Raw genomic sequence first — 72,089 nt, 5'->3', positions numbered from 1 at the left:
ACAAAGAATTTTCCAATCTAAGTAATTAATTGTTACACGACAAAGCAGCATGAACCTACATCAGCAGCAGATGTGTAGGTACATTGTACATATTCTTAGAGTTTCTAATCAAGAAAGAAGAAAGAAAGAAAGAAAACTAGTTTATTCATCTTATGCCTAAGGTAGGTACAAACAAACTTAAAATTAATGGTTAGTAGGTAGTAGTTAGTAGATAATAAGAAGTATTTAATAATTAATTTAATCTAAAATTAGTTCTTGCACCCACTTGGCACAAGATGAAATGGCCCCAGCTCAGCATTAATGCTGCAGGTTTTAAGAATAAAACCTGAGCGCTGGTATTCTGCTGGGACCAACAAGAGTGACGTGCACGAGTTAACAGTCCTCACCAACATCTGTGATTGACAGGATGAGTTCGATTGAACGGAGCTAAAAAATAGTCATTGTGTGTATGGCGTGTATGAGTATTTGTAAGAGTATGGCGTGTAATTAAAAATCTTAAAACTTGCCGTTTTATATAAAGGTAATAGAAAGGCAAAGAAATAAATACAAATAAAAGCATAATTAACATGTATGATATATATGGTATTGACATGAGTTATCTGCCGAGATAGGTACGGGCGAAGTGTTACTTAAAATTATGTGTGTAGGTACCTAAATGTAGCAAATAGCAGCTTCAAGTGACCTAACTAAACAACCTTGAACTAATTAGAGTTTTTTGATCGTTTAGGAGTCTCTTCTTTAGATTATTCTTAAACGCAGGAACTGAACTTAAATTTCTCAGAGGAGGAGGAATATTATTCCAGCATTTTGTGGCCAGATATCGAAAACTTCCACGAAAAGCTGCTGATCTATGACGTGGCCAGGTGAGCCTTTTTAGTGGTCTTCGAGCATTGAAAGCTGGTAAATGCCAAGATAACTTATTATAGAGATAGTCCGGCGTTTTGTTCTTGATAACACCGAACAGTAGAGTGCTGAAATGCAGTTGAATACGCGACCTCATATTGAGCATATTAGCATTATTTAAATAAGGAGTCACATGGATACGAGGAGGTATATAGTAACAGAATCTAGCACATGCATTCTGGACTCTTTGAATAAGTCGCATCAATCAATCAACCAATCAACCAATTATGTTATTGCAAAGGGCTTATATACAGTGGTATTTCATAATCATAATCATTTAACATACCAGAATATTATGTTACTTGCATAGTTTGGTACTCTGCAGTCGGTTGGTTGCAATATATTGGTTGATGATTTAATACTGACACACTAGACTAGCAGATTATTTTAAATGATTTTTAATGTGGGAGGATCTATAATTATTTATTAAGTATGTACTAGTAGGTAGTAGTACTTAAAAACTATGTTACTTAGAGGCATCATTTCAGGGTTATTAACTGTTACTATTTTTTTCATGTGCCACTTCCATGTTATTGATGTCCATGAACCTGTGACCCTGACCCCATGGTGAGGTTGGCAAATATGAGAGAATAAATGGTTTCGGCCTGCATCTGTGGTAGAGAAGTACACATAACACATAACCTTCAAAAGTATAATGTTTGGGAAAAGTCATGGACCTACATTGATCGCAGTGGCGTGCACAGGGCCTGGGCCCCAGGTATGCAGTAAGATTGATCGGATAAGAACACCACAACACTTGATGTTGAGGTCTATTATAGTGATACAAGCGGATCGACCTGGCCTGCCTCATCATGATAGAGATGGAAAACTCAAGGTATTTTGAGATGATATAGTAAAAGTTATGTTAACTGATCTGAAACTACTATGGTAAGCGATATTCTTCATTTTTTAATTTTATTTGCATTCATGTCTTACATCATAAAATATAATATTATAATATTACAACATGAAGCCCCGTCAGGGCATAAAATAAGTTTATATGATTGCAAGTTTGTAAACGAATATTTATAATGGTAAAACCTACTTGTTTTTGAATTACATAGGAGCTTTGAGAGAAAGCTATGTTTCTAAAGGTTACTGAAATTACAATAGAAATATAAGTTAGGTCAGTGCAAGAAGAATAACTGATAGATTTGAGTTTGATATGGAGGTTTTTATTAGTTAGAAGTAGTTAGGATGTGGTCTTCTGCACTTGCCAGATGCATATTGGCAGACTGATTGAAATACAATAGATACAATAATACACCTGAAGTTCACAATAATCTTTTTTTTTATTACATTAATTGACGCAAATCTATTTTACCTAGTAAATAAAATAAAGTCTAACTTTGATTTGAAAAGTTTCAATATGAGTAGGTGTTCCTGTCTGATGAAATGATTACGGACTTACCTATACCTACACATAGTAATATTTCAGTACAATTTTAAGAAAGAATTACAGAAACTTCATAATATTATGATAAAATATGTGCTGGGCGCATGTGTTTGCATTACCTACCACTTAATGTAAGATTTTGGATTTGGATCTGTGGTAGAGACCGTGATAGGTATACTGAATTCGATTGCTAGATGGGCCGGGCCTATTTAATACCCACCTGTCGACTTAATAGTCTATATTATGTGCTGACTGACATGGTATCAACCCGCAGGCCTTGCATAATATAATATAATTTGAGTTCTATACTCAGCTACTACTGGAAACAAAGGAAAGATTTCGAGAGGTTCGACCTGGGGTGGATCAGTTAATAATTAATTAATTGGTCCACTAGATAAAGTAACATTGAACCTATTTTGAATCTGTAGGTACTTATACGACCAAATTAGAATTATTAGATTACTTTGAATACCTAGTAGGTATAGGGTAAGAAAAGACAGGTTTCAAATTTAACTATTTATATAGCAATAAAATTTATATTAAGTACGAGTATGTACTTTTGTTCCATTTGCTCATTTTTGTGTAAATTATAAATTACATCTGCTGCAACCCGCATTTGAGGTGCATTATGGAAAGAAAATGAATTTAATCATTATTATATTAAATTAAAGTGAATTTAACTGATCAGATCAGATGAAAATAAGTAAATGGAATTTACTTAGAATATTTATTTATCAGTATAAACATAACAGTGGTTCTTATACATGTTTTAGAGTTTTATAATTATAAAGGTAAAGTTATGTGAGCTCTCACATTAGGATAAAGTCACTAGTAGCTGACATCCTCGTGTACTAATAGAAATTAGGAAGCAATGTTAAGCTACACAGTTCAATTTTTATATACAAGTAAAGGAAACTTTGGTGAAACATGTGTCTGAATAATATCTCTGATAACAAAAGAGAGATACTAAGGTGTTTTTAAGTAAAGTATCTGTGGCAATGGTATGTATTACAGGGTCTGCATTGTGTTTCCTTATATAGCCTATTAACACACAAGGATGCTCTAGAATAGGGAAATAATGAACAAATAAACCGATATCTGACTTAGGTTTAGATCTGGATTAACAAATGAAATTGACAGTATATAGAGAAGTGTAAATGTTAAGCTTGCAAGCTCCATCGGATAAGCAGTAGAGAGACGTATTCCCAACCTTTACTGCCCAAATTTTGACTAACTACTTGGCTTTGGGAAAGGGAGCTTATAAGACGAAGCGGTCCCTTAAATTATGTTAGAATATCAAACAAGTTGCACAATAATTATTATTATCAGACATAGCACGGTGAACTAAAGATGTTTACTACTGTAGAATGTAGATATTCCACGAACGGTTGAGAATATTGATTTGAGGGCTGAGGTCAATAATCTCGATTACTAGTCTTTTAATTCATTAATCAAATGAGGTATTAAAGAAGCAAACACTTAGCGGGTTTGCCATAACCGTTGACACCATTATTCATTCCATTGATTGAACATAAATAGTCGCTTCCAGCGGCCATAACTTGTCATTGTTATTAATGTGATTATTATTTTTAGACTCTAAACAAACTGACAACCAGCATATGAGAGAAAATAAAGGATACCGACTTATTCCTGGTGTACTAAGCGGTGATTCCTGAGAATATTTTATGTGATATACTTTGTCCCAATCGTGTCAAAGGTAGTTTATTTTATATGTCCCAAGTGTGACAACCAGCATATGAGAGAAAATAAAGGATACCGACTTATTCCTGGTGTACTAAGCGGTGATTCCTGAGAATATTTTATGTGATATACTTTGTCCCAATCGTGTCAAAGGTAGTTTATTTTATATGTCCCAAGTGTGACAACCAGCATATGAGAGAAAATAAAGGATACCGACTTATTCCTGGTGTACTAAGCGGTGATTCCTGAGAATATTTTATGTGATATACTTTGTCCCAATCGTGTCAAAGGTAGTTTATTTTATATGTCCCAAGTGTGACAACCAGCAAATGAGACAAAAGAATACCGGCTTATTCCCATTGTGATAAGCTATGATTGCTGAGAATATTTTATGTAATATACTTTGTCCCAATTGTGACATACGGCAAGTGAAATTCTTGATTTTATCCCAAGCGTGCCAAAGAATAGCAGCATTGACTATAATATAAACCTAAGAATTAGAAATCAAGAATGACAAATGGAAGGTGGCAGGACTGATGTAAACAATAGATCGTGTTCCAATGGCAAAAGCTAGTCCTAATAAAAACCAGCAAACGAACTGGAAAACGGCTGACAAAGTGTCTGGAAAATAACGAACAATAATAGTCTGCTACAACCTTATTCGATAATCCCGATGCGAGCGGATGGTGATCTTCGGTATGAACTACAGCAATTGATCGGGCCACGATGGTGGCAAGACGCAGGAAAGTTAATTTGATGGAGAACAAGGAGACTAACCCGGGTTCGGCAAGTAGAACGGGTGTATCCTTTTAATTAATAATAATAGATTTATCCACAGGATAGGGGTACAGAAGTAGATGTCATGGTTGGAAATCACTTTATATATTCTAGCAGATATATACTCACTAATGGTCAAGGGTTACTTACATTCAAATTAAAGTTTTGTTATGACGTATTCAGTAATGATAATATAATTATTAATTATGTCGTGCCGAATTCGGTACGTAGTAGCTAGAAGTTGTATATACTCTTTAAAGTAGATCCAAAATGACATGCTGATTGTAGTATGTTGTATTGGTTCGTGGTAATGTACATGTTCATAGTTTGTCTCACTGTACTGCTAGCGTCGGTACAGGATTTACTTTTATTTATATAATAACATTGATTTATGAAAAACAGAATGAATTATTTTGATACAAGGCGAAATATTGGCTTGCAGATAAACTAAAACTTCTCCGTCTAGCGTGTTCTCTGTCTAAGACATAAATGACTACCACACATAGAGTGTGCATCACATCTTCGCAGTTACTAATTGTATTTCGTCGATGTTTGTTGCAAACATCATAGAAAAGAGCAAATTCTTAAATACTATTTCAAGTAACATCTATACCAATAGACTATATGGGCAGCTCGCGTACGAAAGCTTGACTTATTTCACTCGCTAGTTAATGTATAGATCGTTAATATGTTATCAAAGCGTATCAGTACATCAATGTATCACGAAATAATTTCCTACATCTTTCTTTCATTGGTCACACACTGATACGAGACACGTGAGGGCGACCGATGCGGCAATCCACCGCTCAGCACGGCGTCGGGTTGGTGCAGCGTTGGGCGCTGCCTACCCTCAATCACCGTGCTCAAGTTAACCTCGTCATGGGGGGACGAGGATCTTTGTCATCGTTCGTCCTGACGCTCTCAAGAATGTACAAGAGTGGAAGTTTCCAGAAATCAGGTTTTGTTACATGTTACATGTATTTTTGGGTCTATAGTGCCATCAAGGACTCGTTGCTCGTGAGGCAATAAAATGGGGTAACAGAACGCCGTTTGTTGCGCTCTCTATCGCACTTATGGGCCTAATGGTAGGCATAGTTACGCACGCATCCGTCCCTAGCGCATGGGTTAGCAATACCATATTAATACAATCTTGGCTAACATCATTCTGACTTATTTCTACATATTAATAATAGTATTTGACTAGTTGTAGTCTTAGTTATTTGAAAAGATAGGATTATCAGAACATTGGTGATTTCATAGTGATTTGTTGTGTGTGTAGTATTATTATCAATAAGTGTATTCATGTTTCTTAAAAAAAAAAATATGATTATCAGGGTATTTTTGGGATGCATTGCGGTCGGTTTCAATCCCAGTACTTATTAATAATAACAACTATATTTGACCACATTGTTTATCTTAATTCCGAAAGCATAGGTTCAATATTCAATAATTCAATTTAATAAGTGATTCATCTTTTATTTTTATTCAAGAAGAGTACATATGGTCACATAATATCCGTGCCAACATACTTTACCTCTCTGGCGTGCAAAACTATTTTACAATCATTATTCATATACTTACTGATGTTGCTTAATATAATACTACATACATGCAATTAATAATTTGCATAATATTATCTTTATTTTTACGTTATGTACTTATATTGTAATATCATTTTTTTTAAAATGTAATGCATCATTAACAGTGTCAATCGGTAGGTACTATCCACATGAGATTAATTAAATGTCAATCCACGATAGTCAAATTCTAAATTCATGAAACACTACCAATACATTATAACCAAGATCGACTCATATCAAATATTCATCAATTGTATAACAACATTGGCTTATAAGATATTCTTTTAATTTATTTTTAAGTTTAATGAGATTATTAATTCTACAAAACTAGTTAGGCTCATTAGTATATATATTACTTCATATTGTTGTAACCTAATGTCAGAAATGTTTTTGTTTTGTATAATATTTTTCATTCCTTTATTGGTTTTAATATTCTAGTCTGTAAGGGGAGAGCACTGATGCCTATAACACGAGTGTACAACTTATTTTAGGCATCGGTGGCTTAACCTAATTTTGGTTGTAATTTTGGTGAAACAATAAATTATTTATTTATTTATTTATATTTATTATTTATTTATAGTGGATCTTTGTGATTAATTTTGTATGAAGTGTTAATAATAGTCAATGGGACCAAACAACTGTTATCCCTATCTCTTAAAATGTTTATACTATTGAAAATACTGTAATTTGTGTTACAATAAAGTATTATATAGGATAAGAATTCATTTCACTATAGTAGTAAGAAGGAAAGAACTAATTAACTTACTTTAATTTAAAATTGATAGTGATAGGGTTTAGAGTACTTAGCACCCAGAATTTAAGTGATTTAGAAACTCATTGTCCATTTTTTTTTCTTCCTTTTTCGTTGTTGGTTTGTTTAAGGTTATTTTATTTAGTATTCAATTAATCAATCATCAATCATATTTTATTTGCTTTAAATGCAAGTTACCAAAGATGTTTTATAATTCACAGTTCTATGTTCTTTTATTATAGTACAGGTATTGTTTAATAGTGTGTCCGTTACTAACTTCGTACACGTCCATTACTAATAACTGCATTTGTACACACTTTTTTTTGGAGAGTGACTAGTTTTATTCATGGCTTGTATTACTTTATCAATTATTGTCATAATCTGTTTTGTGTGTCCAATAAATAAAAATAAAAATAAACATAATTTGTATCGAAACATTTGCATACAAATATTGACTCACTTATTACTAAATACAAACTTGAAGAATATTGAGTTCATAATAATATTTAAAAATTAAATTATTGATTTCAGTATAATTTCTTTGTATTGGGTATTAATATACATTGTGTTGATTTCAATGTTTGATTATATAATTGTGAACTGGTTGTGTAAATGTAGTATTAACAATAACTAGATCATAGAATTTTCTTAATATCAGTCTTATTATTATTATCAGACTTATTACTATTTAATACTATTTAATGATCTTAGTGTGATTTTTTATGTATCCATAAGAACTAGAGTTAACAATGCTGATCGCAATGTATAGTTAATATTAATACTAGTATTTTGTAGGTCTCATTGGCACTTGTTTTGTGCACTTGTTAAATCTAACCATGTCGGCTTTGATCTGTTAGGGGAATTATTATACTAATCATATTAGTTATAATATAGGACTGTTAAGGTATTCTTTGTTGCTCGTATTGAGTTATGGGTATGAGGTCATTACCCACGGTTGGAAGGCCGAGCGGCCAGAAATGAGGACATATCTGAAGCAGGATGGACGACTGTTGGCAACACAGCAATGGCTGTCGGCTGTCACGAGACAGTTGACGTGTGACAGCAGTTTTGGCGGCGTCGGACGGAACGGGAGAGGAGTGAAGGGTGAAAAATGGGAGATTGAGCGATATAACATGGATATAACTGTTTGATACGAGCCTAATAGAGTGTTATGTAAACTTGAACAGTGTTTGATTTATTATGTGTAGAATCTGTGCCTCCAAAATAACGATAACCATTTAGTACGTATCGCCTCGAGCGATTACACTTGAGTCAATAAATCCATGACTCGAAGGAAATGGCACCTCGAAGCTATCTTATAGATGTAGAGAAGGATGTTTGGCTTATACTTGCTTATAACGCTATAGAATAAGAAGCAGTGTAATAAGTACGTATATATAGAACAGTTGTATAGAGCTGACCAGAACATAAGTATATAGTATTTGAACCAAATATTTTATACATTATTCTTTTGCTCGAAATATGATCAAAATACGTCAATAAAATGGACATTTCAATAAGTATTATACAATAACAAAAACATTTTAATCTCTACAATAATTGTCGTTTGTCAATAATTGTACAAATTACTGACCGGAAACCCAATAACAATAACATAATTTAGAGTAGGTACCGTAATGGCATTTACAATTTAGGCCTTGTTCACACCAAACGTATTTTCAGTATCGAATATTACGACGAATGGATAGCGCGTGCTATCCATTCGTCGTCCTTCTCAAGTCTTCTCTGAGTAAAGAGATGTACTCAGTAGTGGGCCGGTGATGGGTTGATGATGATGACGAACGGATAACCACAACCAGAATTACTTATAGACAACAGCGGGCGGGTATATTGGTCTGCAGTTTGTTGCTGAAAATCGGAAATGCAATCTGTTGATGCTCGTTCACATATTCAGATGCTTGCTACACGTCTGGTGTAGACGATGCCGAGCATAAATGGCTTTCCCATTTAGTTTGAACATTACATCGAGCACCACTATGTGTTGTATTTACTGGCCGATAAAACCATTTTCACACATCACCGGCCACGTAAACAGTTGCTGAACAACATTTGCATCAGGGACGTAGTCAGGGAAGCGCTGAGATGGGGGTCAACGCAAACTATTTTTATTTAGAGCGTCATCGCCGTCAACTGATAGATGTCCATGAATGTAAGTCTCTAGTAGAGACTTCCACACGACTGACTGAACAACATTTGCATCAGGGGCGTAGTCAGAGAAGAACTGAGATTGCGGTCAACCAACACAAACCTCAGGTCTCTATACATAGAGACCTGACAATACCAACCTAAATTTCTTCTCAATATAAGTTTTTGAAATAATTGTGAATGAATTTCGTGGTTAACAAAGTAAACAAATCTTATAAAACGTTTCAATTTTAAACACAAAAAGAACAAACACCAAACCCTCCTAACGAAGGCGCTGAATCCGCTTCTGAATCGAATACATAACATTTTATTCGAACAATTATCGCCGAACAAATTCAGACTGGACTGAATAAAATAATCCAAAGCTCTTAGCCTATTTATTTTATGTATTCCAGACGAATGATTTTTCACTCCAAGTTAATTTAGTGCCCATTATATTAATTCTGAGTTCGGGATGGATGATTCTTTGATGTCTTTTGTTGTAGAATTGAATTTCTTTTGCAAGTTTTGGAGATGGAGGTGATATTTCATTATAGAATTGACTATTTTCGCTGTGAACGTAAAGGTAAAATTTTATTCATTATTTGTATTAAATTTCACCTCTCTGATGAAGTAAGTAAAAATAATTCTTATTTATTTTTATACTAGCTTTTTCCCACGACTTCGTCCGCGTGGGCTACATAAATTTCAGCCCGATCCATCCAGTAGTTTGAGCTGTGCGTTGATAGATCAGTCAGTCAGTCAGCTTTCCCTTTTATTATATTATACAGATTTGTGTAAGCCGGACGTCCGCTTCCTATTCGGGGAGTCGGGGGTTCGACTCCTGACACGTACCTCTAACTTTCCAGAGTTATGTGCCTTTAATCAATTAGGTAAATAATGACTTGCTTTAACTTGAAGGAAAACATCCTGAGGAAACCTGCATGCAAGTTCTCCATAATATTCTTAAAGGTGTGAAGTCTGCTACCGCACTGGGCCGATGTGATAGACTATGGCCTAAACCTTTCTTATTCCCGTGCTCAGAAGTGGGCCGGCGATGGGGTGATCATGATGATGATGATTATTATGTAAGAAGAAAATCTCACCGTCTCTTTGTCTACGATATTCTGAATTATCTTTGGTAGCGGCCAAATGGTCAAATTAATTTCACATTCTAAAAGCATTTGGAGTTTGGACGGTCCGATTCGCACTTTTTTGCTTCGGCTTGCGTCTTGCTTTTGTTGCGCCCATTCATTGTTCTGGACGCGAACATGCAACAATGCCGTTCTTGCATTTTGAGGAGCCTTTACATTTTAATGCCGATGCGTGCATCTATCTTATACTCTTAACATACTGTACTCTTTTTACGGAAATTAGTTAGTATAGCGCTCTCTCTGTTACGTAGTCCCATACAAATCACAAGGACAAAAATCTCAGTGGAGTTTAACCATTTTTGAGTCATTAACCAATCACAAACATAATTGTTTTCGAAATGAATTTGGAATGTTTTTGAAAACATTTTCGAAATGAATTTCGAATGTTTTTCGAAATCATGTTTGTGATTGGTTGGTGACTCAAAATAGCGGCTACTGAGATTTTTGTCTCTGTCATTTGTATGGGATTACGTAACAGAGAGAGCCTTATACCTATTAACTTCTTTCCGTGGATAGATATAGTGACCGCCCGCGCCTTGCTTGGCAGAAATCTAAATCCGCGGGAACAACTAGGTAAATCTTCATGATTATCAGGAAGGCGAACTGACAGTGGACCATGCTTGTAATAGGAGTGATGGCCGTATGAACCGAAAACTGCTAGAATATGATACGGCGTACGTACTCATAAGGGCACGATTGCGATGGACTGACGATATGCAGGATGGTGGGAAGTAGTTAGATGAGGAAAGCTGAGGACCGGGTGTGGTACCTAATACTCAATAAGGAAGACTTATAATAATAATAATCCGAACCAGTGGTAGATGCATCCGACTATTCGAAAGTACTTCTAAAAGTTTATTCGAATAAAAAAGATTTTTATTATTATTTTTTATTTTAATAAATAAATTCTTTATTAAGGTTACAGAGACCCATATTTTGTTAGTATAGACAATGCTTAAAAAACTATGTTAGTATATTTTGTTAGTATAGACAATGCTTAAAAACTATGTTAGTAGGTATAATCGTTTTATTTTTACAACTTGATACTATAATTAAATACGGTCACAATATCAGATTTGCTTTTTCATGTTTTTGGCAATAATGCAAAACGTACTTTTTGTAGAATAACCGCTTTTAGAAATAGGAAGACAGAATAACAAAGCATGACAGCAAAATAATTATCTCTAATACTCCACACAATAATGCAGTTTTTAACTTAGCCGTGTACAAAACAAAAACACATTATCAAACGAACCGGAGAGCTTCATACAAATTTTGCAAAATAGAAACAAAAGTAGGCCGCATTTAAAACCTTTGTCGAGAAAAAACTCGACAGTAGGTACTTTGTGTTTTCCCTTTTATTTTGTTGTACATAATGAGTATTGCGGCCTAAATATTTTTTGTACTAACTATGTCAAGCCTACTAGATACTCGTACTTACAATAAAATAAAAAATATTTTTCAGTAAATAAAATGGAGGTTACACGTATGAAAATTATCATGATCGCCTCAAAATTTATTTTTTACCTTGTAATGGAATTAGGCATTCTTTTGAACTTAGTTTAATCAATACTTTTAGAAAAGTGGTTGATTAGAAACCTATAATACGATTACATAATAGGTATTTCACTAATGAGCATTGCGTATTAGGTAGGTAGATAATATTGAATATAGTATTTATATAGGAGGTAGAAAAATTACCTAAAATTGAAGTTATTTTTTTAAAAGTTCATTTCGAACAAAAAAAAACTTAAAAAAAAAGGTTTAGTGTTCGTAATAAAATATGCGCCGGTTTGAGAATTCTCTTTCATGAAGGTGGAAAATAAGCCAACCGAAAAAGAAAAACTGTTTTATGTAAACGTACCATTGTACTAGGCTGATATGAACCGTAGGAGTTAACAAAAAACACCGAGCTTTTGACACTCGAAACTGCTAAAAAGCTCTCAACATACTCACGCAGTTCTGTTATCCTATTACACGTAGCCCACAATAAACATCTAATTCTTTTCTGCGCACCTCTGCACCCGTTTATGTCCCTTTCTTTGCTATACACCCATCTCTTTTCAGTAAAGTTCGGGTTCGGAACATCTACAGCAAAGCTCCCAGTTTTGCTAGTGAGCTCGTGCAGATCGGACGTGGAGCTTTTATGTTATGTTGTCGTTTGACACGTTTCGGGCGTGTTTTAACCGGGCACCTTAATGAAAAATTGATGGAAAAGCGGTTCTAACGACCCCTCCTATGCTCGGTGTGTATAGACTGTGCTCTAATTGAATATTGTGCAAAGGATATTGATAACATGCCGGCTGTATGAAAGGTGAGTGTAACGTTTCAGTACCAATTACAGGTAGATAAAGTAGTGTATGAAAATTGTTTATTCGCGGAAAACCTTGCACGTTATTGATAAGTTTCAGGGAAATGCCTGAATATGGTAATGTTTTTATTACACAGTTCTGTTATTTATCTGGTATTTTTTACTAAGTATGTAATATAAAAGAATCTATCAAATTCATAATATTATTTATTTTGCAAATACCTACATTTTATTAAAATTGATTTATTAATAAACATTATTAAATTATTTAGCAGCCGATGCTCGCGACTTCGTCCGCGTAATTTTTTTTCATACCCATGAAACCCTTTGTTTCTCAAAGATAAAAATTAGCATAGATAATATAAAAAAAATTAAGTACTCTACCTGACTGGGAAACTGGGAAGGTCCCGAAAAAAGTTCAGCGGTTTCATAGATTAGCGCAGACTTACGGACGTATAGTTAGAAGGACACATAAAGAGTTTTATCAATTTCGCAGGAACAATTTGATTTTCCGGGATAAAAAGTAGCTTATATGTGTTGTTATACAGAAAATTCAGTGGTCTGTGATTTAACACTGAGCACAACACTACAAGCATCTTCATTTCCAATTCCAGCCAAATCGGTTCAGTTATTTTAAGAGTAACAAACATCCAAAACTTTAAATAAAGAAATATTTCCAAGACAAATAGATAAACACAATAGCCGGCTCTCCACAAGTAAAATTAAAACATTTTCGCGAACAGTAGACGTAGGTATTCGCCTAAACTCATTAAGCGTAATCATCACAAAATATGAAATGTTTTCATCACTTCGTTGAGGTGTCAATGACACATAGGTATTTTGTATCATGTGTAAAAACGTAAAATATCTTTGAAATGAGCCAGACACTTATTATTAACCTACTGTTTTTTGTAAACATTTTTGCCGTGTTTTTCAGTAGGTGCAATTTTTTGTAAGAAAACTCATTTCTAGAAATATTTTTCACGTGACTAATACCTATTTTGCTTTTCTCCATTGTCTTTACACGTTTGCCTGAAAAGGATAGGTAGATACCTACAACAATATTGAATCAAAAATAACTTCACTTTTACTTAGTTTTAGCAAGTAAAACTTACATACATTGTCGACCTCCCTGGCGCAGCGGTGAGCGCTGTGGTCTTTATTGGGAGGAACCGCGTTCGATTCCCGGCAGGGGAAATTTGTGATTTTATAATTTCTAAATTTTCTCTTGTCTGGTCTGGTGGGAGGCTTGGGCCCTGGCTAGTTACTGGTACTCTGGAAAAGCCATGCCGCCAAGCGATTTAGCGTTCCGGTACGATGCCGTGTAGGAACCAAAGGGGTATGGGTTTAGTAAAAGCTGCCATACCCCTTCCAGGTTAGCCCGCTTCGGGTGCGCGTGTGCGTGGCGTTCCCTCCCCGATTGCCATCTCGACATATCTTACCCCCAATTTTAAACTCTATCACAATTATCACAACTTAGTTCCGCAATAACCCTTAAAATTACAAACAAGTAAGTTAAGTTCGAACGCGATGGTTATAATTTTACGAGTGTGTTACGTAACGCAATAACTCCACACACCCTAACTCTCTGCAACGCGTTCAAAGTAGTAAAATTTTAAGTAAATAAGCGATAAAACTATTGAGTTTAATAATGAAATAACCGAGTTAACCCGGGCCGGCGGCGAGGCATAAATTTCATCACCCCCCACCTGTCGTAGCGGCCACCGTTTCCGTAGAATTTGTTCATTCTACGTCGCTACGTCATAGCTACGCTTCGTAGAAGATAAGCTCGCTTTCATATTGTTGCTAATTATTAGAACCTTGTCTGTAACTTTCTATTACATATGTAAATTTTTAGGAGACATTTTACCGCGGTTCATTTGGCCTCTTCTAGTGACCGAAGAGCTGGCTCATTTTTTTGCGCAAAGGATCAGCCTTGCTGTCCAGCGCGTAAATACAGCCAGTATTTTTGGCACCATTTCACGCGGGCATGATTTGTACAACAAGTAACATTAAAAATATATGTATAATATAATGTTGTTTAAAATATTTATTACTTAGTTGACGTAACATAAAAAAAAAAATTAAAAAAAATAAGTATTTTTCAAAAGGTAAGTTTTACAAGTTAAATATCACTTTAGTTAACTGGGAACTGCATCTCACGATGACACCTGCATGCTTGAAAGTTCAAAATTTGAAAAAAGCAAAATCAAAATTTATTTATTTCATGTAGGACAACCTAATGTCTCTTGTGCTACGTCTGTGACTCTGCCATTGGTTTGGAATGCAGATTCTACTGAGAAAGTTGAAAGAGTTGGCAAGAAGCTCAGCAGTTCTGCATAATGTTCTCAAAGATGTGTGAAGTCTGCCAATCCGTACTTGGACAGTGATGTCGCCGAAACTTGTCATTCTGAGAGGAGACCTGTTCTTAGTAGTGGTATGACGTTTGGTTGAGACGATGATCATGATTAGAACTTCAGTTCTAATAATGAGATCGAAAACTATTCGATTTTCAATAAATGTGAAATATTATTGTCATTATGAACGCACCTCAAAGTGCGGCTATTGAATTTCTTTGTATGCTTTACCCACATAATATTATTATGTACATTGTATAGGCATGTGAGTCACCTAGACTGACTGACATATCAATGTAGAGCTCCAACTGCTGAGTCTACGAGATTTTTAGAGTTCCGTACCTGAAAAAGAAAACGGAACCGTTATAAAATTACTTGGTTGTCTGTCTGTCTGTCAAGAAACCTATAGGGTACTTCCCGTTGACCTAGAATCAAGAAATTTAGCAGGAAGGTAGACGACTGGCATGGCAAAAGTACCTACGGTATACCTTGAAGATAACGACTAAAATCGTACTTTTGACATGACAATTGACGCATAAAGTTAAAATGGCGCGTGAGAACTCATTTTGTACGCATTATACATAGTTAGTTGTAACAGTGTTTTTTGCAAACGACGAGCACACGCGCTAATGGTATTGTTTGCGGCAGGCTTTCCTTATCTCTCGTCGGGCGGAGTTACAACATTCCCTGTAATTACATACATTCTGACGCTATCTTGTTACAAGAATTTCTTTATTGGATAATAAACAACTTCAATAAAGGACTATGTACCTAACTTCTAAAATTACAGCCAAGTTAACACGAAAGTGATTATCATAAAGGTAAAATCGCAAACGAGCGCTGTGATAGCCTAGTGGTTTTATTTTAATATTTTTATTTATTTATTTTTTTACCTCAAAAGGAAAAAGGAACCCTTATAGGATCACTTCCTTGTCTGTCTGTCTCTCTGTCTGCCCGTCTGTCGTCATGTCGTTTCTGTCAAGAAAACCTGTAGGGTACTTTTTACGTTGGTAGGTATTATAACACAAGTAAAGTAATAAATCCGAAAATCGTGAATTTGTGGTTACACAACCAAAAAAAAAAGTTAAAATGTATTCATAAACAAGTAATTAATATTTTCAATTTTCAAAGTAAGATGACAATATCAAGTATGGTATCATGTGAAAGGGCTTTACGGGTACACTAAGGGTTTTTTTTCCTTTTGAGGTACAGAACCCTAAAAGGGGTGTGAATCCGCGCTTGGCCAGCGTAGTGGATCTCATTCTGAGAGCAGTCCCATTCTCAGTAGTGAGCCAGTGATGACTTGATGATGATGAAAGAGCCATACTTAGTATTATTTTAAATAAAAATGTTTTTTATAAATCGTTGCGAAAATGAAGCCAATGGTTCCTTTAAACATTTACAGAACAACAAAATAAAATTCCACTCGACTTGACCCTAAAAATGGCAATAATAATTCAAAAGAGGCAACTCTATATCACTGGTACATGGCAGAAGCTAATGGAAATGGTGCGTTTAAGCATTTTTTCGCACAATTGAAAAAAATATTTCGAAAGACATAAATTTTTATGAATGAAAAAAGCTTTTTGTTTTAGTGATTAATGTGGTATTCGTGAATAGTGCAGTTCTGTTATAGTGTTGCAGTATTGTTGCAGTTAACTGATTCTTTTTTTCATTCATAACAAGTATTTGATAAATCCATAATAATACTATAAATGTGAAAGTCTGCATCTGTCTATTACAATTTCACGACCATACGACCAATACGATTTTGACGGGTACAGAGATAATTTAAATTTCCAACCGAAGGTGAACCTAACCTAGTTTTTATTAATAGAATTTTTAAACGATGGTAAATTACGTTGGCATATCTAGTACTTAGTAATGTAAAAATAATCTAATTATTGCTTACTTGTTTTAGTTTTAAAGTTGAAATTATTTTCGCTTCAGCCAAAACTGTTCACTCTCTAAATATAACTTTGTCTTAATGTAACGAAATTTACTCTAAAAGGTCTTACACTAAATTATGTTACAATACGCTGTAGTTCGTAAGCCACCCTTAAGTTAATTATGAAGGCAAAACGATCCTTACCATCCATTTCCCCTTAAACCTTAATAACTTTAGGGAGGGTAAATAAATACACACAATATAGTTCCTTAGTACGGAGTTATGGGGGGGTCACACAAATAGTTTTCTTTATCCCCTTTGGCTTAATATTCCCCTAAAACCGTTTTAGTTCACCGTAACAAGAAGCTTAGAGGCAGTTGGTTAAAATCCCATCCGTTGTTACCTGTGAGAATTCTTTAATTTTCCGGAATAGAAAGTAGCCTTGGTCCGTCCCCGGCATACATGCAATCTCACTACCAAGTTTCGTCAAAAATAGTTTCATAGATAGGCCATGAAAAGCTAACAGACTGACAGACACACTTTCGCATTTATAATAAGTACTAGCTGATGCCCGCGAATTCGTCCGCATGGAATTAGATTTTTCAAAAATCCCGTGGGAACTCTTTGATTTTCCGGGCTAAAAAGTAGCCTATGTCACTATCCAGATCAGCTGCGCGATTGCGGTAGAATGACAGCCACAATGTCACGATCGCAATCACCTCTGATTGGCTGACTCTCGCTCACCATTGGCTACATTCATTTCATTCATGTTGCAACAAGAATCGCACATTCAGCTAATCACAACAATTGAGCTTTTAATAATGATTGATGCAGGTTTAACGAAATCGACCTACAGTTTTACAAATATTTTGCGTGACTACTTACGAGTAGTAATTATTTGCTTACTGAACAAGATTCACAGTCTGTAATACGTCCCTTAAAAAGTAAAATCAATAGAAAACGAATGAAATAAACGTACTTTTACGTGTATTACGAATAAATTCATACACAAATAAAATATGTAGCTACCAAAAAAGTATTACACATAATATTACATCGTATTTCAAGTAGCAGTGTATTCCTGTCACGTTCTACGTAAACAATAAAGCGCTTTTAGACGAAATTGAAAGTGACTTGGGCTGTAAAACGTACGCGAATAAAGCGTAAAGCTGATGTGTTTGGCCTTTCAGCGAACATTTTGATAGAAAGTAGACCTTTAGAAACTAATTTATGTATATAGTGTTATTTATTTATGTATGTTCACTCAGTACTGAAGCGAATGTTAATGCCATCTAGTAGCGACGCTTTGCAGCTACTAGATGGCTTTAACAGTCGCTTCAGTATTGAGTGAACATACATATATTATCACAAGTTTCGTCACTGGCGGCAAGCGAACCGTAGCTTAGCGGTCAGAGCATCGGGCGCGATTCCAGGAGATGCGGGTTCGAATCCTGCCGGTCCGCAATTTTTGATATGTATTCAAAATTATTTAGAAATTACCTTGAAGTGTGAAACACTTTAAAAATTATAATATACTTATTATATACATCGATGATTATGTATAGTGTGTTATTTATAATAGTCCGTACAAAAGGATGAACCAGTTTAGGCTAGTTCAAAATAATTTGTCCTAAGCCCGATAGGATAGACCAGTTTAGGCTAGGCCATACTAGTTGATCCTGATGTAAATTACAAAAAAACATTCGACAAACATTCTATTAACAAATGTTTTACTTTGCAAAAGACAGAGGCCAGGTCGACGTGGAAGACGTTTTCTGGGTGGTTTAAAAAGAAATAACCACGAAGGGGATGACGAACCCCTTCTAACCTAACCCATCCGAGTCGGGGTGCCCCGAGTCCCAAGCTCGCTTCGCTCGCTCTTGCAGCCTAAGTTCTCTATGCCTGTTTTTCCTATATAGTTTATTTTTTGTTGACTTTTCATGTAATTTTTGTTTGTAAACTGGTTTATCCTATCGGGCTTAGGACAAACTAGTTTTGCCTAGCCTAAACTGGTTCATCCTATCGCGTATAGGAAGAACTAGTTTAGCCTAGGCAAAACTAGTTTGTCCTGAAATCGGGTTTGGCCGGTAACACATTATGCAAAAAAACTAGGTACTGTCAAAGAGCTTATAAAGCACTTTATCTTTTTAAAACACTAATTTATTTTGTATCGAAAAACTTAAACACCTAAACATAAACATTAGTATGCTGATTTAGTAAGATTTATAAGTGCTGGGATTGGATTAAATATAAAAAAACAACAAAAAAAATTATATAGCTTTGTTTGCAAATAGATAATTCGCGTATTGCTTAAGATATTTTTAAGTTTTTTTTTTATATAAAATCTTAACTTATTGAGCGATAAATTGATGAATTCCTTCTTTTTCTTTTTAATGAAGTAAAATAGAGCATATTGAATTATTAAAGTGTAAAAAATAATTCTGCAATAAGTAAATAGATTTTGATTTATTTAAATAGAGCATCAGCTTTATGTAGTACTAGGTGATGCCTGCGACTTCATCCGCGTGGATTTAGGTTCCTAAAATCCCGTGGGAACTCCGTGGGATTTTCCGGGATAAAAAGTAGCCTATGTCACTCTCCAGGTCTTTAACTATACCCATGCAAAAAATCAGGTCGATCCGTTACTCCGTTGCGATGTGATTGATGGACAAACCAACAAACAAACACACTTTCGCATTTATAATATGGGTAGTGATTTTATAGTTATGGTGTTTTATAAGAAAATACTCAGGTATTTTTTCATAAAGCAAGCTTCGTATTCAACAACTAAAATTCCCCTGTGTGTCTCCCCGTGTCGTTATTGGCAGAGGCGAAGAAGCATCGCAGAAATCCCGATACCTACTCGCGTTCTAAAATAGACTTGAAGTAGGTCACCGTGTGTCGGTAGCTTCAATATTGGACCAAGAGCCCCTAGGCAATTATGAGTAGGTGCTTCAAAAAGCTGAATGTTTGTATGGTGATTTTTTCTGAATTGACTGATCAAGTCAAGTCGAAGTCGATATCTATACTAATCTATATTACTCATGTATACCTACTACTATTCCCAATCTATATACTAATCTATATTAGTATTTTAAAAGGTAAAGTTTGTAAATTAGTATTTTTATATTTTTTTTGGTGTCTTTACCTACACTTCAAGGAAATTACTAAATAATTTTAAATACATATAAAACTAAATATTTTGTAAATTTGTTTGTAAAAAATAATTTCTGGAACAACTGAATCGATTTTTAATTTTTTTTCACCAGTAGAAAGCTACATTTTTCCTGAGTAACATAGGCTAAATATATATTTTTTTTTTAATTAGAAATTCCTACGAAAAAATTTATAAGCTACCCGTGCGAAGCGGGTCGGGTTGCTAGTCAAATATAAATTAGTTACAATAGCTTCTTACAAAAAGTTTTGATAGGTAAAATATAAGATTTTTTATTATTCAGTCAGGTGATAGTGCTGTCGTCAATCAAAAAAATAGAGTTAAAACTAGTTAGAGCTGTAGAAAATTGCCAAAAATATGTTTTTTTACTTATTTCATGCGGAACTGACATCTATTTCTGGTCACCCTAACCATCAGCCCCTATAACGCCACTTCCTGTATATGTATCCACTTCATGTATCCACCAGTGTTGTGAAGTTTCAATTTTATAATGTGACAATTTTGTTTTTGTTTTCCTAAAAGTATACATTCGTTTTTATTAATTAAAAGCAGTGTTCGGCTATGCTGAGTTTGCGACCTATTGTTTATTGTTAGTTTTTAGTTTAAATAAGTATATTAGATAAAACATTGCACATATCTACTACTAGCAATCATGAAAACAATAAAGCATATTTATTATTTTTGATTATTATCTAATTTTAAAACATAATAAAATACTCAAAAGTACCATTTAAACTTTTAACTTTTATCTAGCACCTCCTCAAACTTTGCTACGGACTCTTTCATCATTATGCTGCGTACGAAAGGTAACAAAGATATTTTCATGCTATTTTAAGCTCTATGTGTATGTGCACATAAGGTTGAGACAAGCCAGGTGTGAATAGGCTACTTGACAATTTTTTTAAGTTGGTCTTAAATGGTTAATATTTGTCCTATTATATCAAAAAAATTAACACTATATTTTTTTGCGCCCTAAAAACCGTAAAACTTTAATTTAAAAAAATATTTTTCTTAGACAGGTGAAAACACTGTCGGCCATGTTTGGCCGATAGATTATCTGTGCTCTGACGTCATGCATTTGTAAACAACAATATAACCCTGGGTTATATTGTTGTTTACAAATACCACAAACAACAATATGTAGGCGTGTCAATGTTATAATAGGTTTTACTGTCATAGATTCCGTGAAAAGAAACGTTGCATGAAGGAAGCTTTACTCTGTGAAAAGAAGCCATCTTGAATTAGCCGGCAGAGTTGGATTTTGACAGACACGCGTAGGTTGACTGATTCAGAATTCACTCTAGCCTTTTTATTAGAATTCAGATTAGCTTAGGTAATTCGAGATAGGTAGCTTTTAGCGTGAATAATAATGATCGTGATATTTAATTCTGTGATTGTGATAATGTAGAATGTTTGTGTTAAATCGTAACCTTAAAGTAATTCTAACCTTTAATGCTATCCGGTGACTTCGTCTGCAAAGCACTATTAATAATGTTCGCGTAGTTGTTAGACGAATATGGAATATTAATTATATTGGTGAATATTAGAGTAATTCGTGAGTTAACGGTTGGCTCAGTGGATAGATTATTATAATGACATCCGTTAAGGTTATTTCTGCAAACGCTAGTAATTTAGAGTGTAATTGGAGATATACCGGCAGTTGAGATAATAATTAGTTTAAAGTGATAGTTTAGTGTGATAGTAATTTGCAGTTAACTTTGATAGTACCCGCTTTAGAAACGTATAACCCGTTTGGTTAAGAATCATTGATGACTCTTGTGTAGGGTAGACACTACCCTACACAAGAGGTAGGGTAATCAGACAATGAGTTTCCCATTAGATCGAATAGCTTGCATTCTGGTGGTTTCGAGGAAACCGGGCACGAGCTGGCGATCCCTTGAGTGGGATTCGCGTAGGTATAGTGTGGCGATTGCATACCTGGATGAATAGTGTTCGAGGCGCCGTAGCGCACGATGCTATGGCATTCGGTATGTAGACGCGCATAGAGTGGATAAGGTAGAGCTATTGTGATATTGCGAGTTAGTAAAGAGGAGTCAATAATATGATCTGGTTTAGATAGTGAGTGTCAATGTAATGATTATTTTAAGAGTGTTCATGAAGTTGAGATTGATGATTGAGCTAGTCGCCACGCGAGTTTCTTGCTGGCTCTTCTCGCGGTAGGCTGTAGCATTCCGAACCAGTGGTAGATTGTCTTTAGATGATTAGATAAAGAAATGGCTAGTGATTTGATTCAGAGGTTGCAATAGCAATTGTGCCCTAATCACATGATGCGATGATGCTATGATGATGATGATGATGATGTTGAGATTAGGTTAGAGTGAGGTGAGGGGTCGCTGTGAGGGGTGGTTGGAGGCGACCTAGGTAGGGTTAGGTTAGGTTTACCTCGTTACCTTGCGTTGATAGTTTCCCTGTGCTGTACGTGAGAGTTTCCATGATAATAATTGAGGATAGTCCATGTAATTTGATAACACAAGAATATCGTTAGTTCACATATGCGGCCTGGTTCATTTTAAGAAAGTAAATCCCGACTCATCCAATAGGTTGTTTAAAGTGCTGAGAACTAATTGTAAAGATCATTGATTAAAGTACCTAGTGGTTAATTACTACGTTCTGATACGTTCTGATGTCGGCTGAGGATTAATAATAATAATTATCGGTCATTCTCCTTCCTATTTCTGATGTACGTGCATAGCGCGCCTACATCAGAAGTGGGATGAGCACATGCCCACATTTTTGAAAGTTATGCCCACAGTTTTGCAAATAATGCCCACATTAGCCTGGTTTATAAAAGGATAAAGTTACGAGAAAAGATGATATTAATTTGTTTAAAGAAGAAGAAAAGTTTTCCAATTTTAATACCCACAATTAGGCTTTGTTGTAAAAGTTGCAGAAAAAGATTTCGGGGTTTTATCTGAGAGTTAAAAGATCCTTAATATTTCGGATTGGACTCTCACTGCCTCTGAACGTGAAGAGTAGTAAATGGTGTGTGAAATGATGCTTTGTGTAAACCCCGTGATGCAGTGCATGTTGGTATCTATCTGGTATGGAATACTGGCAAGTGTGGTGTAGTTGATCGCAGGACTGGCCTATGCGAGTCAATGTTCTGAATCACACTACGGTTTGACTATGACAATGTTGACTGTGGTGTAGTTGATTGAGGGACTGGCCTATGCGGGTCGATGTTCCGGATCAAACTACAGTTTGACTATGACAATGATTATGACTTTGATGGTGAACTGGGTGGCAAGTGAATAGTCTAAACTCTAACACCCCTATTAATAAAAAAATGCTTACTTCAAGCATTATCCTAAGCTACACTTGGACTAGTTACTTCCAGGACCAACGTAGTATTAACAACGTTATTAATAAATATGGAGCTACCTGGATTTAATAATGCCAGCTTTCGGGATGAAAGCGTGCACGTGTGGCTGCCCCTTTTATTAAAAAGTGAAAAGAGAGAGTCAGCGAACGAACTGAATGCTGTGTGTGACAGTGACGGACGATTTCTCTACCTGGACCTATAACTGTCGACAGTATTTTGGGTTCGACTTGACTTCACAGCGAGTTCACAGCTGATAGCTTGCACCGCCATTTTTGTTTTGCAATTTTAACCGGCTTTCCAAAAGGAGAAGGTACTCAATTCGGCGCGTTATTGTAAACCGATTTCTCCGAGGTTTCTGACCGATTTGCATAGTTTTTTTAATTAGTAGAGGAAGTTCGCGAGACGTTACCATAAAAATGTTTGGATCCAACTATTTAATCCTGACGCTGCAAGAGTGCTGCACTCCTAAGCCATGGGACTTTGGAAAGTATTGGTGGCAATTAGTTAATTTATTACCCAGAAAATGTTTCAGTTTCACTTCATATTATCAATGAAATAATCTGAATTGATCTTGTAGATCACTTCGTTTGTGGCAGCGTGTGAACTTACGAAATTCCACACTGATGGATGAGACGCTGACGGGATGTGTCCGAACCGCTTCAGTATGTTGTTAGTAGACGTAATGGACAGATGTGACATTGAGATCATGACTAAATGGATGACCTTTAAATTGTGAAACATCAGGGACTATCGGTCCATGTGTGTGCTTGTGTGTTGTGGGACTTGGTTGAAGGAACACACTGCTTGCGGATGTTATGTTTTAGTAAGTCCCTGTGTCTATCCTGGTAAGGAAGTGTCCTTCCAGATGTTATGAGTCTATCCTGGTAAGGAAGTGTCCTTCCAGATGTTGTGAGTCTATCCTGGTAAGGAAGTGTCCTTCCAGATGTTGTGAGTCTATCCTGGTAAGAGAGTGTCGTCCGGGCCAGACTCGCAAGAGTTGGTTGAGGGGACACACTTCTTCCAGATGTGGAGTCTATCCTGGTAAGAGAGTGTCGTCCGGGCCAGACTCGCAAGAGTTGGTTGAGGGGACACACTTCTTCCAGATGTTGTGGAGTCTATCCTGGTAAGAGAGTGTCGTCCGGGCCAGACTCGCAAGAGTTGGTTGAGGGGACACACTTCTTCCAGATGTTGTGGAGTCTAGCCTGGCTGGAGGGATGCACTCGCTCAGTCCAGATGATGTTCGACCCTGGTTGAGGTGTATCGTTCGGGCCGCACCTGAAGAGGTCGGTTGAAGGGATGCACGCGCTTGCTCCAGATGTGTTAGATGAATGGACAGTGTCGTCCGTGCCAGATTCTTATGGGTTGCTTGAAGAGATGTGCTCGTCTTGTCCAGGTTGCACGCTTTTGTTGTGACATGCGTTGGTGACATGTTATGGTTGCGACATGCTATGGTTGCGAAGTAATTTGGTTGTGACATGCTTTGGTTGTGTTATGCATGTTTATAATATGTAGTTTTTGTGCTTGTGCTGATCGTCAGGATGGACGAGCGGATGTTCTGACGATTGGAAATTGTTTGTGCTTGATACTTACTAGCTCCCGGGGACGGTCGCATGTCAGAATGGCCGTGTAGGCGTGTCAATGTTATAATAGGTTTTACTGTCATAGATTCCGTGAAAAGAAACGTTGCATGAAGGAAGCTTTACTCTGTGAAAAGAAGCCATCTTGAATTAGCCGGCAGAGTTGGATTTTGACAGACACGCGTAGGTTGACTGATTCAGAATTCACTCTAGCCTTTTTATTAGAATTCAGATTAGCTTAGGTAATTCGAGATAGGTAGCTTTTAGCGTGAATAATAATGATCGTGATATTTAATTCTGTGATTGTGACAATGTAGAATGTTTGTGTTAAATCGTAACCTTAAAGTAATTCTAACCTTTAATGCTATCCGGTGACTTCGTCTGCAAAGCACTATTAATAATGTTCGCGTAGTTGTTAGACGAATATGGAATATTAATTATATTGGTGAATATTAGAGTAATTCGTGAGTTAACGGTTGGCTCAGTGGATAGATTATTATAATGACATCCGTTAAGGTTATTTCTGCAAACGCTAGTAATTTAGAGTGTAATTGGAGATATACCGGCAGTTGAGATAATAATTAGTTTAAAGTGATAGTTTAGTGTGATAGTAATTTGCAGTTAACTTTGATAGTACCCGCTTTAGAAACGTATAACCCGTTTGGTTAAGAATCATTGATGACTCTTGTGTAGGGTAGACACTACCCTACACAAGAGGTAGGGTAATCAGACAATGAGTTTCCCATTAGATCGAATAGCTTGCATTCTGGTGGTTTCGAGGAAACCGGGCACGAGCTGGCGATCCCTTGAGTGGGATTCGCGTAGGTATAGTGTGGCGATTGCATACCTGGATGAATAGTGTTCGAGGCGCCGTAGCGCACGATGCTATGGCATTCGGTATGTAGACGCGCATAGAGTGGATAAGGTAGAGCTATTGTGATATTGCGAGTTAGTAAAGAGGAGTCAATAATATGATCTGGTTTAGATAGTGAGTGTCAATGTAATGATTATTTTAAGAGTGTTCATGAAGTTGAGATTGATGATTGAGCTAGTCGCCACGCGAGTTTCTTGCTGGCTCTTCTCGCGGTAGGCTGTAGCATTCCGAACCAGTGGTAGATTGTCTTTAGATGATTAGATAAAGAAATGGCTAGTGATTTGATTCAGAGGTTGCAATAGCAATTGTGCCCTAATCACATGATGCGATGATGCTATGATGATGATGATGATGATGTTGAGATTAGGTTAGAGTGAGGTGAGGGGTCGCTGTGAGGGGTGGTTGGAGGCGACCTAGGTAGGGTTAGGTTAGGTTTACCTCGTTACCTTGCGTTGATAGTTTCCCTGTGCTGTACGTGAGAGTTTCCATGATAATAATTGAGGATAGTCCATGTAATTTGATAACACAAGAATATCGTTAGTTCACATATGCGGCCTGGTTCATTTTAAGAAAGTAAATCCCGACTCATCCAATAGGTTGTTTAAAGTGCTGAGAACTAATTGTAAAGATCATTGATTAAAGTACCTAGTGGTTAATTACTACGTTCTGATACGTTCTGATGTCGGCTGAGGATTAATAATAATAATTATCGGTCATTCTCCTTCCTATTTCTGATGTACGTGCATAGCGCGCCTACAAATATAACCCTGGGTTATATTGTTGTTTACAAATGCATGACGTCAGAGCACAGATAATCTATCGGCCAAACATGGCCGACAGTGTTTTCACCTGTCTAAGAAAAATATTTTTTTAAATTAAAGTTTTACGGTTTTTAGGGCGCAAAAAAATATAGTGTTAATTTTTTTGATATAATAGGACAAATATTAACCATTTAAGACCAACTTAAAAAAATTGTCAAGTAGCCTATTTATGTTGTCGGGTGTACATTTGTCTGCACCTTTGAAAGCTGGAAGCATGTTTATTGATAGAGTTATAACCACTTGCGATACAAGAGCTGGTAATCGATATTTTCAAGGTATTTTATACTGGTCGTGGGTACTATTGTATAGTAAGCGACAGGTCGAGATGGCAATCGGGGAGAGAAGCCCCTCACGCTAACCCAGTGCGGGCGAGTGCGGGTGACGTGCGGGTGTGCGGGGCGTCCCTTCGCCTCATAGCCCGATGGCCATCTCGACCTGTCAAGGACTATAGGTAATACTATTGTACCTAATTACTTGTTGTCTGTCTGCTAGAAATAGAAATAGAAATAGTGTTTATTTGCTAGAATGTGGTACAATTTGGTCTTAAATCTATTTTGTTCTAACACATTCAACCAATAGTCCAATAACTTAGTGTGCAAATTGTTCTATTACATTATCATAGAAAAAAATGAAAATTTACAATTAATAGGTAACATCAATCAATATCCTCAATAACCTCTACTTACTTAACTTATTTATATATAAATTCATCTATCTAGGTAAGTAATGTCAACAGTATGATTTGATTTAAGTATAAAAACGCATGTCGATGTCAGTAATAATTAAAAAAAAATAAAAAATTTGTTATCATAAAATATAAATAATTATCCTACAACAGCAACAAAGCTAGCTTTTCAGTTATGCGTTTAATCGATTTTAACGAAATCTAAGAATATATCTTACATCCCGAAGACGATCGTAGCCCTACGTTTTGTTTTGGAAAATCAAATATTTCCCACGGGATCTGAAAAAGCTAAATAAACGTGAATGAAGTCGCGGACATCATTAGGCTACAATGCATTGTTGCAGTAAGAATATCATAAAATACAACAATTGAGATTGTATCAATAAAATTAAGTTGATCGATGTCTTCTGTATTGTAATTACGGAGAAAAAATTTCAGCCTTTATACTATGACTAGCTTATGCTCGCGACTTCGTTCGCGCGGTTGCAAAAATTTCAAAATTTTAAAAAATCCTTTCTTAGCGGATGCCGACGTCATAATAGCTATCTGCATGCCAAATTTCAGCCCGATCCGTCCAGTCGTTTGAGCTGTACGTTGATAGACCAGTCAGTCAGTCACCTTTTCCTTTTATACATTTAAGATGCAGATGTCGGTCCGGTTTTCACAGCCTCTTTAACCACTAGCTCTTATACAAAAAGTCTGCTTTTGAAATGTAAAATACGAGATAAAAAATCAACGTCAAACCCTAGTAACCGCAACCAGCGCAACCTACCGGGAGCCGGCTGGTGTTAGTTATTTTGTGACCGCAGTATTTCGCTACGAGGTCTTTTGGCAGTAAAGTGGAGTCGTGAATTTTGGACAAAGGCCGGATTGTCCAAAATTCACGAATAGCTTTCAATAAATTACAATAAACAAAATAACTATCCATACTAATATTATGAGTGTCTGTCTGTCTGCTACCTTTTCACGGCCCAATATTTTAACTAATTTTGTTGAAATCTGGTATAGGGTTAGCTTTCATCCCGGGGAAGGACATAGGCACTCTCCAGGTCTTGAACTATACCCAAGGAAAAAATCACGGCGATCCGTTGCTCTATTATGACGTGATTGAAGGACAAACGAACAAACCAATAAACAAACACACTTTCGCATTTATAATAGTGACGTAGGTATAAAATTGTATACTATGCATTTAGCCTTAGAATCCCTAGCGTGCTGCAGCCTACTTTCCAAAGTATGGCAAAGTTCAATTTTTCAATTCTTTTGTTAGGCGAGAAAAATTGAGAGATTATTGCACTTCGCGAACTTTGCAAGTTTAAACTTCAAGCACAACTGGGGCAGTGGAAAAATGGCGGTGGATAAAGCGTGCCGAACTTTGCTATGCAGATAAAGTAGCGGGTAAAGATGGAGTTTGTAGTCTACTTTTTATTAACCGCCTTCCAAAAAGGAGGTGGTTCTCAATTCGGCTCGATTTTTTTGTTTTTTTTTATGTATGTACATTGATTTTTTCGAGGTTTCTGGACCGATTTGCAAAAAATTTTTTTAATCAACAGATGATGTTTCTGTGGTGGTCCCATAAAAATTTCTGGATCCACCTCCTCAATCCTGATGCTGCAGGGTTACTGCCCACCTAAGTTATCAAGATTCAGGAAGAGTTCATAGTGAATTAATGTTGAAGGTACCATGCAACGACTTACAGTTAAATACCTGGAGAGTGACATAGGATACTTTTCATTCCGACAAAATCAATGAGTTCCTACGGGATTTTCAGAAACCTAAATCCACGCGAACGTAGGCGTCAGCTAGTATGCAAATAAACCCTACCAACCAAATGAAAAAAAAAATCAACACACCCTAATAGTACATTCGACGTTGTAAGCAATTCATTCAACTGTGAGTTTTCCTATGAATAAATTACAAATCTACAAACAACTGTTGAATGGTGCACCAAATCAATAATGAACTCTATTTTTAACGCTTAGGGTTCATTACAGCACGTGTGTGGAAACAGGGGCGTAATATTCTCGTATTTAGAAATGTCCCATTGTTATTGAAGTTGACGATTAGGTGTGCCTCAGGCTCGTGAAAACTCATCGCAGTTACATTTCGATATTCAATTACTCGTTCGGGAAACTAAATTTGGGTGTAATTTTATCATCATCAACAGACAGGCGTCTACCTGCATAGCCTAGGTATGTCACTCTCCAGGTCTTAAACTATGCCCATGCAAAAAGTCACGTCAATCCGTTGCTCCGTTGCGAGGTGATTGAAGGACAAACCAACAAACAAACTCACTTTCCCATTTATAATAAGGGCAGTGATGGGTAGTGATTAGTGACCACGCGTGGTTTCTGTCCCTTGGGAATTTCGTCCGTCAATCCGTCCAGTACTTCTAGTAGAGCTGTGCATTGATAGATCTGTTAGTGAGTCAGTCAGTCTCTTCATCTTTATCTAAATATATAAAAGGAAAAGGTGACTGACTGACTGATCTATCAACGCACAGCTCAAACTACTGGACGGATCGGGCTGAAATTTAGCATGCAGATAGCTATTATGACGTAGGTATTCGCTAAGAACGGATTTTTGAAAATACAACCCCTAAAGGGGTAAATCAGAAGCTTGAAATTTGTATAGTCCACGCGGACGAAGTCGCGGGAATAAGCTAGTTATATTATATAAAATTCAAAGTCCTGACTGACTGACTGACTTATACACCAACGCACAGCCTAAGCCGCTAGTCCTAGAGACATGAAATTTTGAGGGTGTGTTCTTTGTAAAGAGTAGGAGTTATCCACAAAGGATTTTTTGAAATTCCACCCCTAAGTGGGTTAAATAGGGAATGAAAGTTTTTATGAACTAACTTTGTATAAACTTTTATTTATTTATTTATTTATTTTATGAAAGTCTATTAGAAATAAATTTTTCAAGTTATTTGCATGAAAATTTATATTTGGCTTTTCGGTCACAAATGAAGAAATATGGGTTCCAGGATTTTTGGAAATTCAACCCCCACCTCGATTTTCTAAATTCCACCCGAGCGAACCCGGGGCGGGTCAGCTAGTTCTATTTATTTAGAAAAAATCTCTAATAATAATAATAATAATCTAAGTTCTGTAACTATTTGGACTATTGCGAACACAAAACAATATCTCCTTCATTTATCATCAATGCGAAAGGATATGACAGGAACACGCGGATAGAAAATAGGCACAAAACCACATTGGTAACAGGGAAAATCAAATTGGACTTGTTTCGAACATGAATATGCTTTCACGAACAAATGATGGACGCTAGCTAATGGCCGCGACGGCTGGTTATAGTTTTATTAACGAATCTAGATTGGTCTAATCAATTTGTTACTAGGCTTGCTTATTATTAGTTTTTGTATTAGTTGTCTTTCTTTTGGTGAGATTTTTATAGAAATTAGAAGAATAGAAATTTAGGTACATAAAAGTTGGGATTTTTGCTTACTTATGTGGTTCGAAAATTGTCAACTCATAATAATCATCATCATTAGCGACCGTTAGACATCCACTGCTACTTAGATATAGGTCTCTTGTAGGGACTTCTTGAAGTTTATGCTATATCGGGACCATTTCAGAAATGAGGAGATCCGTTGGAGAACCAGTTTAACCGACATAGTTAAACGGGTTACGAAGCTGAAGTGGCAATGGGCATGGCACATAGTTCGAAAAAAGTTGGTCCTGACTCCTGATAGAGCATAAACTTCAAGCATAGCTCTTATCATCGCCCGCGAGTGAATCTGAGTTTTCTTATGAAGCCCGAAGTTGTCATAGACCTATTTGTATGGTAGCTTATGACATATGACATAGATATTTTTTATATCCTTATTTTCACGGATTCGGATTGGATGAGTACGTGATCGCTCTTAGGGACGAACCTTACGTTTGACAGTTGGTTCCTCGATTCGCACTCACCTCGAGTGAGGAAACTCTTTGAGTTGAGGTGAAAAGTTACAATTAAGGATATAAAATCGCCTCAGTGAGCTTGAGTCGAGTCAAGAAAATCATGAGGTCACGACTTAGAATATGGGTGTATGACTTATGGACTTATGGGTCTCGGATCTATAACATGTCATCACTGGCAACACGCACTGGTCGAATGACTTTGAAGAAGGTTTATGTATAGACTTGACCTACAAATTTTGATAGTTATCAAACAAAAACTAACAAAGCTAACATAACAATTATCAACCGTCCATCATGTGTGACGCGTACCAAACAAGTCAATTTCGATTCGACCAGTTATTGATGAGCGGTTTTGTGGCCGTTTTCTGTTCGCGTGTAACTGTCATATCCCTTCGCCTTCATGATAAATGAACACGATAATCTATTTTCCAAAACCCTTACAAAATACTCGTAATAGATGAAATAATAGCTGAGCTTTATCAATACATATACAATTAGGTTCGGGTTGCATAGACTTCCAGGGGGTTACAGCTTTTATCACCATCATCATCATCATCATCAACAGATAGACGTCCACTGCTGGACATAGGTATCTTGTAGGGACTTCCACACGACACGGACTTGCGCCGCCTGAATCCAGCGGCACCCTGCGACTCGTTTGATGTCGTCCGTCCACCTAGTGGAGGGTCTTCCAACGCTGTGTCTTCCGGTGCGAGGTCGCCATTCCAGCACCTTGGGATCCCAACGTCTATCGGTTTTACGAACTATGTGCCCTGCCCATTGCCACTTCAGCTTCGCAACCCGTTGAGCTATGTCGGTTACTCTAGTACTCCTGCGGATCTCCTCATTTCTGATTTGATAGAGAAACTCCAAGCATAGCTCTCTCCAGCCTTTATAACTCATCATCATCATCATCATCATCATCAGCCTGTGGACGTCCTCTGTTGGACATAGGCCTTCCATAAAGAGCGCCACTACACCCGGTCCTCAGCCTTCCTCATCCAGCCACTTCCCGCCAGCCTCTTTATATCGTCGGTCCTGTATAACTCAGCGCAATTTAAATATTCCTAACCTAAGTAGGTATTCAAACGTTAACCGGTTCAGTACTTAGCTGCTTAGACTTAGTACAATGAATTATTTAAACTTCATTAGACTCTATGTAGATGAAATTCAGAAACTTGGTGGAGTGAGTTTAATACCTTATATTTATGAATAGAATAGGAAAGTTTGGCGCGATGTATTTCCCTTGGAGTACGGAGTTTCCTTGGAAATATGGCTCAGCTGTTTTATTTAAATTACTTTGTAATGCGACGTGGAATAGTCATTTTAGGTTAAGCCAACTGCCTTATTATTAACATAGTGTAAGAGACAGTTTCAAGTTTCGCTGTCTGCGTATTGTGAAACGAATATTATCTTGTAGTTTTTTTTTTATATTTTACAAGCTGATGCTCGTCCGCGTGGATTTACATTATTCAAAATCTCGCGGGAACTCTGATTTTCCGGGATAAAAAGTAGCCTATGTGTTAATCCAGGGTATAATCTACCTCCATTCCAAATTCCATGCAAATCCGTTCCGCCGTTTTTGCGTGATTGAGTAACAAACATAAAAACATCTACACTTTCATATTTATAATATTAAAAATTTGGAATTAGGATTAGGATAATTTTTATAGTGTTTTACCTACACTTCAAGGCTAAATAATTTAAAATACATATATCAAAAAATACGGACCGGCAGGAATCGAACCTGCGTCTCCTGGGATCTCGCCTGACGCTACAACCACTAAGCCTAAGGCACGTTTGCTGCCGGTGACGAAATTTGTGATATGTATGTTCACTCAGTACTTGTCGAATGTAGAGTTATTCCAAATAGAGATTTCAAGTCGTTCTAAATTAAAGTTAGCTCCCCATCTTGATCAACCCATCGTCGCCGGCTCACTACTAAACACGGGTCTTCTCTCAGAATTAGAAGTTCCCACGCTGGCCCAATGTGGGTTGGTAGACTTTACACGCCTTTGAGAACATTATGGAGAACTCTCAGGCTGAGATCTATAGTGCGCACTTTGACTTTGCTCAGACTTAAGATTGAGATAAAACGAGACAGATTTATGTGAGAGATCTATAGCTCTGTCTCGTTTTAACTCTGTCTTAAGTCAAAGCAAAGTCAGAGAGCGCTCTATAGATCTCACCGTCACGAACGAACGTTGTGTAGAACGAGGAACATGTACCTACTTATTATTAATCAATCAATCAATCAATCAGCCTATTTGCGTCCACTGCTGGACATAGGCCTTCCCAAGAGCACGCCACCACACACGATCCTCCGCCTTCCTCATCCACCCACTTCCCGCTATCTTCTTAAGGTCGTCAGTCCAGCGGGTTAGACTAGGTCGTCCCACACTGCGCTTGCTGATACGCGGTCTCCACTCCAGAACACGTCTGCCCCATCGGCCATCGGTTTTGCGGCAGACGTGGCCTGCCCACTGCCACTTCAGCTGGCTAATTCTAATTATAATTATGCTTAATTTGCATGGCGGCATTTTTGTTTTTTTTTATTATTTATTGTTATAGCTACATTAGAAATTCACAGTCTGAAAATTTTAACTCTGTGTCTATTCCAGTTCATGAGATACAGGCCGTTGTCAGACAGACCGACGGACAGACGGACGGTTAGGAATAGGGTCCTTCGGGTACGGAATCCTAAAAATTATGCCTAAACTTCTTTAAGATTACATATTCAGATTAGGCGAGTGATCAGTCAGCTGTTGGGAATAAGCTTAAACTAAACAACGAATAGGCTGTGATAGCCTAGTGGTTAGGACGTCCGCCTTCTAATCGGAGGTCGGCGGTTCGATCCCGGGCACGCACCATTAACTTTTCGGAGTTATGTGCGTTTTAAATAATTAAATATCACTTTAACGGTGAAGGAAATCATCGTGAGGAAACCTGCATGCCTGAGAGATCTCCATAATGTTCTCAAAGGTGTGTGAAGTCTACCAATCCGCACATGGCCAGCGTGGTAGACTATGGCCAAACCCTTCTTACTGTGTGAGTGATAGATATGGATCAATGAAACAACTGCTCGGTCGGACGGTCCGTTTATTACTGGAGATCTACCTACATGAAAGGTGTAATACACATCACTCCTCCACACTTAATTTTTGGAACCTGCTGACAAACAATAATAATCTTAAACTAAAACACAGTAGGTACCCAAATAATTAATCGCTAAGTATCAATAACAAAATAAACCGCACTAAAAATATTTTCTATAGTCAACTTTTTTTCTATTACGCTTACTTCGACATGAGAGTGTGGAGTGTGGAGAATCCCATCCTCGTCGCCAAATGATAGATATGGATCAATGAAACAACTGCTCGGTCGGACGGTCCGTTTATTACTGGAGATCTACCTACATGAAAGGTGTAATACACATCACTCCTCCACACTTAATTTTTGGAACCTGCTGACAAACAATAATAATCTTAAACTAAAACACAGTAGGTACCCAAATAATTAATCGCTAAGTATCAATAACAAAATAAACCGCACTAAAAATATTTTCTATAGTCAACTTTTTTTCTATTACGCTTACTTCGACATGAGAGTGTGGAGTGTGGAGAATCCCATCCTCGTCGCCAAATGATAGATATGGATCAATGAAACAACTGCTCGGTCGGACGGTCCGTTTATTACTGGAGATCTACCTACATGAAAGGTGTAATACACATCACTGAGGCAACCCGTGCTCTGCAGTGAGCCGGCGATGGGTTAATCACGATCATGAAATAATGAAAACTATCAATGATATAACAAGTTATGCAACCGTGAGCCAGTTGGTCCAATAAGGCCCCTTTAATATTCTATCAATTTTCGCCTAATTATACGTTCGCTGAATTAAAGGCCAATTCAAATGTAGGCCAACCCGCAAACGCACACAATATTAAGCTCTAATAGCCTGTTAATTAATCCTATAATGCTCTGGCGGCGTGGAATGATAAATTTTCCCGGGGCGAGTACGTACAATGGAAAGCTTTTAAAATATTTGTTATTCTTAACATCAAGCAACGTATTAATTTCGTTTGAGAGCGAAATTACTTTGACACGGTTTTGTATTGTGAGCTCTTTGTCTATTAAATAAAAAATATTTTTATTTTAATTTTGATGACAAGATGTAGACTTTTTTTTAGGTTTATTTATTTCACTACGATTTTATCTGAGACTGAGTCTAAGTTTTCAAGTTACGTTAAGTAAGTCTGCCAAAAAGAGTGGTAAAAACCTAGTGGTTAAGACGTCTACCTCTTATTCGTGGGGTCGGGGGCTCGATTTCTCGACGGTACAATAGTACAAAGGTGAAGGAGGACCCGGGTCAAAAATTCCAAGAAAACCAGACACACTTTCAGAAATTAATTCAAGACTTCAAAAGAGAAGTATTAGAATTTTTACATTAGGTACAGTAAAACTGTAGTGGGTTTGGCTACATTTTAATATTTCACCTCAACATTGTTAAACGTGAAAGGAAAATAGGTGCTACAAAAGAAATCTTGACCCTTGTCAGCTGTCATTTTTCCCACAACGTTGCTCGCTCGCACACGTGACCCGCGTGAGAATGTACCTTACCTTCGTGTTGTAAAAACAATGAAATGATACTTGAGGGGTGATCCATACGAGAGAAAAATTTAGGTAAAGACGAAGGTACTTTGGCTCATTTACTCTCTTTAGTTCTAGTAAAAATAAAATGTTGTACATATAAGCAGGCGTTACTTTGCGGAAGTCCATGATATACAATGAACCAAAAGCTTAATTTGCTGTAATCCGCTGAAACAGGTTGAATCTTTATGATGCAACATGCAGCATGCGAAATGCACCACCCGCCCTCCCACTGCTAACCATGCAGGAAAAGCAGCCATTCGGCAAGCAATACGCACCACCACCACGCAGCACCACACAAATCCCAAAACACACTCTACGCACGTTTCGCCCTGACACCGGAGCATCCTCAGGAGATGTAGACCTTAAATGCACAATTGCAAAGACTTTGCAATTAAATTTCGGATTACAGCAAATTAAGCTTTTGGTTCATTGTATAAAAATAAAACATGCAATCACCCATGAAGTAGTATTAAGACAGACTTTCTGATGACCCTGTAGTATAATGAACACGTAATAATATATGCATTTCCATGCAATTACTGTCGTATCATGACATCCTGTCATGCGATGATAAAAAATACATATTTTTGATATCTATAAGGTACCTATCCATAAATCAATATTTGCGAAAGTTTGTTATGCTAGCAATATTTACTTTCATTATCATCATCATCATCATCATCATCATCATCATCATCATCATCATCATCATCATCATCATCATCATCATCATCATCATCATCATCATCATCATCATCATCATCATCATCATCATCATCATCATCATCATCATCATCATCATCATCATCATCATCATCATCATCAACATCATCATCATCATCAACCGATAGACATTCACTGCTGGACATAGGTCTCTTGTAGGGACTTGCACACGCCACGGTCTTGCGCCGCCTGAATCCAGCGGCTCCCTACGACTAGTCTGATGTCGTCCGTCCACCTAGTGGGGGGTCTTCCAACACTGCGTGTTCCGGTGCGAGGTCGCCATTCCAGCACCGTGGGACCCCAACGTCTATCGATTTTACGAACTATGTGCCCTGCCCATTACCACTTCAGCGTCTCAACCCGTTGAGCTATGTCGGTTACTCTAGTTCTCCTACGGATCTCCTCATTTCTGATTTGATCACGTGGTAGACTATGACCTAAACTCTGCTCATTCTGAGAGGAGACGTGATATTAATGTAAGAAGCCCTCATTTCCCAAAAATGTATTCAAGCGTGATAACTTTATAACAACATTAACTTGTCCCTCATAATCGTTCCCCTCAGATATAATTATATTCCTCGCGAGCTAAGTGCAGTAATAATTTCGCCTTCCATTTCGTGAATTTCAGTTACGCGAATTCTCGCATCAAATATACATACTTAACATTAATGTACATTCATTCACGGAATGTATTCATGCATGATAAGTTTATGTAGGTAGGGATGTATCCAGACTCGTAAACCGTAATTAGGTTAACCGTAAAAAGGTAAATCCTTTACATTTTGTTTTGAATGAAACAAAATATAAACAATATGTTAGATGTAGAAAATAGTTCAGCATGTCAGACCAAATGTAGTTTCCCTACCGTAAAATAGATGTCGTTGATTTATGTTTACCTCGCGCTATGTATTAAATTGAGAAAGTGAGTACGGCCTACCGAGCGTAAAAAAATGTTAGGTACATATTTCCATCATATTTCTGTCGCAGTGCAGTTACTTTGTCTTTCTACGAAGTCTTATGTAACATGTATTCCAAATTTATATTACAATTAGCTGATGCCCACGGCTTCGTACGCGTGGATTTAGGTTTTTAAAAACTCTTTGATTTTCCGGGATAAAAAGTAGCCTATGTCACTCTCCAGGTCTTTAACTATAACCATGCAAAAAACCATGATTGATTGCTCCGTTGCGGTGTGATTGAAGGACAAGCCAACAAACCAATAAACAAAGACACTTTCGCATTTATAATCTGGGTAGTGATTTCTTAGTGTTTAAAGAGATGTTTAGTATATACGTAAAATAGTTATAAATACAATGATAGTAAAATACGAGAGTGATTTAGAATAAGACAAATCCACACTACGTTAGTACTATTATATTATTCAGTGTCCACACGGACATCATCAGCTAGTACATAATGTATCTAGATAATACATAGAAGCCGATATTATTTTGTGCGTAGTAAACACCACATAACCTCACATAAATAGGGGCAAAGGCGTCTATCATGTCCCTCCCAGCCGCAGATAGGGACAACCGCGAGAGATTTATGATGTCTGCGTCTCTGCCATAAGGCGAGCTGTTAACCCATAAACACATCTTTACTATGTATAACTATTATATATGGTATATTTCTACGGCTATACTCACGTATCCAGTCGACGTTAGCCCGACTAGTTTCGAACCCATCCGGGGTCCTTTATCAAGGGGGTCAGACTCCGCGCCGCGCATGCCGCTGCCCGCACAGCCCGTTGTGAGGGTGGCTGAGGTGGGGGGAGACAGTCCAACGTCCATACCATGTTGAATACACCGGTTCTCGTCCGAAACCAATGGCTCATAAGTGTCGTGTCCCACGACTGATGTCATTGTCTTAGCGTCAAAAAGCGGTCTCCACGCTGAGGGTAGCATCCATCCATTGTCGCGATTGACAACGGGCTGTGCGGGCAGCGGCACGCGCGGCGCGCGGTCTTAAACGCGACGCGTGCGCGAACTGACCCCCTTGATAAAGGACCCCGGATGGATTCAAAACTAGTCGGGCTAACGTCGACTAAATACGTGAGTATAGCTGTAGAAATATACTACATGTAAAACTACTTTATTGTACTTACAGTAGGTACGCGACAAATTGAAATAGCAATAGGGGTGTGGACGCCCCGCATACCCGCACAGCCCTCGGCTAACCCGGTGAGGGATAGCGCAAGTGACGTGCGGGTGTGCGAGTGATTGCCATCTTGCCCTCTCGCGTACTATAGTCACTACATAGTATAAACCAAAGTCGCTTCCCACCGTCTGTGCCTATGTACGCAATATTCAGTTTTTGTTTAAATTTGGCGCCATTTGTCTATGGCTTGGTGACCTTGGCAGCAGTCCCATTACCAAAATTAAATGATAAAGAGAAGACTGATAATGCACGTGATACATTAAAAACCATAAGAAATTAATGGATTTAGTTTTAACTAGCTTATGCTCGCGACTTCGTACGCGTGGACTACACAAACTTTAAACCCCTATGTCACCCCCTTAGGGGTTGAATTTTCAAAAATCCTTTCTTAGCGGATGCCTTCGTCATAATAGCTATCTGCATGCCAAATTTGAGCCCAATCGGTCCAGTAGTTTGAGCTGTGCGTTGATAGATCAGTCAGTCAGTCAGTCAGTCAGTCAGTCAGTCAGTCAGTCACCTTTTCCTTTTATATATTTAGATAACCAACGATTACATCAAAAATATATTTTTTATTCGCAAAACATTCGCGGAATGCGAATGCGAATATGTAAAAATATGCGAATGCAAATATTCGTTACATCACTAGTATAATACATAATATAACCACGAAGCTATCACCGCCTGCCATGCTAATTAAAATGTCTCAAACCTAAATCCAATCGAGATTGAAATAATAAAGACGTCTGGCTGTCTGACAAACGGCCATACCTCACTGATTTGGACGATCTACGGCTGACTTTGTTGATTTTAACGATTTCGCACCTCAAAGGGATCGAAATAGGCTCGGGATCATTGACCCCACGTATGACGTTAACGGATATTGGTTTACGGGATCGTCCGATATACGTCCCGCAAATTGCTAATGCGCGTCGCTGCCATTTTAGTGACGTCAGCACTAGACCGAAGTTTCGGTCTAATGGTATGTGAATGGTATATTTTTATTTCGGCTGACGTCAAAATGACGTCATTTCGATGTTAATGAGACATGATTCGAGGGCAATAGCAATTTGCGGGACTTGGGTATATTGAAAAATATTCTTAAAAAGTGATACTTTGATCACCAAATATACTTTTTGTCAGTTTTCTTAATCATCATCATTTATTTTGCCAGAATATGTATATAATATGTAATATTATTATTATTTACATAGATCTTAAGAATTATCCATATCCATACTTAATATTATCTATAAATTCTTCTACTTGTATTAAGTAATATAAAAATTATAATTATACTTCAGCATGTGCCACTTATGAATCATAAGTGTTGTTGACGTAATAGGATCATAAGTTATTTATGATAGATTAGATTTGGTTATATGTCAAGACTACTAGCAGTTCGAAAACCAGGTCTACTGAGAAGCGCCGGCAAGAATTTTTTTTAAATTTTTTTAGGCTTCGGTACCTCCAATTGAAATAAGGAACCCTTATAGGATCACTTCCTTCGTTGTGTCTTTTCATTTATTTTTCATTTTCAAATTTTAAAGTAACATTACTATACCAAGTGGGGTATCATTATGAAAGCCTTTACCTGTACATTCTAAAGCAGATGTTTATTTATTTTTATGCATAATAGTTTTTGATTTATCGTGCAAAATGTCGAAAAAATACATCTATAGTACGGACGTCGGACGGACATCGCACTTGGTCGGTTTTAAAAAAAATGTTACGCTAGTAATTATGTACTTAAATTCTTTCAAAAGAAATTTTGAAACGAAAATGACTTCCACTTTAAACGTGGGTAGGCGTCTGTAGTCTGTAGAGACCCTAATACCTAAACACTGTAATTGATGATATAAAAAACGTTTCATATTTACGACGTTCAGTTGACGCAATGCGCTTTTAAAGTCACATAAATCATAAGCAGATTATCCTGAAATTACATTTATTAAATGATTGTTGCCAACTTTTTACTTTTGCAATAAGTAGTTAGGCGGGTATACAATTTTTACCAACATTTTATGCCTTTTGGGAAGTTAAATGACACGAAAAGATTATCATCACCATCATCATCATTAACAACCCGTCACCCGCTCACTACTTAGCACGAGCCTCCTCTCAAAAAATGAAGGGCTTGGCCATTGACTTATATATTACGTCGTATGGACAGGGTTATTGAAAAAAATGGCACCGACTCATTTAATTTACATTTACGCACCAATGTGCGTAAATGTAAATTATGCGCCAATGCAATCTCAGTGACGTCTGGATTTCAAACGGGTAGTTCATTAGTATCTAAGAGGTGGCGCTGATTTATTTGGTTTCTAAACCGTGAAAAATTTTGTTCGCTTGACCATATCTTGTCATTTATATCGATGGGCTTGACCTACTTAGTATAGTAATCTTACTTTGAAAGTTGAAAATGTTGATGATGATTATTAGTTCACAAAACATTTTTTTTTATTTTATTTAACTACACATTCACGGTTTTCGGATTTATGCTTTACTTGTGCATATAAGAACTACCTACCTGCCACATGATTCTAGGTCAAGGGGAAGTACACTCTACAGACGGACAGACAGTCAGACAGACAGACTGACAGACAGACAGACAACAAATTGATCTTATAAGGGTTCCTTTTTTTCCTTTACAGGTACGGAACCGTAATAAAAAAAGCTTCTCCTTTCTCTCGAGTTTTTTTTTTCAAGAGGGTGAAATGGGAAAGTCAAACTACAACGTGTTAACAAGTAAACTCTCAAATTACTAAATCAACCCGTATATTCATTCAACTGTTGCTTGCTTGGATTCTAAACTGAAAGTGTCGTCCCGCGTCGCCGGTCGCCTCTTGTCGCCTCGGCGGCGCGGCGGAGGGGCGTGACGTCACGACCGCAGACGTAGCAACCAACACCGGACTTGAAACGTGGTGTTGCCAACAAACGGTGAATTCGCTGGCAACGCTTGACAATTTATGAAGAAAAATAATCGTAAAATCATTTTTTTTTGTTTCAGATTGACGATCGAAAAATCGGCGGCACTATGAACTCGGATACCTAATGTTGGGACAGTGCAGTGACAATCGATATCGATAAAATGGCGTGGTTTGTGTTATTACTGCCCATGATAGCGGGGGCAGCTCTGCCGCCCGGCGACTCGGACTCGTGTAACCCGGACAAAATGACAGTTTATCGAATGGTGTTGCATACTTATTGGACGAGAGAAAAGTTCCCCAAGCATTATCCGGACTGGAGACCGCCCGCTCAGTGGTCGCGAATTTATGGTAAGTTTTTTTAAGAAGTTTTTCAATCACTGTAATTTTTTCCCCCTTTAGGACGAATCAATAGTTCAGAATCAAGATTTTTGAGAATTTAAACTTGATTTTATGTTTTATTTAAAAAATAAACTTTCAAATTAATGGCAAGCTGGAAGGAATACTAAAGCGCGAATCTTTCCAAGTTCCAGTGCATCTTTTTTAATGACTTTTTACAGAATAAGTAGATGTTATTAAATTTAAAATACTTAGATGTTTTTAAATTCCAACAAATGTAAGAGCGCGAAATTTTTGTTAATTTTTTTAGAACAGATTTTTATAATGTGAAGAAAAGTACAGCTACTAGGATCAGATATTTAAAGTATTCACTCATTTAACTTTTAAGTGAAATAGATTCAGCATTAGACATCAAAAGAGATAAAAAACGACACTCAGGTGACGAAATGAGTGCAGTCAAAGGAAATCCAATTTATTTTTGAGCATCCGCATTTGTTTTGCTTCCCCGGCGTTCCAGTCCGTTTAAAAATATGTCTTCTTCTAATAATAGCCAATTCCAGCCGTAATGGCTTAAGAGTGCTCTCCATGGTCGCTCTAAGTCGAGCGTGACATGCTCTCACTCTGTTGCAATCAACATTTACACTTTTATCAACTCAAGAGCGAGACGCGTGATTTGTGAACAACACGAATCAACGTTTGGTATTAGATACGTTATTTTTTTGCAAATCAATTAATATTTTTCAACAAACTAAAGACATTCGCAATTTTATTACTGAGTAAAAACTTTACTTGAAACCAATAGTATTGCAATTTCGTAGTTTCTTACATGATTTATTTACGCATTTGCCTCAAAATTTGGTTTGTTTCAAGAATCATAACTTTCAAGATAAATATAATTTTATTATACTTACTTATTATTACGGGGCATAGATAATGAAGAGATAAATCGATATGTGGCCTGGCCTTTACACAAGTTTAAAAAAATCTATTAAAAGTATGTTCCTGAAAAAAGCATATTATACCTATTATATTGAAGATTACCTAAATGATAAAAGAGCGTGGATTTGACCTGCAGCTCGTTCCAGCAACGCGCAGGACTGCAAATACTTTTCTCATACATGGCATAATATTGTATAACAAATCTTTGAAAAGAGCAACCGCCGAGTTTCTTGCTGGTTCTTCTCGGTAGGAAAGGCATTCCGAACCAGTGGTAGATGCTGTTGACGATTCAACAATACTAATAAAAGTTTAATTGAATAAAAAATATTTTTATTTATTTATGGCTTAGTTACAGATCTAGAACAACAAAGAATAGAATATTAGGCGTAATACGTTTGTATTGAGAAGCGAGTAAGAAGTGTACCCTTAAGCGAGACTGCTAAGGAGACACTTATTATAATGTATGGGCAAAATTGTGTCTATCGAGGAAGAAAGACAAACAGTAGACAATAATGTAAATGTTATTGAGTAAACTTCCGTAAACTGCTTACAAAGTGGTAATAAAATAATAACTATCCATATACCATCTTTACTTCAAATCCAGCAGTACATACATCCATATTTAGTATTGTATAATGCGAAAGTGTTTATGTCCGTCTATTTGTCTGTCTGTAAATTTTGACGGTCCGTGCTTTCAACCAATTTTGATGAAATTTGGTGCAGAGATAGCTCTGGATACGGACATAGACTACTTTTATCCCGGAACTTAATATTATACCTAAATGTGAAAATGTTTACGTCCGACCTTTCTGTTTTTCTGTCTATCTGTTACCTTTCCACGGCCCATCAGTTTAACCAATTTTAGTGAAATTTGTGACAGAAATAGTTTAGGAACAATAGCTAATTCGTATCCCGGAAAATAACAGAGTTTCTACGGCATTTTTAGAGTTAAATCCTAGTGAAATACTTTTGTGAAACTATCGAACTAATACAAATTAAGCTACATTTAAATACGTCAATAACCAATTTAGAAATTCAAAAGGAGACTTGAAATTCTTAAATACAAAATTACAGGCTAAAAATTTCATAAAAAAAGATTCCGGGATATTAAATTTACTCAAACGAATTTGCAATGTAAAGGTCTGCGAATAAACAAAATTATAAAATTGCTTATTCGCGCTCATTTAATTCGATTCGAGTGAAAATTTTATAATCATCTTCTATTTTCCCGCTCTAATAAAGTCTCGTTTCAGTCGCTCGAATTTATTACGTGACCCAAAAACTAAAACGCCCGCAAAGAGGACGATAAAAAGTCTAAAAATACAATTGCCGGCAATATATTTTCACGGTTGTAAAATTACGCGCTCGTTTAAGATTCGAGCAACTCGAAAATCGCGTTTTTATTAGCTCGTCGTACAATGTAGGGATAAACGTGCTCTATTTTTTGGGCATTAATTAATTGTGTAATATTTTAGTCTCTCAGTTCTGAAGCATACTCACAGAGTAGAGTGGTTTTGATAACAACTTAAATTCATTTTTGTTTACTTTAACACATCAAAGTAAATAAAGATGAATTCGTTAAAAAAGTCTCAACACTCAAAATAATTGAAGCTTATAGGCATGTCAAAGTAATATCCAAATGATTAAAGCTTAATTTGAGTTGTTTTCAAAAAATACTCTCCATCTTGGCTCCGCTTCACCCTGTAGGTGTGCGTTGCGCTTTACTCCTGCACATACATACAAGTACTTTAAAAAAATTCAAATGCGAAAGCTTGTGTCACTTACCTTTACACGCCCCCCATCCGCCAAAGCGATTTTAACCAAATTATCAAACCAAATCAAATCACTTATTTCCAAAACATTGTTGTGGTACGTCAGTACTATTTATTATTATAATATATTCTGTGGTTTTGTGTGATTATTTAAATCTCATATTTTTTCTCAATAAAAAGACACTTAGCTTCAACATTTGAGATCAACGGTGGTTGTTCTTGCTAGATTTTATCGGTCTGTTTAATATATCATTTATACCTCCCTTAACTTACCTAATTATAACTGTAGATAGATAGCTTTGCATCCCGGTGAAGGAAATATGCTACTTTTTACCCCGGGAAATCAAAGAAATTCCACTGGATTTAAAAAAATCTAAATTCATGCGGACGAAGTCGCGGATAGTTAGTACACTATAACTATTTTGTCAGATAAAACGTACAATTTCTTTTACAACGGAAACTATAAAAGAAAAGAGATTCGTTTGTAAATCTTTATTGAACTGATGTGTAAATATATCATCACAAGTGCGGTAGTGTAGTACTACACTAAAGAGGTTTGGCGCCGCGCCAGAAACGAGCGCTAAAATAGACACTTATCGATAGAAATAGGAAATTAGATCCTGATACAACACTATTGTATTTCGGGAAGTTTAATTCGGAAACGTCAGAATGAGTTGTGGTGGTAAAAGCCTCTTTGTGTAATCACACTAATAAAGGCGAAAGTTTTTATGAGTGTGTGTGTGTGTGTATGTGTTGTAATTTTAAAGTATTTTTTTGTCAAAATATAACACCTGGTAAAAATGATTGCAATCGATTCTGTTACTGATTCTAAACAAACTCCTTTCAGGTTTTGCGTATACTAAAACTTACGTTGTATAAGTATTCTGTGCTATTTCACGCAAAAACTACTGGACTGATTTGCCTGAAATTTGGAATGGAGATAGATTATATCCTGGATTAACATTAACATTAACTTTTATCCCGGAAAATCAAAGAATTCCCATGTAATTTTTAAAAATCTATATTCACGCGAATGAAGTCGTGGGCATTTGTCCTTCAATCACGCTGCAACTAAACAGCGGGTCGACCTGATTTTTTGCATGGATATAAGTAAATAAAAGCTTAAAAAGAGATATAAGCTTGGCTGAAGTCGTGGGCTGAATACATGTAATATTAATTTAAGAATGAAAACCTTGCAAAATTCAGCGAACCAAATTCAAAAAGCCCAATATTTCCTGAATTCACCAAAGTTTCACTTTAAAGAAGCAGTTCGTAGCTTGAATTGATTGTTTGTAATTTATCAGCGGAACTTCTATTTTCTTTCCTATTATCCAACTCTGTAATAGAATTACTAAGTAAGTATCAAAGATGAATAAACGCAAATAACTCCTGCAAAATCCTATCAAGTTGGAAAAGGCTTTGAAGTTCGACGAAATCTCTTTAATTACCGTCAAAGTGAAACCCCCTACTTAACGGAGACGCTATACGTAAAATTTACCTTTGAAAAAGTAACGGACCAGTGGGTCGGAAAAATATATGATGATATGATGTAGATACCTTTGAAATGTGTGTAGGTAAATAGCTGTTAGATGACACAAGGCGGCTTTGAATTATATAGTCCATAATAACATCATTAAAACTATACTTACTAGGTACTTACTTTTACTATAATAATATCGAATCTCTTATTTTTTTTAAATTAGCTATCAAGTCTTATCACCCCGGAGTACCTAAACTCTATACACTAGGTTGACAGATGACATAAAACGAAACAATAATGATGATGCAGGCCCTACACATAATTCGCGCACCATTGGCACAAGAGGCGAAGCAGCTCGGAGCGTACATGTGCCGGGCCGGAACCACGGAAGAGCAGCAGTGGGGATCTCAGCTGTGCTAGTGACGTCTAGCCCCCAAGGGGGCAGAGTGACCATAAGGGACAAGGAGGAGACTAAATAATTTGTAGAGAGTCAAGCAGGCACCCCGGGAAAATACCAAGAACAAGTACCGAACGGGCGCACTCTCGCAATCCGGCCCATATAACCGACAGGTTGGTGATGGCCTCGGAGGGTTGTAGGCCATACACAGAAAGATTATCGGTGACACCTATAAGGAAAAGGTGCTTTTTCAGTGGGCCAAGCCCTGTTAGAACTACACCTACTAGTAGGCGGTATATAATGTGAACCTAGATAGGTAAAATAGGTGTTTAAATTAATTACTCAACCATTTGTAATGACCGTCGCGATTAGACGCGCCCGCGTAATCAAAATATCGTATGTCGCCGAAATTGCCTCCGTGATCCACTAATGCCTTCCATTTACAAATCTCGCTAAGATCAGGTGCCGGGGAAAAGCCCAGCATCCCCGTAAGCCAAGATCTAGTGAACAATTTAAAGAGGTATTTGTGATACAAGCATAAAATTTGTGCAAATTTGTATTTGTGAAAATTTGAGATAGTGTCTAGATCTTACATCAATATGGAACTCGAAATATTTATGAGTTTTGTCGTATTCGTAGTATCGAGTATTCGTAGATAAAAAGGTTCTAAACTAGTGCGCCGCAAAGGAACACACAAACATGTATTTAAACTGATGAATACCTCCCTGGCGCAGTGGTAAAAAGAAATATTATTAAATTACCTACCACAGTTTATTAAATTGCCTCTTTAAAATTTCCCACCAGCTCTTCGAGTTTTTGTACGTAGGCGTAAACAAACAATGGCTTATCTCGAAAGATACAGTTTATATTCAAATAAAACTCCGGGATTATTCTGCCAAAACACTGATATTTACATAGTCACCTCGAGCCGACCCTGTTTTGTCTTGTTAATCGTTGATATTTTAGATTTTACGGATTTTCGGATTTTCGGATTTATTTTTTCGGTACTCGGTATGACTTTACAAGCTTTTTAGTATGATTTTTTACCTTTTCATAAACACTGTTGGTTTGGATTTATTCCTTTCAGTAAATGTTTAGGTACCTATGTGTTAGGTATAGGCCACCACCTATAGGTATAGAATAGACGCCTAATAGCCGGACACCGATCGCTAAGCTTAGGCAGTTGCTTAGCATAAGAGTCGGCCCACGCCCGTTCGGTACCCTCATTGCATAAGAGTCGGCTCACGCCCGTTCGGTACCCTCATTCCACACATTGTCTTGATTACGTGACTTTTGAGTCCACCAAAGTAAAGCACGCAAAGCTGCTAGTCTCTTTCTCCGGTTATGTCGAATTGCCGTCTCATCGGTCATACATAACAAATAACATACTTATTTTATTTTAAAGAAAAAAATGTTTGTCTCAAATCTGTCTATATTTGTCGACACACCTGCCTGTTTCATCCTCCCAAGGCGCCATACAAAATCACCTTACTACGAGTTAGTCATCCCCAACCAAATAGTCAACATATTATTCATACTAAATCTTGGCACCGCTTCAATACTGACTGAAGTGTCGTGCCATAAGGGTAAGCGCAGACAACCGTCTATCTATATAATAAGTATGTCCTATTCTATTTGAGACCGATTTTTATCCGACGACAGTTAACTTTAGATGATGAGGTCTGATGTTCTATTTTACACCGATTCCACAGTAGGTACTATGTAACACACAATCATGTCCTCTGTGTTACGCTCGTCAAAAAAAGAAGTACAATCCAAGAAGAATAAAATTCAAAGTCCTGACTGACTGACTGACTTATATATCAACGCACAGTCTAAATAGCTGGTCCTAGAGACATGAAATTTGGAGGATGTGTTTTTTGTAAAGACTAGGTATCCACTAAGAAATATTTTTTTGAAATTCCACCCCTACTTGGGTTAAATAGGGCTTCGAAATTTATGTATTCCACGCGGACGAAGTCGCGAGCAGAAGCTATTTTATCATCTTTTCAGTCGTCTGCGGTAGGTATTAGGTTAAAGTACATAGCAACAACAACAAAAATTAGATGTTTGTATCATGTATCATCGGTGGTCATTCCCGCTTTACTCAGAAATGTTCGCGTATTTTCGTTAGCCAATTAATTTCAATGGGCATTAGATCTTGTTACATGTCTTAGATAATTTTATTGAGTCTGGTTATAAATACTTCGTAACTTCATGAATGGAGTAACTGTTAAAATGAAATAATTTTTGGAAGTGTCCCTCTCTTATCGAGAGTTACATTTTTGTTCCGTTTGCCGTGGAGACGCTGGGGCCACGGAGTCGAAATTTAAGACTTCCGCAAAGTAACGCCACATGAGTAGATGTGGTAACGCCAGCTTCTATCCGTCTTACATTATTATATGGTTTTGACAGTTGACGCAAACTAATAATTGACCGACCGAAGCGAGGTTTCTGAGTCTACTTGAGTGAAATTGCACCTGTCCGTCTGTCAGAGCCCCATAACTTTTGAATTACTGCTCGTAAATTACTTCAAATACTTTAAACAACAATATGTAAACTGATGGCCTTCAGCCGAATATTACATAAAACATACAAAAAGCTTTATTTCAGGGGGCTCCCATACGAAATGGGGGGCCTTAAAGTGGAGATTGAATTCGATGCTATATTATGTCAAAAACGGATAGGTACATATTAAAAACTGAAACTTGTGTATAATTTCAATTATTTCCTGTACTTGAACAACAAATACTAAAATTAATAAATATTACGAAAAAACTAAATTATTTAATTTTTAATGGGCATCAGTATTTTTAAAATAACTTCACGATAATAATAATGATGGCGCAGTTATGGGCTAGTGGCAATTATGGGATACTGCGAGAGGCGAACCACTAATAATAATCTTGAAATCCCCGTAACGAACGAAACACGCAAAACACAAGAGTATATAAATATATCGTAAATACACTCGGACGTGGTAATAAAACAATTTTGATACATTGCTCGCAGTACCTAACTACACGTAGGCACAATTATTTATCTGTGCATTTATTCCCGAGTCCGAAGCTGCGCCAATTGGCAGAGGGAGAGTTCAACACTCTGTGACTCACGACTTATGTAAACATCATGACAATATCACATTTTACAAAAAAAATCGGTCAAGTGCGAGTCTGACTCGCTCACTAAGGGTTCCGTACCATCGTACAAGATAATAAATATAACATCGTATAAGTTAATTTTTTTGAATTTTAGCTGGTTCGATTCCCGGGTGAGACAAGCGAATTTTAGAAAATCTTTGAATGCAGTTTTGTTTCTTTTTTTTTTTAATAAGGAAAGTTTCCTATAAGTTAAATGATCTAACTTAAGGATTTAAGGTAGTTCCTTTTATAATAATAATTTTTTTTTATTTATTATATTATAATTTTTTTCCACCTTGTATATAGTACGCGACAGGTCGAGATGGCGATCGGGGAGAGAACGCCCCGCAGACCCGCATAGCCCCCGCACTAACCCAGTGCGGGCGAGCGCGGAATCCTTCAGTTACCAATATAAGACAGATTTACGTAGGTTACGCTTAGGATTGCAATTTGCAATGGTCTGTGGTCATTCCAATCTGATACAATTGAAATAGATTGCGCATGATTTGAATATAATGATTTCTGTTATTACAATCAGTAACATTTTTTAAGCTATGACGCACATGCATTTTAATTAGTTTTACATTGATTTATTGGAGGTAACAGATTTGCTCTTGAGTTGTTCTTGACCACAAATTACATTTCAAATTCATAAAGACGAAAAAAAAAAATTTACTACTTATTTCAGAAAAGCTGATATCCATACTTATCTATACTAATATTCATCATCATCGTCATTAGGTATCAACCATTTGACGACCTCCCTGGCGCAGTCGTGAGCGCTGTGGTCTTATTAGTGGGAGGTCCCGGGTTCGATTCCTGGCAGGGGTTTGGAATTTTATAATTTCTAAATTTCTGGTCTAGTCTGGTGGGAGGCTTCGGCCGTGGCTAGTTACCACCCTACCGGCAAAGCCGTGCCGCCAAGCGATTTAGCGTTCCGGTACGATGCCGTGTAGAAACCAAAGGGGTACGGGTTTAATAAAAACTGCCATATCCCTTCCAGGTTAGCCCGCTATCATCTTAGACTACATCATCACTTACCATCAGGTGAGATTGCAGTCAAGGGCTAACTTGTATCTGAATATTAAAAAAAAACCGATAGACGTCCACTTGTGGACATAGGTCTCTTGCAGGAACTTCCACACGCCACGGTCTTGCGGCGCGCCGCCTCAATCCAGCGGCCCCCTGCGACTCGCTTGTCCTCCTGTGGGGGGTCTTCCAAGTTTCAGTGAGAGGTCGCCATTCTAGCACAGCTGCACTAATATTTTTAATGTAAAAGTACGTCTGTCTGTCCATTACCTTTGGCAGGAAAGGAAAGTTGAGATATTGCCTGTAGATTTTTAGGGTTCCGTACCCAAAGGGTAAAACGGGACCCTATTACTAATACTCCGCTGTTCGTCCGCTTGTCTGTCCGTCTGTCATCAGGTTGTATCTTACGAACCGTAATAGTTGAAATTTTCACAGATGATGTATTTCTGTTGCAGCTATATTTATAACAACAAATACTAAAAACAGAATAAAATAAATATAAGGGGGCTTCCATATTACAACAAACGTGACTTTTTTGGTCGATATTAATAACAGCAACAGGTAGACGCTTGAAATATTTACGGAATATTATATATTCACTTTAAAAATAAATAATTAAATTAAAATTAAATAGATAGGTACCTACTCATTTAAGAGTGGCTCCCATACAACAGACATGATTTTTTGCCGTTTTTATAGATAACTAGATGACCCGGCGACTTCGTCCGCGTGGATCTAGGTTTTTTAAAAATCCTGTGGGAACTCTTCAATTTTCCGGGATAAAAAGTAGCGCCTATGTCCTTCCCCGGGATGCAAGCTATCCCTGTCCCAAATTTCGTCAAAATCGGTTAAACGGGTGAGCCGTGAAAAGCTAGCAGACAGACAGACACACTTTCGCATTTATAATATTAGTATGGATGGTACGGAACCCTTCGTGCGCGAGTCCGACTCGCACTTTTTTTCATTCTTACGTAAAAATTAAAAAAAATATAAGTAAGTACGTCAAAGAAGTCGCGGGAACAGTAAAGAAACTAATTGTAGGAAAACTTTACGCGATACGTTTATTTTAGGAGCGGATTTATTAGCGCTATTCATTATTGTTTTATTTCTGAATCACAGGTGATACTCGAAATTCTCATTAATTCCATGTGTCATTTGCTCCAATTTACAATCACACTTGCTTTAAAAATACGACAATAATTTACAGTACAAAAACAGAAAACAATAATAGGTACCTACCTAAGGTACCTAACCTACTCATTAATAAGTAATCAGTACCCTTATTATAAATGCGAAAGTGTGTTTGTTTGTTGGTTTGTCCGTCAATCACGTCGCAACTGAGCAATACGGATCAACGTGATTTTTTGCATAGTATTTAGGTATAGTTGAAGACCTGGATAGTGGCTACTTTTATTCCGGTAAATCAAATAGTTCCCACGGGATTTTTAAAAATCTAAATCCACGCGTACGAAGTCGTGGGGATCAGCTAGTTACATTATAATCTTTTATTTTTCTGTTTTAAGTTCACCGAGGAAAATCCCAAAACAAATAAAAATCGTAATTTTTTTTAAATTATTCTCTTGAATTCTAGCCCCATAAGCTACCGCTATACAAAACATTCCATCAATTTATTACTACAGTCCAAGACCCTATTGATGATGATGGTGATGATAATGAAGTAAAGTTTACTTTGAGTTCTTATCAAAAAAGATGCCTGACGGGCGCCTGGACCCTGCTCTACTCTATAAGTGTGCGTTGCGCCTAACAGAGCTACTTTAAGTGTAAGAAAATAAAACGATTTATACGAGCCAAAATCCTTCTTTATAACATCGTAAACTCTAAAGCTTTCCTGAATAAACCTTCATTAGCTGATACTAAGTTGATTTATAATAGGATCAAAATGAAAATTTTCTCCACGGGTGCTTATTTAATGAAGTTTTATTAAATCTCGGATGAACTGCGAAAGGGCGAGAAAAAGGGAAAAAATAATCGGTCAAAAACGAGTCTGCCTCGCGCGGTTTGGGTTCCGTATACTTACTTATATACAGAGTGAGGTATTGACGCAGAAATCCTAAGACAGCTGACGATACGGTTTTTCTATCTAAACTTACGGGAAACCCATCTAAACTTTAATGTCTTCAACTTACAGGCAGTAAGACAGACGACAGCGGAGGCTTAGTAACAGGGTCCCTTGGAATTTTTTCGGTACGGAACTCTAAAAAGGGGTTAAAAAATTGCTCCGTAAACAAATCCTAGAAAAAATATATTACACAATTTGCGCGAGATCTTCGCGAGGAAAACTTGTTCATCCAACATCTTGTTCTCGCTTTAATTCAGCAGTTGATTGTGTTGTCCAATTTGTTGCGAACTTTTTGCTCTTTTTACCATTCTTTGCAGTCCGGTTGAGCAGTTTTGTATTTACTCTGTTTTTTATCGCTTCTCGAATGTTCTGTTTCAACTGTACCTACTAGGGGTGGAATTTCGAAAAATCCTAAATCCTTTCTTAGTGAATACCTACTCTTTAAAAAGAATAGACCCTCCAAATTTCATGTCTCTAGGACCAGCGGTTTAGGATGTGCGTTGATAATATATATGTATATGTCAGTCAGTCAGTCAGTCAGTCAGGACTTTGAATTTTATATACATAGATGACTGTAACAAAGAGACAGTCTACTAGACAAAACTATGAGGGCTTCTTATTTAACTACGGAACCCTAAAAAACATTTAAATCCTCAATATCTCAAGGATTAGAGAATGGAGAGCACAGTCCGTTTTGAAAGGTGAAAGCCGATCTCGATCGCGTTTTCTCCAAGTTCTTTTTTAGTGTGGTTTATCTACATTATATAAAATGATAAGATGACTGACTGACTAACTGAGTGATCTATCAAGGCACAGCTCAAACTACAGGACGGTTCAGGCTTAAAATATTTAGTCTGCATTTTTAAAAATCCCGTGGGAACTCTTTGATTTTTCGAGATAAATATCACTCTCCAGGTCTTTAAGTACTTATATCCATGCAAAAAATCACGTCAATCCGTTGCTTCAATGCGACGTGATTGAAGGACAAATTAACAAACCAATAAACTAACAAACAAACACACTTGTGCATTTATAATAAGGGTACCTAGTGATGCAAACTTATGTGAAAATTGAAGTTTGCAGGTAGAAAATCAACCATAGAGTAGAGAATTACTGAATAACTTTATTTACTTGTCCGCAGGCGTATCCCACAGCCGGTCCTACGTTTTGTTCCGCTTGGGTCGGCGTGTGTCGGCCCCCGTCCGGCAGTTCGCTGAATCCGGTCGATCAGACTCACTTGGCTCGAGCACAGGCACGCTGGATGTATTCGGAGCACCCGCTATCAGTCAAGGCGCTGGGAGAACTGAAGCAGAGTTCTTTGTGGATGGAAACCATTCTAGGGTAAGTTTGCAAACTCGCTATGAGTAAATATACCTTGTTAAAAGAAAGTAATGTTCTAAATTCTTTTGGAAGAACTGGTCGATTGCGGAAATGCTGCATCAATTATTATTACAATCACAATCGTTATGATGGTGTTCTTGGAGCCAATAGTGAGCGAACATCAACCAATCCGAGATGATTGTGATAGTTACATTGTAGCTGTCATTCTACCGCAATCGAGCAGCTGAATTAGATGGCGTTCGCGGTGGATAGAAACCATTGTAGTTATTAATCAGATTCACTTGGCTCGAACATAGGTACGCTGGATATGTTCGGAGCACCCGCTGAACTGAAACTTAAGTTCTAAGTATATTTATGCCACTCTGTGTTGTCTTTGAAAGTTTATATGCTAAATTAATGTTTGCATTTCACCATTTGCTCTTCGTTAAGGGAAAATATAGTTAATAAACACGAGAGGAAATATTCTAGAATGTAATTATTAATTATGCATCTTAAAAGGATCCAAAACTAGACCTTGAAAACCATAATTAGTAATATCTATAGAAATAAGAAACCTAAATAAACAAAGCTTTTTAATCAGCTACTAGCTGTGAGAGCGATGATAGCCTAGTGGTTAAGACGCGCGTCGGCTTCCTATTCGGCGGGTCGGGGGTCCGATCCCGGGCACGCGACTCTAACTTTTCAAAGTTAAAATATCACTCGCTCTTACGGTGAAAGAAAACATCGTGATGTATCAGGTAACACCTACGTGCTTGAGAGTTCTACATAATGTTCTTAAAGGTATAGTGAAGTCTGCAATCCGTACTTGGTCTATGGCTATGGGCCGAACCCTTCTCTGAAAGTAGCTGGGATATTAGAGACCAATTTCGACGGAATGACCACATTCGAATAAGTGAAACTAAAAAGCTTTTAAAACCCGTAAAACCCACTCCATTGACGTTGACGAGTTAAAAACATTAATTTGTAATCATTTGTATCTCTGAAGATAAATAAAACGTAGTTATGAAAAACCGCACGCAACGCACGATAGCGCAATTCCGCGAAGTGATTGCAATAAACAGACTACAATGAGTCTGTCAATAATTTTACAAACGAATTTGTGATACTTAGGCCGTATCCCCACTAGGCGAACAGAGCGGCTGGCACTCAGAGAGGCGTATCGGTCGCTAACTCAAGTTAAACGGTTTATCGTGCGCATTAACCGTTTACCGAATGAGATGGCAAGCGAAACAGATTAAAAAATAAAGGGAGGCAAACTGGAAACAATCAGTTAGCCGCACACTGTCCCTTTGATGGGGACACGCACTAACAACGAGTATCAACCGCGCATCAAACGTGGCTTCTAAGAGTTGTAAGTAATACAAGTGCTGACGATCTCCTTGGTTCAGTGGAAAACACTCTTCGCTTTTTATTTGAAAGTCCTTATATTAAAATGTAATTATAATTTGCGTTTCGCCATGGAAGATCGGTGATAAACCGTGCGATGTGAGTACAGTAGTGTCTATGCACGTTGCACACGGATACATTTTCACGTGCCGTTAAAGCGCCGGAACGTTCACTCTCGCTTTATTCGCGAATCTAGCTAGTACCTAAAACATTATTTTACAAAAGTTTAAGTACTCAATCGAACTTACTCACTAACAATAAAATATTTCATCATCATGAGTAAGCCTCGTTTCAAATCACACAATTGCCATTAAAGTCATGTCCGGTCAGTAAAAAATTTGGCGCCGCTCAAACAACTCGCAATGCGTTTGCGTTGTTTACGTGGCTTAGCAAAACGCGCGTTAGTTGCGCGTGTAAATGTCATCATGTGCAAAGGCCCTAAGACAAACAGACAACAATGAGTGCCCAATAATTTTACAAACGAATTGGCGATACGTAAAACGGTCCCCTCGAAAATATCGTATTTCAACACTAATTAATGCCCGAGAGACCAAACAACAATTACGATATGGACTAAGAGCCAGTGCGTGCCAGATCTTCGTTATTTTATAAAAGCTGAAAGTTTCTCTGCGTTTTGTCCCCAACACAGCGAGGAACGATCAGCGACTAACCAGCTCTTAGTTTTAAGATGACGTGATGTGTGGTACAGTTTGCTAAATAAACGTCTTTTCTTTCTTTCTTTCAAGTTTGGAGATAACAGGTAATAAAGGTGTAAAAAAACCCTTACGTCAAAGTATAGAGTCTATTTTTTATATATTTTCTTCAGAATAGTATCTATTAGAAATCATGTCATGCATTGCCAGACACTTAAACTTTAAGGGTGTATGGTAGGGGGTTGCCACCATACTAAGTGTCTGCCAACTGGCAATGCATGGCGTGATTTCTATTACTAGTGCGAAGAAAATATAAAAAAAATAGATAAAAGAATTCATAGTCGCGGATCGTTCCTCTCTGTGTTAGGGACGATACGCAGATAAACTTTCAACTTTTATAAAATAACGAAGGTCTGGCACCTGCTGGCTCTTAGTCCATTACGATACGTCAGACGGCACGAATAAAAACACTAGACAATTCAAATCGGGCCGTAATAAAAGGGGAATTTATCGTAGCTTCCACCGCGGCCATTTTATTGCCAGTTGAGACTAATTTCGGTTGTTTACCGCTTTTCAGAGAAGTTTTTATGTGAGTCCATTTGTCAGTTGACGCCATACTAGTGAGAGGTCAAAGGGTCGAGTGAAAGGTCAGCGGTTAAGGGCCCTAATTCCACATGACTAAGTGCAGTCTGAACTATAGTCCTGAGAGTACACGACATAAAAATCAGAACCCTTATAATAAATGCGAAAGTGTGTTTGTTTGTTGGTTTATTGATTTGTCTTTCAATCTCGTCGCACCGGTGCAACGGCTTGTCGTGATTTTTGCTTGGAGACCTGAGGGCCTAACAGGCGCCCCGCCAGAAAATTTTGTCTACGCATTATCTCGTGTTTTTCATACAAATCAGACGAGTAAATGCGTAGACAAAATTTTCTCGTGGTGCGCATATTAGGCGTGCTGGAGAGTGACATAAGCTACTATTTTCCCGGGAAATCAAAGAGTTTCTATGAGATTTTTAAAAACCTAGATCACCACGCCGCAACTCATCAATGTGTTTGTGTATTTATGTTCAGTAGATTAGGAGGCTTTGGCCGTGGCCGTGGGAACAGCAAAGCCGTGCCGCCAAAGCGCTTTAGCATTCCTGTACGATGCCGTGTAGAAATCCAAAGGGGGTTTAATGAATGTTTAATGAAACTTCCCTACCCCTTCTAAGTTAGCCCGCTTCCATCTTAGACTGCATCATCATTTACCACCAGGTGAGATTGCAGTCAAGGGCTAACTTGTAACTGAGTAATAAAAAAATGATTAACATGGTGTAATTTCGCAGGTGTCTGTAATGGCGCGCATGATACCATCTCCGGACTGGTTCATCGGAGTCGACAGTTTTGATCTCTGCGTCGACGGAAACTGGATCGACAGCATCACTATCGAGGTAACAATACTGTACTTTATAGCTTACTAGCTTCTGCCCGCGGCTTCGCCCGCGTGGCCTACAAGAAACAAATGGCTTTTTTTTTCAGAAACAAACATTATAAAACCAGGACGCGCACCCTGCACCAGCACCGAATAACACATATAACCTTCCAACCCCCATTTCATCCCTTTTGGGGGATTTTTCTCATAGTCATTTCTTAACTGACACCTAACCCCAAGAAAAACCTACTTTCCAAATTTCAAGTTAATAATATCAATAATTAAAACTGTCCCATATAAACTTTCATCACTAGCCTTTAAATCTTCTTCAACCTAGTTGCCTGGTAGAGATCGCTTCACAGCGATAAGGCCGCTTATTGTATATTCTTCTTTTACATGTTTCTTTTTGTGTCTTTTCTTTTTGGTGTACAATAAAGAATATTAAACTAAACTACTAAACTAAACTATTTTACCGCCCTTATGGGTGAATTTTCCAAAAACCCTAAAACACGTATTTCTTCATTTGTGACCAAAAACTCAACTACCAATTTTCATGCAAATAACTTGAAAAATGACGGACTTTCATACAAACTTCCATCCCCCATTTAACCCACTTAGGGGTGGAATTTCGAAAAATCCTTTCTTAATGGATACCTACTCTTTACAAGGAATAGATTCTCCAAATTTCATGTCTTTAGGACCAGCGGTTTAGGCTGTGCGTTGATATATATGTCAGTCAGTCAGTCAGTCAGTCAGGACGCTAAATCGCTTGGCGTGTTTGTACACTAAAAATCTTAATACATATATATAAAAGGAAAAAGGTGACTGACTGAATGACTGACTGATCTATCAACACACAGCCCAGACTACTAAGGCAGACGTGGAGCACCTTAGGTTGTAGCCTGCGTCATTATCTACTATTTGAAATATTCAAGCAGAAGCCTACATAGTTAAACATTACAAAACAAACATCAAAAAAAGAATTAGATAAATTACTAGAAGAAATGGTTATTTTGTTAGCAAAGTTGAAAGCTGATATTCTAGCTTCAACAAAGAACAATTATTTATATTCGGTTCAACAACACAAGCAATTCAGATTCGTCTCGACAAATTCAACCTTGTTGATAGTTCTAACTTGTTCAGGTAAAACATTGAGAAAGTATTTATTTACTTGTAAAATAAAGCAATCAGGCGAAGCCATAACAAAAGTACGAGTAATTAGAGCTGAAACTTTTGGATTAAGTTTCAGTTGATTTCAGTGGAAAATAAACTCTTTAGCTGTATGCACATTGGCTATTATTGCTTGAGATTCTAGCAGCCATCGTGCCTAATAAAAAAGCTCACACTTATCTTTTATCTGAGACGCCCCGGTTTCGCTCGGATAGAATTTCTGAAAACCCTTTCTTATTGCATTAAACAGAAAGCATTTATGCAAGATTTCCTAGACCCAGTGTAGTGGTTTGCGTTCTAAGTATAGTACGCGACAGGTCGACATGGCACTCGGAGAAGGAGCGCTAACCCGGTACTCCGCCTCATACCCCGATTGCTATATCGACCTGTCGTGAACTATAGGTACGTTGAAATGTCTCGATTTCATCATCACCATTGTTGTTAACATCTAGACATCCACAGCTGGACATAGATCTCTTGTAGGGACTTCCACACGCCACGGTCTCGCACCGCCTGAATCCAGCGGCTCAGTCCGACTCGTTTGATGTCGTCTGTCCACCTATCTAGTGTGGGGGCATTCCGGTTACCTAGGTGACATTCTAGCCCCTTGGGACCCCAGCGTCTATCGGCTTTTCAAACAATTTTTTTTAAATAGAGATAGCGAGCAAATGAGCAGGCGGGTCACCTGATGTTAAGTGATTACCGCCGCCCATGAACATTTGCAGCACCAGAGGAACCGCCGATGCGTTGCCGGCCTTTTAGGAATTTGTTGGTCCGCCCCTTGAATAACCCCGTGTTATAATCTAAAGGGAACACCGCCGAAGGGAGTTGATTCCACAACACACAACTATGTGCCCTGCCCATTGCCTCTTCAGCTTCACAACCTGTTGAGCTTCCTTCTACGGATGTCCTTCTCGGATCTACGCGACCCATACGATTTTGTTAAACCCGAATTAACAATGGAATCATGATACCTGTTAAAAACCTAACTCCAGAAGGTCTAAAGCGCCCGGCTCGCTTACAGCAGGTTCCCGAGATTGTTTAAGCAAACTTTTATTTTAAAGAATATTAGCCAATGATGACTAACTAATATTCCCCTTTCCCCTCCAACTAAGCTTGTGCTAGGAATATACGACAATAGTGCAACGGGTGGGGTTTGAACCGGCGATCTTTCGGGTTTCAGTCCGCTCCTCTAACCGTTGAGCTATTGAGGTTCGAACTATACTATAACTATAGGTATACTATAACTATATCATTTTCCTCAGGTGGACCCTCTCGACGCGGGGACTGACAACGGGTTTACCTTCACGGCGCCCAACTGGCCGACCGCGCCGCAGGGGGTGGCTTACCGCATCACATCAAAGTACCCCTCACACCCCGCGGGGTCCTTCTTCTACCCCCATCTGAGAAGGTTGCCGCCGATCGCTACTTTTCAGTTTATCAAGGTAAATATTTATTGTATTACTAGCTGCTTCCCGCGACTACGTTTGCGTGGATTAAGATTTTATAATGATCCAGTTTGTTGCTGATGTTGCAATGATGTTTTTTTTATTATTCATTATCGGCAAACGCTTGACCACAATTGCACCTGATGGAAAGTGATGATGTGGCCTAAGATGGGACGCGTTTACCTAGAAGATGCCTATTCACTCTTGTTTTAAAGATACCCGAGTTGTAATTGTTAGGAAACACATATCGTGGAAGAGTATCCCAAACCTTAGCCATGCGTTAATGCCACTGCCGTGGTGTTAACCACTTTAATGTCACATGTCAGGTTAGGCAGTAAATTAGTTAAACTATTAACATCCGTCATGTCAATATTGAATAATGAATATTCGATTTCTCTTGAGACTAGTTGAACAATTCTAAATCCGATTGCCTGATTCAATGCCTAGCTCTAGCTACATTATCGATGATACTGCCTTAGGTATATCTCTACAGTCGAGATTACTAGTATCATCTGCCCAACTCAATCGGTAGATTCTCGTGATGAGATGTCATTAATATAATTTTTTTTTCACCAAATGCGTTAGAAAGAAAGTGTAATTTGATTTTGCTTTAAAAAAGGATTGCAATGAGACTGGAAATATTATATTCATATTTCTGTTCAAACACTTACATTTCTTTTAACTACCAGTACTTGTTCTCTTTGCCGCAGTTATTGATTACAAGCAGCACAAGCCAGAAAGCTTAGGATAAAATATAAAATCATAACCCTTTCTTTTGGTTTTGCCGTAGTACATTTGAGAGGAGACCCGTGCTCTGTAGTGAGCTTGCGATGGGTTGATCATGATGATAATGATGAAGAAATAATTTATTTTTGACATAGTCATCATCCCCAGTAATACGGTATTTTCTAACGTTTCCTTCATTATTGTCCTTTAGCTCCGCGAATACGAGCTCACAGAAGCATTTCACCGCGACAGCGACGACCGACGATACGACGTGCTGCAGCTCGACAAGCTCAACCACAACAGCATAGACATGCTGGACGGCAATAGAGCCCTGTCCATCGCTGAGGAAGTGGAGCGAGCTGAGGCACCGAGGATTTACTCCGACGGCTCTTTGACTACACCGGACAGTGGCTACTCCTATTATTCTATGTAAGTGCTTAATACCACGTGCTGCAGCTCAACAAGCTCAACCACAACAGCATAGACATGCTGGACCGTAGGAATTTTTATAAACCAACTAGCTGATGCCCGCGACTGCGTACGCGTGGAATTAGGTATTTTAAAAATCCCGTAGGAACTCTTTTATTTTCCGGGATAAAAGGTAGCCTATGTCACTCTCCAGGTCTTCATCTGTACCCATGCAAAAAATCACGTCAATCTGTTGCACCGTTGCGACGTAATTGAAGGACAAACCAACAAACCAACATACAAACACACTCTCGCATTTATAATACGGGTACTGATATTTCTAAAAAACAATATTTACCTATATTGTTTTTTAGAAATATTGGTTTATATAAACTCACACATGACTGGTTTTAGTTTGGTTTTACGAACATATTATATGTACGTAGAACCAAACTAAAACCAGTCAAGTGTGAGTCGGACTCGCACACGAAAGGTTCCGTACAATCGTACAAGAAATCTCGAACCAGTATAATAAATTTATCTGCAAGTTAATGACGGACAGCGCCATCTTGATGTGATTTAGTAAACTAATTATTATTTATTTATTCGTATACTTTTTTTGTGATGTAACTACAAATTCACGGTTTCAGATTTTTCCTTTACTTGTGCCATAAGACGTAGCTGCTATCTGCCTTTCCTAGGTCAAAAGGAAGTACCTACCGTATAGATTTTGATTCCTTCGAATTGATAGACACAACAGACAGACAGATGATAACGAAGTAATCATATAAGGGTTCTTTTTCTTTTTGAGGTACGGAACACTACAGACGTAGGAATTTTTAAAAACTAATATTTATAAAACAGAAAACTTCCTTAAAATATCTAAAAACCTTGGTTTTTTATAATTTTTGAAGTCATTGCCAATGTGGAGTCACGAAAATAAGAAGAGTAGATAATAAATACGGTTCGTGCGACGAATGCATAATATCATAATATTAATCTTTTATTATAATATAATAAAATATTTTAAAATTTGTTAGTTGCTGATGGCAGAAACAGATGGTGCTGTAGGTTTTTATATTACGCGTGTATCTACTCTCACCCACATTACATAAAGAGAAGGCAGTACCGGTTTCGTCAAGCATGCATAGCAAACTCACTAAGCGAGTGTGAGTTAGGGCTTAGTGGAACGGATAAGTATTTTTGGCCGAAGGTAAGGTACGTTGACATGTACCATACCTCGCATTATTGTTGAAAACCAGTTTCCACATAGATGAAGAAAGTAGAAACTAACTACCTAAGATTATAATACGTGGTGGTCCGTGGTTATTCACAAATCCCAAAGATGAAGGAACCACCTCAAATTTTGGTTTTTAGGGTTGCGTAGCTAAAGAATGCCAACGGGGCCCGATTGGTAAGACTCCGCTGTTTCTGTCCGTCTATTCGTCCATCCGGCGTCGGTCCGTCCGTCTTTCTATAAGCGGGCTGTATCTCATGAACCATAATACCTAGAGACCTGATTTTTTTACAGAATGTGTATTTATATTGCCGCTATAACAACAAATACAAAAAATTTCAAAATAGCTGCCAAAAAAAGACAAAAAAAGTGTTATTTATTGTATATTACGGAACACTTCCTATGCGAGTCCGACTCGCACTTGACCGATTTTTTTAACTTCGTTTCTGCAGGAATTCCCTGAACTATTCCAGAGGTCCCTTAATTACTCTGAAAAAAACTGGCCAAGTGCGCGTCGGACTCGCATATGAAGAGTTCCGTACCATTGTGCAGGATATTTTTTATACTTTTATGTGCAACACTGCAAGTTAATGTCAACAGCTCCATAAATGTGTGATTTAGTAAACTTTATTATGATCATGAACACATTTCAATTTTTTTTGTGATGTAACCACATATTCATGAGTTTTCTGAATTATTGCCAAATTGCATGATTCTAGGCATATTCTAGGTCAACGGGAAGTCACAAGGTCTTGTCAGATTCAGATTGTTGGTAGACAACAATCATAGACAGACATTTGGAAGTCTCCCCCCAATTAAATGGGGTGCTACGCTGCCAACACAGCGCTTACCGGTGCGAGGTCGTCATTCTAAGCATACTGAAATTGTAAATCTTAGCGTACCTTTAATAGGTTTCTTGCTTACTATTATTAATTTGATATATTTCCCAACCAGTGTAAACAGCACAGCAAGCACAACAGAAGAACCACGATCAGCGAACGAGTTACCAACCTCAGGTCCCACCGCGAGCGAACGGTCAGCGTTAAGGAGTCTAGCGCGTAGATACAGAGCGAGGCGACGACGCAAGCTGCGCGGAGACAGCACCGACCCGGCAGAGAGAAGAAAGCGGAAAAGAACGAGTAAGTACTATACAGAAGATACTAAGTGAGAATGAGATAGATACATGGTCTATAGCGATCAGCGTAAACAGCACAGCAAGCACTACAGAAGAACCACGGTCAGCGAACGAGTTACCAACCTCAGGTCCCACCGCGAGCGAACGGTCAGCGTTAAGGAGTCTAGCGCGTAGATACAGAGCGAGGCGACGACGCAAGCTGCGCGGAGACAGCACCGACCCGGCAGAGAGAAGAAAGCGGAAAAGAACGAGTAAGTACTATACAGAAGATACTAAGTGAGAATGAGATAGATACATGGTCTATAGCGATCAGCGTAAACAGCACAGCAAGCACTACAGAAGAACCACGGTCAGCGAACGAGTTACCAACCTCAGGTCCCACCGCGAGCGAACGGTCAGCGTTAAGGAGTCTAGCGCGTAGATACAGAGCGAGGCGACGACGCAAGCTGCGCGGAGACAGCACCGACCCGGCAGAGAGAAGAAAGCGGAAAAGAACGAGTAAGTACTATCCAGAGTGAGAAAGAGATAGATATATAGATTGCAGGCAAACTTTTTAACAATAGTCACCAGAGGCAGATAATCCGTAAGGCAAACTAGGCTCGACGTACGCGAGGTAACGAAGGGGCGCGCGCGATCATGTAGGTTTCTCTGGCCTACGTAATTATCCCTACTAGTACTAAGTACTATTATCTTGGAGTGACCGAAACTGCCTCTTCTTTAATATAGCAAAGTGTCATGACGTGATGTTCTTCACTCGTCCACATAAATAGCATAATCACCAACTACCAGCTATGCAATGATACGATTCCTCGTATTTTAAAATTAGCAAGTAATTTTTTTAGTATGACTGTGAGCGCCTATGAGGTGCTTTCTTAGGGCGCTCTAGACATTTAATCCGCCTCTCAATGTCACAGTATAAAGAGACACAGCAGTCCGACGCTTTTGATGTTGTGGGAAATGATAATCACAACGAGTCTTCTACATAGGGCTCAACTGAATCCAGCGGTTCCCTGCGACTCGTCTGATGTCGTACGTCCACCTAGTGGGGGTCTTCCAACGCTACACCTTCCAGTGCGAGGTCGCCATTCCAGCACCTCCCCAACATCTATCGGTTTTGCGAACTATGTACCCTGCCCATTGCCACTTTAGCTTCTCAACCCGTTGAGCTATGTCGGTTACTCTAGTTCTCCTACGGATCTCCTTATTTTTGATTTGATCTCTCTCCATCGCCCGCTGAGTGACTCTATGAAGCCCATAATTAGAGACCGGTAGTTTTGTAAGTAATATGTCATCTTTACCCTGAGCTAATGTGGTTTTTCAAAACAGGACTGCTAGACTGCCGTGTATCGGACTGGGGCGAATGGAGCCCGTGCCGGAACGACGGCGGCTGCGTCGGCTCTGCACTGCGCACACGCAGGATCATACGTCGTCAGCGCCCTGGTGGCAACCCGTGCCCTCCCACAGCGCAGTCGCGGTGGTGCGCCACCAACTGCACAGCACCACCGCTGCACGACGACTGGAGGAATAATCTCACGTAATCCCTATTTATATGTAAGGTTAAGTTTACACGGGGCAATGCAATGTGACAAGACAATTTTGTCTTGATTTAAACAGAATGACGACTAAGCAGTAAGTCTGAAGAAGATGCATTATTAGTTCTCGCATTTCACGATTGCGAGTGGCTCATGATTATGTTTAAATCGTATCGGTATTTCTAGGTAAAGTAAAATAAATATGTGCGTTTGTGAGCGCTTGCTTGTAACAGCTGACTGGTCCAACAGGCACGCACACTTAAGCAATGTGCTTGTACACGACGTGACCACAAGTGAAATTCACGCGCGCTCGTAAATTGTAAGAACTATACCAAAACTTGATGTACCAACTGTCTGTCTCAACTGCTAATTATAATTAGCAGTTGAGACAGACATTGGTGTTGACTGTTACTCAATTTCTATAATAATTATTATAGCAATTAACAGCCAACAGTCACTCAACTGCTATGGCCGACAGTAGCAGTAAACTCAGCCAATCATAAGTATCAGACCTAATCCAAACCTAAATAAGTAAGACTATTTTAGAGGCTTCCTAGAAGGCAAGCAATACAATCTTGTCTCATCTTGTATTGTCCTAATGTGAACGCTACTTTAGACATGATTCCATTTTTATTGAAATTACATATTTTGTCTCTTTCTAATGGCCAATATTTTGACGCAATAGTTTAAGTTCTATCTCCTTCGTTGGCATCTCTGTCCGTCCAATCAAATTTGATTTCGATTCCATTTTCTTTGAATCTTCAATCTGATGTTTTTGAATGTAAATTCGTGGTGTGTACAAAAATATTGGATAAAATTTCTGTATAAAATAATTTATTAAGAGATTGACTGTTCGTATCCTTTCTAAGTGCTATTGTGGATGCAGCGTTACTTCATAGAAGCGTACTCGTCATTTATCGCTTGCATGCTGTTTCTTTACAAAATTGACAGTTAGGCGAGACTCAACAACGATTCAAAATTGTACGGGCATGCAAAAGTTGCATTTTGATTTTGATTTTTGAACCATTTTGATCTTCGTTTCCATGCCAATAAAAATTTCCGTTGTGTGTTCAATAACTACTTACCTATAATCAAAAAGTCAAAAAAATTCACTTATTCGAAACTTTTTTTCGAAAAAGATTTGTCTTATTGTGCCTAAAGACTTCCTCACTGATGATTTGTGCATACACAACAATTTTCACTGAACACTGCACATTAGGGTGCGTACTGATCAGGAGCTTTCATATATAACGTAACAATTTGGAAATCTAATGGTTTTAAGCTTATTTCGTGGTTTAACGACATATTTTACATAGACATACCTTGCTGATCGCGAATGAACTTGTAAAAAACTTCTGTAGATTTGAACATTTGTCAAGTAGCAGAGACAATTAAAGAATCTATGGCACTAACTATTTGGTACCTAGTACCTACTACATACCTCATTATTGCCATGTTATGTATAATGATTCACCAAATACATTATAAGAGCAGCATCAAAGCGTACAGTAAGCGTAAAATGACGATTACCTGTCTACAACGGAAACAACGCGTGCGCACACAGTGGGGATAAATGGTAGACTTTGATTGTTTGTCGCTGTATCTAATGAATGCTTTTTCTATATCATTTTGCGTATCTGTTCGTCAATTATTGCTAATAATAATATAATTGTTAGTTAAGTATGTTTTTCGACATCCTGTACCGCGATATTTTCGAAAACTTTTCTCTTTGTTTTTATAATGTTGCCGAGGGAAAGGTGCATCCACGTCGCAGTTATTTTTTGTTGAGCGCCGAGCAACGTTTCCAAGACTTACCGAATAACGATCAATTATATACAGAAAGCTCCTTAAAGTTTAAATGTCTTTTAATGTTATTTAGTATTGCAAAACATTGCTTTGGTATGGAATCCACACTGTGGATGCTCCAGAAAAAATATTTTTAAAACCAAATAGTACTTAGTTAGTGAAAAACCTAGCGCTGCCATCCTTTTGCTAAAAAGCGGCTATCCCCGAAAAATCGTTATCGCCAAAAAACATGACGAAAAATTGAAGTTTCGAAAAAAAAAGTTTGTTACGTACCACCAGGCTAAAAACTTACCAACTAAAAATCTGGGTCACAGTCAACATCATCATGTTCCTCCTAGTGTCTGCTTTCACCAAAGGTTCCTGGTGGAGATTGCTCTGAGTAATAAGGCCGCCTTTGCATACAATTTGTTGTATTTTTTAGTTTCTTTGTTTTTGTCTTGTTTTGTTTCATGTTTTGTGTGCAATAAAGTATTTCTATCTATCTATTTATCATGATCAACTCATCGCTGGCTCATTACTGAGTTCTCATCCTAGAATGCGAAGGGTTTGGCCATAGTCTACCATGCTAGCCAAATACGGATTGACAGACTTGGCACAGGTTCGAGAACAATATTTTGGTCCATATCTTTAAGATTATTTTATTATTGTAAAAATAAATAATTTCGTACAAAATGATAATATTATTTAGGTATTTAGGTACTGACTTTCGCGGTATCGGATGTTGAGCGATAATATTGTAATGGGATGTGACAGATGTGTTTGCATCTCCAAATTATCAATTTGTATTTTATTACCGTCATGTTACCCGAAATGTATTATGAATTAAATATTTATTACAATAATAATATTAATTACGTCCTAATTTAATATATTCATCAATATTTTAGCAAATATTTTTTTAGATTGTTCGATTTCGACTTTTATGTCTTTGAGAAGGTCTTTCACGACGCGTATCCGATAGTTGCAGTATTCATCGAATAATATTAATTATAATATAATATTCATTCACACAGTCATTATTTATTATCATTACGTTAGTATGTAAATGATTGTCATTGGAGACTTTCAGAGCCACCTCATCTGCCTTGTTTGTAAAAAATAGGTGTTTAAAACTTTAGCGACTCATAATAATAATGCTGTTCGCACATTACGGCCGAGCCGCACGTCCTGAAGAGTGCTGATGTCGCTCATCAGCATTCTTTTAGACTTATAATATCTGGAATTAGTCGGTGGCAGTAACCTAGTTCAGCACTTACTTGCTACTGGGCTTGTGTGAAACTAGTTTCAACCCAGTCCAGTGCTGACTTCACGCTCACAAGTCAATCCAGCTGACTAGCTACCCATTCTATGGACCAGTACAGAACAAGGCCACGCGCACTTTTTCGTGGATATTTAAATATTGAACTTATCTAATAATTCAGTTACTTTTAACTGCTAATTCCCGCGAGAACAATGAAACTTGCCGCCACATCTATCCGCTATAAAAGAAATTATAGCTGAATACTAATTTCGACTTGAATATCGTTTGTAATATTTAATTATACGTCAAAAAAGTTCTCAATGCATAGTTTGCAGTTCTGTCTGATCTGATTCTAGCATGTTTGCTGTATTCGTTGCATCGTGACGTCGAATGAGTTTGGAATTCTCAAAATAAGTTGTGTGTGCGGCTTTTGCGGTGCCTGTTGTAATGTGTGATCAGTTTTAAACAATAGTCCAGCGTGTGGTTAGTCAATTAGTAAAGTATCTCACCAGTTAAAAATACATATCGCATAAGTCTTCAAGTATGTGACAGTAAATCAATAAAAAGTAGCGTTGTTTTAGGGCGTTAAGACTCCAAAGATGCAGCTTTTATTTTTAATACTTGTAAGTGTAAAAATCGATGTAGTTCATAAGTTGGTATTTAGGATAAGTGACTGTAATATCAAAGCCTTCTGTGACGTTAAATATTTTATTTAAAATAATTTCACAAAGTAATTAAATGATTTTTTTAAGTAGCAATAAATAGCTAGATTTCTGACACTGAAAATTTTATTTAAACATGGGTCCCCGCGTAAATTCACATGCTCAACCAGCGAGGTTATGACGATCATTGTGATTATTCTTATTGCGACAATCGCCATTGTTGTGATTGGCGGAATTTGTAACCCGTCAGAAATATCTGAGAACCTGGCTTAGTCATGCAACGCGCTGGCGTTGGCAATGGTACTGGATAGGCGAAAATGGGTGAATTGAGGGCAAGCGCATTCCAGCAAGGTGCGCAGATATTTCCGACGGCTTGTATACTAAGAATTCTTCATACAACGTGCATTTTAGCTGTTGTTTAGTATGGCAGCTGTCCCACCACCAATAATATTATTAAAAATGTTGAGCATGAAAGTATATGGTTGGGGATCCAAGTTAAACTCATAATTTATATTTACAACTGTCTATATATTTAGCTTGTGTATGCCAAAGAGTAACTAGGCTTTATTTCGTATCAGCACAAAACATTAATCCATACATCCATAAATTTTATATTTAGAGTTTAAATGTATGGACTGATTACTAAGTACATTTTTAAAGTAGTTTAATTTATAAATGCATTACAGATTTTAATACAGTATCTTATAAATATAAAGAGTAATAAAAAAATTAAGCTATTTAGGTAATCCCTTTTTTGTCATTTTTTTTAATATCCAAAAATAATTAAAATCCTTGAGAAATAACTACATAATTTAAATTTTTGTAGAGTTTAGAGAAATTTCTCAGTCTGTAAAAATCTTTATACCTATATTGAAAAGGCTGAAGAATCGAAAAGTTATTTAGGCTGAGATCTTTAAAGCGTATTTTGACTTTGCTCAGACTTATGATTACATTAAAACGAAACAGCGTTATGACACTGACATAAGTCTTATCTCGTTTTAACTCTGGTAAAAGTCAAATTACGCTGTATGGGTCTCAGCCAGACTGAAATCTATAGAGAGAGCGTACTTTGACTTTGCTCAGACTAAAGGAATGGTTAAAACCAGACGAGACAGAATTGTGACACTGACATACAGTGTCATAATTCTGTCTCGTTTTAACCATAATACCGGCTTCTCACGGTACTGATATTGTGAATGGAGTACCAACGCACCTTGGCAATAGTATATCCTTCGTATCGCAGACACATCGTCGTCGTCCGAGCCTTGTGCGCGGTGCGTGGCTGTCCGTGGTCGTCGGCCGTGCGTGATAATCCGCAGAATCACGCACCGTGGGAAGCCAGTATAAGTCTGAGCAAAGTACGCTCTATAGATCTCAGCCTTGGTATTGAGAGATCTGTCATTCTCGTCATTTTCCTAAAATATATGAAATAAAATAAAGATATCTGAAAATAATTGTAAAATAGAGCTAAAACTTGTTAACCTTAGCGTAACGATTACTGAGTATGTGTATTTTTTACAATGTAAATTATTCTGATTTCAATAATAAAACATAATAATACAATTTGTATTTCATTACTTACTTATATAGCGTGAAAAACAAGTAATTAGTCTAACCTGATCAAGAGACGTATAACTGCGCAGTGTACCTACTACTACCTATAGATCTCAGCTGGGCTTAGTTTATGCTATGTCCTGCGCAAACCACCATGTTGCAACTTCGGGTTGGACTACTTATTTTGCGCACAGTCAAAATCGCTCTGTGCAGTCAAAATAGCTGACAAATATTTTAGTAAGGTTTAGGAATAACTACCGCAATCCTTACTACTTGTTAGTGCTGAATCCTCAGTAAACTCCATCCCGCTCACTATTTTCACACCCGTATTTCTTCTAGTCCTTAGGGTGAGATCTATAGAGCGCACTCTAACTTAGCTTAGACTTAAGGCGAGTCACCGAGGCGGGCAGCGCGGCTTTGAAGTAAACCGCTTGGCAACGCTCAAATTCTGTGTTTCAAACGTTAAATTTGAATTTAATAAATTATAGAAGTCCTGTTGAAAACCAAAATTTAGCAGGTTCTCTGTAGTACTTAAAGACAAATATTTCCATATAAAATTATTTGCCAAGTCAGAAATTTTAGTATTTAATAATTCGTTTTAGACTTTTATTTCGGCTTATTTGTCTTTAGGTATATTGTATATTTTTAGCAAGGCCATTATTTAATAGTAAATACCTAAAACATTAATTGATCTAGCAAACCAGTTTTTTCCGCTTAGCCTCGGTGACTCGCCTTAAGACAGAGTTTAAACGAGACAGAGCTATATCTCTCACATAAATCTGTCTCGTTTTAACTCAATCTTAAGTCTGAGCAAAGTCAAAGCACGCTCTATAGATCTCAGCCTTAGTCCAGCTGTGAATGGCGAATCTTGTATTGTGACGAATTCTGTTGTGCACAATCTTTAAACTAATATGACAGATCTACATAGATTGCTAACCCTTTCATAATGCTCCCTGTGAAAAAAACAGCACTGGATTTAGACCATGTTTATTTAGTTTAGAAATTGGGACCGACAATTTTATAGCCACACGAGTCTTTGCGGCGAATTAAAGACTCAGACCAATTAAAGAAGCACAAGATTAAGAATGTTTGTGTGTGTACATACCTACCTATATTACAAGTTTCCCTAAAAACTGTTTATCCGATTTTGATGCAATTTTTTGTAGCACTATAATTATTGTCGGAACAAATTCTTAATAATCATAAAGTTAGGTAGAGGCCACCAGGGAAAGTTTGAGTCGAGGCATATAAAAAATAATTCTGCCTTTTATTCTTCTCGGTACAAAAGTTCCCTAATCTCTGTTCAACCCTACGCAAAAATGTAGAAGCCTTGTCAGAAAATGCAAAGTTGAAATTAAATTCGTAATTTTGTTA

General features: G+C 37.6%; 1 protein-coding gene across 2 annotated transcripts; it reads left to right on the top strand.

Moving 5' to 3' along the window:
• The first annotated feature begins 12,527 nt into the window (after positions 1 to 12,527).
• On the top strand, positions 12,528 to 70,724 carry mspo (M-spondin). 2 transcript variants are annotated; one of them, XM_034973254.2, is made up of 8 exons: positions 12,528 to 12,721; positions 41,914 to 42,181; positions 54,148 to 54,347; positions 57,712 to 57,816; positions 60,233 to 60,412; positions 61,353 to 61,570; positions 63,741 to 63,925; positions 65,248 to 70,724. In XM_034973254.2, exons 2-8 carry the CDS (start codon positions 41,995 to 41,997, stop codon positions 65,457 to 65,459), a joined length of 1,287 nt encoding a protein of 428 aa, XP_034829145.1. In that variant the 5' UTR covers positions 12,528 to 12,721; positions 41,914 to 41,994; the 3' UTR covers positions 65,460 to 70,724. The 2 variants fall into 2 exon arrangements, with proteins under 2 accessions (XP_034829145.1, XP_069357876.1); XM_069501775.1 differs by lacking the exons at positions 63,741 to 63,925; positions 65,248 to 70,724 and adding an exon at positions 63,988 to 64,293.
• Positions 70,725 to 72,089: the final 1,365 nt, after the last annotated feature.

This window comes from Maniola hyperantus, chromosome 11, assembly GCF_902806685.2.
Source record: "Maniola hyperantus chromosome 11, iAphHyp1.2, whole genome shotgun sequence".
In the NCBI taxonomy this organism is placed as follows: domain Eukaryota; kingdom Metazoa; phylum Arthropoda; class Insecta; order Lepidoptera; family Nymphalidae; genus Maniola; species Maniola hyperantus.
The sequence above is the reverse complement of the archived record's forward strand: the minus strand, read 5'-3'. Positions and strand labels throughout refer to the sequence as shown.

Bases quoted from the DNA above. Each gene is read 5' to 3' on its own strand.
- mspo (XM_034973254.2), top strand. From the start codon at position 41,995: ATGGCGTGGTTTGTGTTATTACTGCCCATGATAGCGGGGGCAGCTCTG. The intron at 60,413-61,352 runs GTAAATATTTAT...ATTGTCCTTTAG, and splicing joins CTACTTTTCAGTTTATCAAG to CTCCGCGAATACGAGCTCAC. The intron at 63,926-65,247 runs GTAAGTACTATA...TTTTCAAAACAG, and splicing joins AAGAAAGCGGAAAAGAACGA to GACTGCTAGACTGCCGTGTA.